General features: G+C 46.1%; 1 protein-coding gene across 1 annotated transcript; it reads right to left on the bottom strand.

Annotated features, from left to right (window-relative positions):
- Positions 1-23796: 23796 nt before the first annotated feature.
- On the bottom strand, positions 23797-56697 carry LOC132479816 (ATP-binding cassette sub-family C member 12-like). Its single transcript, XM_060083431.1, is given in 12 exon segments — positions 23797-23925; positions 26502-26573; positions 30115-30390; positions 35234-35341; positions 37716-37864; positions 41283-41430; positions 41840-42013; positions 43314-43547; positions 43836-43983; positions 46310-46427; positions 46430-46464; positions 56579-56697. Coding segments are annotated over 12 exon segments (1710 nt in total).
- Positions 56698-72089: the final 15392 nt, after the last annotated feature.

The following is a 72089-nucleotide window of genomic DNA, read 5'->3' on the forward strand; positions in this document are numbered from 1 at the left end:
GCAAGTATTAATTTTTAGAAACTAAAGTAAGCCACTGAATTCTCTCTTCTGTGTACAGAAACCACCCTTGAGGAAATTTTTTTGAAAAGAACCTCTCCCTCATCATCAAGGACTTTAGACTATATTGTAAATATGGGTGTTAAGAAAAGGGGTTGTGGTCCGATTTCAGTTTTTAAAGAGATCCCTTTCACATGTAAAAAGATCAAATACCTAAATTCTGCCAGAGTTAACTGACTCCTCCTCTTGCACTGATTTCTTACCGAAATGTACTCCCTGAGCAGCTCCACAGAGGTGAACTTGGCCTGGATCTCCGTCCCTGTCCGTATGCACACTTGGAGCAGCCCACTCAGCTGTGGAGGGGGCGACAAGCAGCCACAGTCAGAGCCCTCTCTGCCTTCAGGGCCGGCTTGTGAATCACCCCTCCCATCTTAAACAGGACCACACCAAAAGCAGGCCTCCATTCCCAGCCAAGTGCCCAGATGTAAAGACACTCCTGTTGGGGTGTTTTGCCTTTAAACACTTCCTTTGTATTTAGAAACAAATGGTAATTATATTCTCCCTGGCACTCCAGATGGGCAGAGTCATCCCACCACAGCACTGCTCAGGCACAAGCTTCTTGGTTGGAGGGGTGGGGAACTGCTGTAAGCAGGAATTCTCCCAGGGCCTCCACACTGCTGGAAACCCAGCACCTGCGGCCACTTGGTAGAGTCCTGCACCTCTGTGCCCTCCCCGATTACCCCACATCCTGGAAGCACCTGAAACCCAGTCACCACAGGTATCAGAAGTGGAAGAAAACCATCAAGCCCATCTGCTTGCTTCGGACATGAGAAATTCTAGGCTTAGACGGTGGCCTGCTAAGGTCACCCACCTTAGGCCAGGATCCCCCAGAAGCCAACCCTGAGGTTTGAGGGCAAGCAGGTTGAATGGAGGTCCCCCCCAAAGATATTCCACATCCAAATCCCTGGGACCCTTGAATGTTACCTCATTAGGAAAAGGGTCTTTGCAGGTGTAATTAAGGACATTGAGATCAAGCTGGGTTACCTGGGTGGACCCTAAATCCAACAAGTGTCCATATAAGAGACAGAGGAGGAGGAGACATGAAGGCAGGACAGAGATTGGAGGGATGCAGCTACAAGCCCAGGAAGCCAACATCCACCAGATGCTGGGAGGGACAAGGAACAGATTCTCCCCTAGAGCCTTCCAAGGGAACATGGCCCTACAGACACCTTGATTCTAGACTTCCAACTTCCAGGACCACAAGAGAATACATTTCTCTGGTTTTAAGCCACTAGTTTATAATTTGTTACAACAGCCCTAGGAAACACCTCCAGGAGGTGGACCCAAAAAATCCCAGTAGGAGCTGGGAGAACTGAGGCACAGAAGAGGAGAGTCTGGATAGGCTTCACTGTGGGCAACTGAAGCTTGATACCCCTGGGGGTCCTGGGAGTCCTCACGGAACACACCTGACTTGTCCCGAGGATGCTGCTCCATCTCCACTAACTCCCTGCAGACATTGCTGGGGCGCTGGGAGGACTTCCCATACTGCAGGTACAACCTGCCTCAGCCTTGAACTGAGCACCTTCCCGAAGCAGTGGGAGACCAGCTGGCCTGCCCTGGAAGGGGGGGCCACCAACAGCACCTGCCTCGGTCGCAGGGTGGGCTAGTGGGCTGGAGAAAGGACCAGGTCTTCCTCACTAGGTGAGCAGTGACTGGGTGCCGGCACAGTCGGGGCTGGTTTCCCAGGGGTGAACGTGATAGACAAGACCCCTGCAGCCCCAGGGCTTGCATTCTAGTGGGCGGGCGGGATGAGACACAGGCAATTTCAAGGAACCCTAAGAATGTCAGTTATATGGTAAGATGTGAAAGAGGGGTTAGGGCTGGGCTGGGGGTTACCTTGGTTGAGGTGATTAAGAAGACGGTGTGTGCTGAAGCATTCATGATAAGAAGTCTGCCAGGCAAACTCTGGGTAGCAGCAAGTGGCCTTAACAGGAAGGAGGCAGAGTGGCCTGAGCAGCTGGATGAGGTGAGAACAGTGTGGGTCCAGACCCTCCGAGAGCTCATCTCAATGGGCCTCCCTTGCTGCCTCCCAGCTCTACACATGCCACTGGCTTCCCATTTCTCTTAGGGCACTGGCTCTCAGCCGGGGTGATTAGGCACCCCATCCCCTGGACATTTGGCCATGTCTAGAGACATTTTAGGTTGTCACGACCTTGGAGGCGGGGAATTCTACTGGCATCTCCTGGTTAGAGATCAGGAAGACTGCTGACATCCTGCAACACACAGGACAGCCCCTGTCAAAAAGGATTATCTGGCCCAAATGTCCACAGTACTGCAGGCGAGAAAGCCTTTCTTAGAAGACAGGTGACACCCTTGCCCACAGCTGACGGAGCCCCGCCGACCCCTCATATCATATTCTCCACCATCCTGCTCAGGCCACAGGAGCTTCTGAGTTCCCCAGAGGCACCAGTCTCCTGCCTGTCCCCAGCCTTCCCTGGCCCCTCAGACTGAAGCACTTCCCTGGCTCCTTCTTTATCAGATCCAGGTGTCAGCTTGCAAGTCACCTCCTGGCAGAGGCCTTCCCTGACTATATCGGGTCTAACGCTGCTTCCCCACTGACAGTCAATTACCCTGCTTCATTATCTTCATAACAGTTCAACAATTTCTGAAGTCTCCTTATTTATTTACTTGTGCACTTATTTATTCCATCCTACTTTATATCCCTTTATATCCCACTAGCGTGTAAGCTCCATGAGTGCAGAGACCTGTCCAGCTTGTTCACTGCTGAACCCACAGCAGCTGGCATGGTTCCGGCTCCTGGCAGGTGCTCAGTGGACAGATATCTGTTAAAGTACAGGAGATGGCTGTAGTTTTCATCATTTAGCATCTTAAACCTAAAATTAAGAAATCAGACAAAACAGGGGGTCAGGCTGTGCTTCCATAGACTTAGGGTTAGGGCTACTGGAGAAATAGGGCGAGAGGAATTTTTACTCAAGGGCCAATGCATTCTTATATAGGAATCTCTTACAAAGATGAGCACATCTTCATACTCTTAAAAATCTGCTGCCATGGGCATCTTTGATTTGCACATATTTTGAGAAATCCTACATGGCGGTAGCATATGGTGCTGAGTGGGCTCTTTCTGTCTTTCCCAGAACTGGCAACTGGAACCCACAGCTGAGAAAAAAAGGGGCTGAGAACCTCACAGTCTGCCTCCAAAGGACCGCTGTCTTGGGGGCAGCCACCCCCCAAAGGCCCTGTGGAAATGACCGTTGACCCCTTTGATCTCTACAGGGTGGAAGGTGAGGAGATCTCAATTATTTGTGATGGCAGAGGAAGGAAAAGAGGGTGCTGGATTGGTTCTCTTCCCCAGTTCAGGGAAAGAAGAGTCAAGGCAATTGTTTATAAAGGTGGAGGAAAAAAAAGAAAGCTGACATCTTGTACCCCTGCTGCATGTCCCCTGAGCCAAAGAGGAGAAGGAGCACAGGGCAGAGCGACAGAGAGGTGACACCGCCGAGTGATGAAGGCAAGACCCAGCCCCAGAGTTGCTCGGTCCCCAGATGTATGGAAGGTGGGTCCTGCCCGTTCCTGCAGTTCCTAGAGTTAGGGTGCAGAGGGAAGATGGCATGTGAGGCTGTAGTCTTGATTCCACACTGATCGGCATGAGGCCAGCGGCCCCACATAAAAGGAAAGCAGTGTGAGGCGGCCAGGCGGAGCTCATGGGAGGACCCGCCAGAGCCTGCCCATCGGCAGTGCCCAGCAGAGCGGCCTGGGACCTGGGTCCTGTTGGGGGCTCTCTCCTGCCACACCTCATCTGCACGGGGAGCTGGACCAGAAGAAATCAGCAGCAGAAAGGAGAATGACCCAGAACAGGGTGGTCACCTGAGGATGTGTCCTTCCCCGCCTCCATCCCCTTGCACCAGCCTCAGAGAGCCAGGCTCAGAGAAAAGGGAGAGAGTGTTTAAAAGAAAAGACTGGGTGCTTCCCAACAGTCACCCTGCCCCCTTGCCCGACACATAGAGCAGCATAGCATGCCCACTCCAAGCCTCTGAGCAGATGGAGGGTGGGGGGCTGTGACCTGAGTACCTTCAAGATTGAAGTTTTAACTGGACTGAGCTAACCATTGACCAGAAGGGACATTAATCACAATTACCACTGAAGGTTCCCCTGATTTACTGGGAAAGGGGCTTCATCAGAACAACTGGCAGAAATTATTAGAAAAAAAATTAAAACTTTCCATGCTTAAACCCCTAAAGAGTTGAGATTCCTCCATTGGTGCCGTCATGACGTCCTCGGGCATTGCTGCTGCATCCTGTTTTAACCCCCCTCAAAGGATTCTGGCTGGAAGCCACTCTGACTACCCAGACTGGGCCCTGTAGCACCCTCCTCTCTGTTTGCACTCCAACTAATTTTTCCCAGAGCTTAGTTAAAATATTCTTCCAGGGGGCTTCCCTGGTGGTGCAGTGGTTGAGAGTACGCCTGCCGATGCGGGGGACACGGGTTCGTGCCCCAGTCCGGGAGGATCCCACATGCCGCGGAGTGGCTGGGCCCGTGAGCCATGGCCGCTGAGCCTGCGCGTCCAGAGCCTGTGCTCCGCAGCGGGAGAGGCCACAACAGTGAGAGGCCCGCGTACAGCAAAAAAAAAAAAAAAAAAAAAAAATTCTTCCAAACACTTTGGTCTTTCTACCATGTCTCTATAAAGCCTACAAATTCAACTGACAGCTTAAGTGACTTAGGAGTCATCTGCAGTCTTACATGTGTGGTTGGTTAGGTTGTGCAGAAACAGAATCACTGGCGGGGATCAAATTGGAATTTGACCTCGAACCTTTTTTTAGTGCTGTAGCATTTTTGTCTGTTCGCAGAAGCAGTACAAGTCAAAAGCCCAAGCCCTCTGGAAAGTCCATGAAAGAAACGAAAGGATTAGAAGAGGGGCGAGCCCATCAATGGCGTAGGGCTCAGCTCTCCTATAGGATCATTTTGGAAACCTTGGGGGAGAATCTGCAGGAAGACAAGGATTGAATCTGTTCAGTTTGTTGTGAGTTGATGAATGGCCCATGACCAGGACACTGGAAGGGTGGATGGATGTGTGATGCAGGACTCTTTGACAGATGATGTTCAGGTCACGCCAGTAACAGGGCTAGCTGCTAAAGACAGTCCAGGGTGCCAAGTCCACACTGAGATTGTGGGTGGTGGGGAGAGAGAGACACAACTCTTATCTTCCAGTTAGACCAGAGGATCCTGGAAAGGTCCCCAAGGCCCTCAGGATGGAAAAGCCCCAGATGGAGAGAGACCGTGTACCTGAGTGTGGAGCAGAATCCCCTACCCCTGCCCCATGGATTCTCATTCAGGTGTGGCTTGAGGAAGAATAAATACGTATTGTGTTAAGCCTCTAAAATTTGTAGTTGTTTGTTACCACAGTGAGCCTACTGTGATTGATACAGACTAATTATATGTGATTATACGGTGTTTTAGAAGTTTGGAGCTGGAGGACTCCAGAGAAATTTATTAATCTAGTCCCGACATTTTTTTTTTTTTTTTTTTTGGCAGTACGTGGGCTTCTCACTGTTGTGGCCTCTCCCGTTGCGGAGCACAGGCTCCAGACGTGCAGGCTCAGCGGCCATGGCTCACAGGCCCAGCCGCTCCGCGGCATGTGGGATCTTCCCGGACCGGGGCACGAACCCGCATCCCCTGCATCGGCAGGCGGACTCTCAACCACTGCACCACCAGGGAAGCCCCCGACATTTTAAAAAGAAGAAAACTGGTCCATCTACGAAGTGAGATGTAATGTGGTCTTTAAAAATGACTTTTACAAGGAATATGTAATAACATGAAAAATGCTATTTAAAAATAAAACAAGAGAAAAATGATTATAAATACTTCAGAAATAGAAAAAAAGAAAAGACTGGAAGGAAATACACAAAAATATTAATAGGATTTGGGTTGGGGGCCCATGGGTGATTTTTTTTTTTTTTTTTCTGTTTTCTCCTATTTTCCTGAACTGAACACATTTTACTTTTAGGGAGAAAAAAAATAAAACATGTAAAACCCTGTACTGAGGTTGTCATTGGATGAGCTCGAGTCTTTGGGGGCCTCGGACACTGGGAAGAAAGGCCTAGTGTGTGAGGGGCACCTCTTCCGTTCTACCGGCTCTCCGTCCACAGTCAGGCCGCGCCACCCAGACTTCCCTCCTCAGAGCCAGAGCAGCCGGCGTTTCTGGGCCTCCCGCTGGGGCTGACAGGGAGCGGAAGCCCTGGGGCAGGCCCTGCCCAGGACTTACTTGCTGACGCAGTCGTCCCTCTTGCTGTAGGCGTGGATGGTTCCCAGGCCCTGCATGGACCAGACTACGTGGGAGAACCAGGGGGACCGGCTGACGCTCTCGACCTCCTTGAGCTCCTGGACTCCTCTGTGAAAAATGCTGCGAGAAAACCAAGAGTGGCCCAGAGGGCCCCAAATGGGGCCACCCCGTGCTCCCCTCAGCTCACACAAATCCAACTGGGCACTCAAGACAAATTTAAGACGGACGGTGCCATCTAACCGGGGAGGAGGGGCTGGCCCGCCATTCTCCTCTTGGGGGACCCATCCCTGTGTGTGAGGGTGGGGTCTCAGAAATTTGAGCCACTCCTTCCTGTGGTCTCAGTCCTGAAGGCTTCTTGCAGCATGAGTGTCTCGCTGCACCAGCTGTGACTCTAGTCTTTGAAGACTAGTGTTTTTCACACAGTGCAGCCCCTAAATACAAGCCAACCGGTTCTGGGTACCCAACCAAAGGAAAAGGGATCTGTTCCAATTGTGGAGGAAAATCTGGATCTGGTGTGTCAACTGCCAATATGTGATCTTCTAAAGACATTTTCAAAGGTAATTTTGAACAACATTGGAACGTTGTTGCCTCAGGAGCTGATTTTAAAACCAGATGCTCCACGGGATATAACTCCCCCAGGGCCCCGGTGAGTGCGAGACCACTGCCCTCGGCACGCACATTGGCAGCTGGCCCGTGACGGCGAATCTGATCTGGCCTCCAGACTCAGCTGACACTCACCCAGGGGAGAGGAAGGGAAACCTCATTCAGAGCTCAAGTGAGTTAGTTGGAAACATTGGGTAACTCAGTCTGGATCAGCCTGATCTGGCCTGTCTTGTAGCAAGAAGTAGGGGTGCAGGGCAGAGAAGACCCTTTTGCTAAGTAAGTCAACAGCACAGAGGGGAGAACAGACAGGAACAATGGTCAGACAAACACACAGATCACAAAAACAAACACCAGCCCAAGGAATCCATTTTAAGAAGTGGCACCCAGGACATGTTATGGCTTGTAAAGGACTTGCAGAAATTCTTTGTATTTGGTCACTGCAGTAAACTCTTGAGGCTGGACACTGAGGCCCATGTGTCCTTTCTCAGAGTCACGAAGGAGGCAGTGGGAGACTGAAGTGAGAGCCCGGCTCCCCCAACTCCCAGGGCACGTGTGCTAGTTCCCATGGCGACGCCAGCTTCAGCCAAGGATGTGGAGTCAGCCTCTCTGCCCATGCATCCCTACACGCACATCCCCCACTGTCTGTGGCATCATCTGTGGACTTGATCCACAACCTTGAAACATCCAAAATCAAACCGGTAATCTTGATCACCCCCAACTGCGTCTCCTCCTGTATCACTCATATCTGTCTTCACAGCACTCCCCGTCTTGGACTCATCCTTGGCCTCTCCCATCCCCCAACCCCAGCGGACTATCTCCGAAATGGCTCCCGAATCCACCTCTTTTCTGTCCTGACTGCTGCTGCCTATGTCTCAGTTCTCACTCAGATTCTACACTGCAAGAGTCTCCAATCCTATAGCCTTGTCTCAATCTTTCTGTAGCTTCATCCACCCTCCACACTGTGCAATGGCCACAGCAATATTTCTAAAACTCAGCTCTGAGTGTGATGTTCCTGCTTACAGGTGGATGTGGGTCCACGATTTGTGGGCTGAATCCTTGCAATCTGGGGCACCCTCTTCAAGACCCTCCGTGTCCAGACCAGGGCTGGGTACATTTAGGAACATAATAAACATTTCGTTGAGTTTTATAGAAACTCAAAGTTTGTATAATATCGTGTCCCATTTCTAATTTACAAGACACTTATTGATCCTCGTGAGAACCCTTCCAGAACAGGCGAGACGCATGTTTCGATGATTACTGTTTTAGAGATAAGGAGACTGAGGGCTGCAGCGTTCCTCCAACTTCTCCAAGGTCCTCCAGCTAGTTTTGCAGCAGAGCTGGGACTCTGATGCAAATTTCATCTGATTTCCAATCCTTAGCCCTCACGCAATACCCACCAGGCTGCCTGCTGAGAACTCCAGCTCGCCCAGGGCAAGGGAGGACCTGAGGAGCTGGGTTTCCTGGAAAGCTGGGACCAATGCTGCCCTCCTGTTTTCCCCCAGGGTGTGAAGGTGGGCACGGGGACCCCTCAGTGCCAAGCAGCCAAGGTCTTTCTCTCACCACGTCAGTGGTCAGGTGGGGCTATTTCTCAAAGCTCGGAGAGACTGGTCTCCTCTATACTCCAGCAGCAGGAATGGCAAAGCCCAGTGGTTAAGAACATAACAGCAGGTAGACAGCAACCACAGTCGCTTAGTTCCTGGTCTGGGACCAGTGACTTAATCTCCCAGCCGTATCCACCCCTCAGCGTTGCTCTGAGGCTCAAATGCCAGATGTATGCCGAGCTCTTAGCACATCACCAAAAATCAACATGCTCCACCGTTCAGAGAAGACAGCAAGGACTCAGTACCACCAGACACTACCGGGTCACTGCACAGGGTTAACCAAATATGCATAGGTTTCGTGTGTTCCTTTTTAAATTGTGCATCGACCTACTGTAAAAGAATGAAGAAGCCTACCGCCAGGCAGGCCAGGACTAAAAGGACAGCAGGAAACACAGCAGCCAATATCACGAGAATAAACAGCACCATAAAAAAACGCTGCAGAAAGTTCTCAGCATGAAATGGCAACCTCACATCCAGCTCATTCGTGTCCTCGGAAAAACGGTTCCTTAGCCTGCTGGAGGGAGTCCTGTCAAAGAAGCTCATCGGGCTCTCCAGGATCTGTGGGCGATGATGGAGGGTCAGGGGCTAGATGCCTGTTTGGTGACCCCCACCCCTGCCCCGTCTGGCACTCCCTGGGGCTGGGATCGCGAGCCAGGCCTGAGGTTTTTTCTGGGGGCCAACACAATGTGCCAGGCCGTCCTGGGAAAGCGAGAATGCGGCCCTTTCTCGCCACCACCGTGGATGAGAGTGACCGTGGAGAGATGCAGCCTCCTTGGAGGAGGGAGGGATTTTTTGCCCAGGGCAATAAAAGGCCCAGTTCCCCTGTGGGGTGGGGGGCACACCTGTGCGCTCCGGCCAGGGCCCTCCACGGCAGCAGCGGAATGAAGAGGGGGCCTGATGTCCTCAGAGGTCCTTGGAGCAGGAGATGCCCTCTGGGCCTGCACACGTCTGCTCCAGGGCAGTGTCCCAGGGAGACCTTCCTGACCACTCACACCTTCACCCCCAGCCCTGCCTGGGCCCATGACACACCCACAGCTCCCTGAAGTTTGCCTTTGCAGTTGATAATTAGATACTGGGAGACTCTTCCCAGACTCGACTGTAAGCTCCGTGAGCCGTGTCCACCCCAGAGCTGAGCACAGTGTCTGGCACATCGCAGGTGATCAATAAACCCCACTGACTGATGTACCGATGCGCATGCAGCCCCTGGGGCGGGAGATGGGGAGCCTGTACCTTGTCAAACACTCGGTCGTGCAGTGAGAAGGATGCCATCGGCGTGGTCTTGGTGAAAGTGAAGCCTCGGGTGATAGCAAACACCAGCACGGACACCATGCTCCCTGCGTACGCCCACTGGTACACCCCCGGCCCGGTGTCTGCCAGCACCGGGCCCACCTCGCACGTGCTCATGATGCCGTGAGGCCCATGCGTCATCTTGGGAGGAAAACAAGAGGCACCAAGAATTGATCAACTGTCAAAAGAATGGGAATTTTTCAGAGAATCTTTCCAAGGAGAAGAAACTAAAAAGGGGTGCATAATTGTTAAGAATGAGTCAGGGAACGAAGTCAGTTCCCTATGGGGACTCCTGAGCTTTGCATGGGTCCTCCTGCTGGGCCACTGGGCCCCCAGGGGCCCCTGACTGACAAGGCTCAGGACAGTCAGTGAGAAAAGCAAAGCAGACAAATCAGACATGTATAGGGCAGTCATCTCAGAAACCAACTGCACCTCAGGAGACCAGAGGTGATGCTGGGCCAGGAAAATCACAGAAGCAACAATATCTGGATGCCATAGGCTGGCTGAGCAATACTCAGGCAGCCCAGACAGGCCAGGGAATCAGAGACCTGATGGCAGAAACCATCAGGCCTTCGGGGAGACTCAGGAGCTTCTCTGTATGATGGGCCAGCTCCCCCAGCGCCCTCTGCCTTTCCTTTTCTCAGGGTGCACCTAGGAGGGTGCTGGTCCATTGCCCTGGAGTCGGCAGTGGGGAGGAGGGAGCCTGATGAACCAAGGACTCTTGGAGGATTCAAGGAGACCACACTTGGCTCCATCCTGCACAAGGAGAACGCGTGTTTTTGCCTGCATTTCTGGAGGGAGGCCATCTCCTCCTCCTGAAAAACTGGCAGTTTTGCTTTTCTCTGAGCCATGTGCTAAAAGCCAAGACTGCCTCTGGGGAGCGAACAAGCATCTTTCCTCTAAATGCCATTTTGCCGATTATAGCAATAGCGGAAATGTAAACCAGAGGTGGTGGCTGATGGATGAACATCCATAAAAGCAAAAGCATCCCTGGGGAGCTAATTGACCAAAGGACCAGCTTGAAGAGGAGGTTTCGCTGCGCTGTGGGCTATGCCCACAGTGTCTGGTGGTGGCGCCAATGCGTGGGTCAGCCATCATTGCTGCTGCCCAGTTAGAATGGCACTGGCCTACTGGGGAAGCACCACGCATAGGGAGAGGCTCCACTCTGACTCACCCCTTGGGTTCTCCAAGGAAAGGGCTCTTGATGAGCAAGCAAGGTGGCTGTCTTTTTGCACAGAGAAAGCCACCCCTTGGCTTCTCCCCTTGGGACTGGTCTCAGGGAGCTATGCCAAACTCCAGGAGGGCAATCACATCCTCTCCCCTGCCCATGTCTTCCCAGGGCCTCCTCACTTTGGTTGTCATAGCAACAGAACTGTACCAAAATGTAATCTTGGAGGATGGGCAGGCAACCCCACAGCATTTCCCGGGGCTCCAGGAAAGATTTGAAACCATAGGCCAATAGATGGGAGAGTTTCCAGCAAGCTTGAGGGAGAGCAGATTTATCCGTCCTTCCCAGGAGGGGTCTGGCCTAGGTGAGAGCTTGGGAGGCAGGGAGAGGCCCCCCAGTGGCCCTACAGCACATCCAGGGACTCAGTCTGACTTTTGCACGTCCTATTCCTGTAGGAGAGCAGAGCCAGGTGGAACTCCCTGACACCAGACAGTGTCCATGACAAGATGCCAGTCTCTCTTCAGAGGCAGGAAGACAGAAATCTGTGTTAGGCTTCCCCAGCCCTTCCCAGACACTCCTCAGGGTGCCTTACAACAGAGGCTGCAGAACTGACCCTATCCTGCATGTGCACGACTCCAGCCATGCTGCATTTGCCTGGCACAAGCTTTTTAGCCAATCCTTTAAAATTTGAAGGTGGCACATACAAATTTGGATGCTCTGCTTGTCTTGAACAATCAAAGGGGATTTCAGGAGTTGTGTAGTGTAAGCAGCTGACCTCAGCCTTGTGGAGAGGGCTGTGGAAGGCTCATTGTAAGGTGTTCAGACTCTCCATTAGCAACTGACTTAGCATTTGCCAAAGCCAAAAGGGAACTCAGCTGTGAGCCCTCGTTTAACCAGACACTCAGCCACAAGTTGCTGAAGGCGGAGCTGCCAGTCATCAGGAGGAAGAGAGACCACGAAGAGAGAGAGGAAGTACCCTGCAGGGGAGGGTAGAGGCCAGGGAGCTGTGGGGGGCTCCTCTTCCTTGGGTCCAACCCTGGTGGGAAAATCAAAGCCCGTAGGAAAATGGCCTCTACCCCGGGAACCACTTTCTAGGCTGATGTGACAAGTCTGAGTGTTAGGTCCCTGAACCCCCAATGGGAACATCTGTTCCACCTGGTTGGAACATGGGTCCAAACTGTCAACATATTAAAAAAAAAAAACAAAAAAACCCCACCACTATTCACTTTAATAGAAGTGACTCAGTATTTTAAAACAAACAAATAAAAACCCAGTCTTGCTGAGGGGAGACAAGAAATGAAATTATCAGATATGTTTTGCTCATGGAGATGACTCTTGCAATGAAGGCAGGCAACGAGCGGGTGGCTGCTGTCCTCAGCGATTAGACAGCGAGGTTACACAAGAACCATAGCTGGGTCATGCTGCTGCTCACTCAGTTTCAATAAAGAGAGTCTGGCAGCTTTAATGGAGATAAAGGATGATTCCATTTAAAAGGCTGTTTTATCAGACTTTAGATTTTTAGGGGGAAAGAATAAAAGCACTGATAAATGACCCTAGCATAAAGAGAGTAATTGTTAAAGAAACCATAAAACATGAACCCAACAGTTTAAGAAAGAATTTTTTAATGCAAATTAAATCAAGAAACCCATTGTTTTCTACCGAACCTCCAGAAGCCTTAATGTACGTGTGATAAGTTTTCCAGGTCACGGTTCCTCCCCGGGGGGACTCAGTCTGGATGAGCTGGTGCAGAGGAACGGTGGGGACAAACACAAGTCCTGCGGCGCCCCCGGCGGGGCAGGCCCCCTCCCGCCCACTCCCGGCCACCACTAGGGCCAACTGCCATCCTTTCTTCCACTAGCCCTATGCTTTGAAATTTCCAACATACTTTTGCTCATTTTGTTTTATTTGGTCCTCATTACAGCCCTGTGAGGCAGGTGGTTTTCAGTGTTTTGAGAAATATATTTATTAAGCACCTACTACGTGCTCAGCCCTGGGGAGGCAGGGGTTGTCTTGATCTGGTTCTGCAGAAGCAGATCCTAAGAAGAGGATGTGAACGCATGCAGTTTACTCCAGAGCTAAAGGGTACAGGGAAAGGAATGCAACAATAAAAGGTATCTCATCAAGGCAGCAGCACCCATGGGCTATGGGATCTTAACCCAGCACAGAGAAATCTCAGGCTGGGGCCGAACTACAACTCAGAGGTCTTTCTCATGATCAGCGGGATCTGGGATGTTTCTACAACAACTCCCGTTGGCCATGGGGTGAGGGCTCTCCCCAGGGGCTAATTCCCCAGCACTTCTACCTCGACCTGCAGCTGGCAGCTACGAGAGAGCCCCAGGCAAAGGGATGCAGGTATGGCAGCTGGGTGTTGGGCTGTGTGCGCAGAAGTGCTAAGGGCATCCACACCATCTACTATAGGGCCAACAAGAAGGCATCCACCATGGAGCTCACACCATGAGAAGAAACCTGGGGCATCCTCCCAGGTGGACTCCTGATTCCCTCCATGTGGCTGTCCCAAGTCCTCTCCATTTTCCAAAGGGTGAGGGCAAATGACCGTCAAGCTCTCATTAAAACAGCTTTCAGAGGAGCCGGGAGGCTGCCTAAGAGCTCCCAGCAGCCAGGGTTGAATGCACGTCTCTTCCCTCTCCTACACAGAGGAGCAGGAAAATGTCTGCTCCAAAGCAGTATGCTGTAGTTATACCTGGTTCTTGTAAACAGAGATAAATAGAGCCAGACAAGGGGGCCCCCCTTCACAGGGCTCTCTGCCTCCTGCCCTGGCAAGGAAAACTGTCCCACCTCAAAGGCGCCTCCGTGAATAGAGCTGCCAGTATCCTCTCTGCCTGGGAACCCTCGCGCTTCTTTGAAATGTTCAGCCTTTCACTCATTGTGTCTCCCGCTGGGGCTGCAGCATGAGGGAGTCACCTCGATGGGTCGGCAGAGCCTAACGAATGGCACCCTAGAGCGTAAAAGGAACTGTCAGATCCCCTTGCGGCCCCAGCCCAGTCAGCTGTGCTGCTGATGCTCTGCTTACCTTCGCTGCCCTCGGAAAATGCCCTCGTGCCAGCCCAGTGGGCTGTCACCTTCAACCCTTCCCTTCCTAGAGCTCTCAGAGCATTTAATTTCACACTTTCTCTTTCCTCTCCAGAGAAGGGGCGTGAGGAGGAAAAGAGGAGCAGGATTTACTCTCTCCACAGGACCCCAGATCCTGAGCAGCCTGGAGCTTTCCTGGGAAAGCGTGGAAGAGACTACAGATGCCCCCCCCCCCGCCACTTCAGCCTTGGCCGCCTCCAGAGCGATAAAAATATATTGTCTTTCCAAATGGGCACGCATTTGTCACAAGCACCATTAATGGTGCCAACTTTCATCGATAAGAAGACTCACATTTTTTTCCCGCATTTTAGCATCTCTGAAATCAGGATGTGTCCCATTCGGTAGTATGCCATATCATCTAATTGGCAGAGACTTTTCTCAGTGCTACATAAAGCGATGGTGCTCTCAAAATGGATGGCATCTTAAATGTGATGAAATATACTAAGGGTTTTTTTCAGCTACACATTTTTGAGGGACCTTGCTATGGGCACTTTGAGCTAGGGGTATTTTGATCTCTGCCCTCTCGGTGCCCAGTGAGGGGCAGGGCACAGAGTAGGTGCTCAACAAATGTTGAATGGATAAAGGGATGGAAGGCAACAGAGTCTAAGGAGGAGAGACAGCTCGCCAAGTTTATCTCCCACATCTCTCCTCTCTGCCTTCCTGGAATTGCCTGATGCCCTCGAGCCCAAGTCCTCCCCTTTCCCCTCCTTGTCACCAGAGTGTCCCTGGCAAACTGCTACATATTTTTAAAGGACCAGTCCAAAGGTCACCTCCTCTGTGAAGCCCTCCCTGACTTCTCACTCCCACCCCAGCTCCCCATTACTCTTATCACAGTTTCCCATGATTACCCTCTTGCAGGTGGCTCCCACCAGACCAAAAGATTCCGAGGACAGGGGCATATTTTCTTTCTCTCCCAAGCCTAGCTTAGTGCCTGGCACATAGTAGAATGCTGAGTTCTTTTGTGGAAAGAATGAATAAACTTATCCCACCTCAATCTCTTCACAGCTGCACAATTCTTTCTCTATCCTCACCATAAAGACTGGGAAACACCTCCTGTGTGCACTTTTGCGTGTAATTAATCTCTGTGCATTGCTTTGATCTTTCCAACTAATCATCATCATCATCATAACAACAACTACTGAGGGTTACTATATGTCAGGCACTGTGTTATTCATCCTATGTACAGTTTCTAATGTAATCTTTGCAAGAACCTATGAAGTTGGTACTCTTATTTCCCCCATTTTATGGATTAAGGAACTAAGGTTCAGAGTGGCCAAGTACCTTGCTTCAAAGTCATAAAACTAGTAAGTGGTTGAGCCAGAATTTGGACTCAGGCAGTTGAGCCCCAAGGCTCACACTATAGTAAACCACATAATTCTAGCTGCCCCAAAGGACATAACAGTGTGCCTACACTTCTCTGTCCCAAATGGTAGGTGCCCAACAAATAGTTAAAAGTATGTAACTGAGGGAATGAAAGGTAAATATCTTTTATGTCTACAAACTCTGATTCTGTTTCAGGTTCTTTTCCATCATGTTTCTCATCTCCTGGAGCCAAAACTAGGGTGAGAAATAAAGAGAGATCTGTGTCCACTCGTGAGCCATGGGTGATAAGAGAGGCGTGATTGGAACTCTGATTGTACCAGTGTCTTCATCTCTCTCAGCAGGGCTCTCCTTAAGGGCTTCTACCACTGCTTCATCATAAATGTGCTCAGGATCCTGGAGACAAAATGAAATTCCTCTGAAAATGAAATGAAAGAACTTCTCCAGGCCAGAAATCATGAGGGAAGGCACCCAATCTTTTGCACCCAAGGCCGAAGAGTTTTACCTTGAACTGCAACCTTCAGAGGTTGTGAATCAGTTTCATTAACTCTTCCCTTTTCACAGATCTCTCCATCTTCCAACAAGACGACTTCATCACAACACTCCAGGAACTGCAGAGATATTAAAGCAATCTCCAATGAGCTTCTGCCTTGGAAGAGAGAGAGGAGAGCCGTGCCAGACTCCCATTCAGCAATGTCCCAGGCTCATCTGGTCCAGGAGTTCTCAACCTTGGCACCACTGACATTGAGGGCCATATAATTCTTTGTTGGGGGGTGGGGTGGGTTGGGGACTGACCTGTGCATTGTAGGATATTTAGCAGCCTCCCTGGCTTCTACCTACTAGATGTCAGGAGCACCTCCTCCCCCAAGTGTGACAAGCAAAAGTGTTTCCAGACATTGCCCAGTGCCGGCTAGGAGGCAAAATGGCCCCCAGTTGAGAAGCACTGATTTAGTGCCCACGGGTCTCATGAGTATAAAAGGGACCTTTGGTTGCCACTGTGAAGCATATTGAGCCTTCCTTTGCTATCGCTTCCTATGTGAGCTGCCGTGCTAAGAAATCTCGTCATGGAGACTTGGCAGTATGAAATTGACAAAGTCACTGCAGCCAAGATTTGGTGAAGAGGGGAAATATGAACTCAGAGATGGCTTCCTTCTGCTGTAACAGTACAAGCCCACCTCATCATTCTCATTTAGCCCAGGAGATGTAGCCTACCATGCAGTCTCCGGCCTCCAGGCCACACTACCTGGCCTGAGGAGTTTACACCAGCTTTATCTGTACAATAAAAATATAGCTGCATTTAATGATAGCATCCTACATTTTGCCCAAAGCACTTCTGTTTTTCTAATTTGAGTTCCCTTCATTTCCATATCATGCCTGAAATCAAAGAGCTGCTAAGAGGAGTTTCCTTTCATTTTGGAATGAACCAAGCTCTCCCCATAGGATCAGCCCATCTAGGGGCAGGAAGACCCTCTTAGAGGTGGACAAGATGCTGTGAGATCTAAGATGGTTCAGCCAAAACAGGGCCTTGAAATACAGGTCTTTCCCCTGTGCTTTGGGGTTCACCCAAGGTAAAATCTACCTTTGATGCTCTTGATTGAAACCCTGAAAGAAGTAGCTACATTTGGTCATTGTGCATCTGATTGGGGATGCATCTGATTGAGGGGAAGAGGGTGGTGCCCAAAAGGCCAAATGACAGTAGTTTTGCTTGGCTTTGGACAGCTCCAGCCTTTCTGCTTACTTTGTACTAACTGCCCTGTCCACTTTCCCAGACAGCCCAAGGAGGGACAGTCTGGCTTTTAATGTCCAGTTGAGACACTTTCTGACAGAGCCATTTTCCTGAAAATCACCTCTCACCTTTGCACAGCATCTTCTAACTTTCAAAGGCCGATCTCGTCTCCTATCTCTGTCTCCCACAACCCAGTGAAGAAAGCAGGCAGCATTATTATCAGCCCATTTCTCAGATGTGGAAACTGAGGCACAGATGTAGGGGCACACATTCCAGCCCCTGAAGTTCCTGTGCAGCCCCTCTGGCCAGCAAGCTCCCAGTTCTCTCCAGTGAGACTAGGTGTGATCTGAGCAGCTTTGTTCTGCAAACTCACAAAATCTGGCCCTGGGTTGGATTTCAGTAGCAGGCCAGCAGCCTCATTTCATTTGTTTCCTCAAGAAATAGAAGGGCAATCGTCCAGCCTGAGCACTCGGAGGCATACAGATTGCCCGCTGCCCAAGAAGCATTCTGGAAAAGCCCACGGGCTCCAGTTCCGGGCTCTGAGCGCCTCCTCCCCAACAATGGATGGCCGGACTGAGACTCCAGTGCCATCTGGTGGCTGCCTGTATTTTTCAACATGCAAAAAGTAAGATGAAATGACCTTGGTGAAAAATAGAGTCTCTGAGGCCGCCTGGGTTCTTGCCTGAGTTCATACCGCTGGTGAGGGAGGTTCAGAGATTGGACCAGGGCCAAGGTCACATTCTCCCCGCTTGAGGACTCCTGCAAAGACAGCTCTGATCCACATCCGTCAGGTGCTGGGAGTCTCCCTGTGCACCCCCAGGACTCCAGGAGGGCAGCCCTCCCTGCTACACATGGTCTCCAGGGACTGGACCCTTGCAGTGCAGAGCTGTGGTCACCAGATTTAGCACCCTAGATGGGCAAGAGCCCGTTCCCAGTCACCTCATGGGGGCCCAGAAGAAATCCAACCTTCTCCTCACCCTGGTCCCTGCCCAGCAGAGGAATGAGGAGGTCTTGTCTGCACCAGCCCAGCTGGATGCGTCCTGGAGGTGACAGATGCCACTCAGAGGAAACCTGAGCAATCCCCACACGGAAAATTCAGATGCTTGGAGCCTATTCTGAGGTCTCTAGCCCTCAGCAAACAGAGGCAGAGGCTGGGGGCAAAGCCACAGGTATAGGAAGGCCTGGTTTTCCTGGGTCTTGAAGAAACTTTTCCCTCTTTGGCCGGTCCTTCTGGCCACTGACAGAGGAGCCTAACGATGCTGGCTACAGCACCCTGTAGCCATGGCAACTTCATTTGCTGCCAGCTCCCATCCCAGCTTGACTTACCTTTGCAAAGGCTGAGAGTCCTGCCTCTTACCCCTAGTTTAACATTTCCCCACAGGTGGTAGGAGAGTCAGAAGACAGGACTTCTGCTGCGTCTGCTCCAATTGACCTCTCATTACAGGCCAGTCCTGTGGGCTCTCTCCTCCTGCAGGGGACGCACACGCATGTGCATGCACACGCATATGCGTGCACACGTACACACACACACAGAGCACATCTTTGGGGAGTCACTGTAGGACAGGGGTAACCTGGCTTATCTCAGGGTAGAGAGGGGTCCTGGATTCCCACCAGGCATCCAGAGCCCTTGACATGGGGCTGACATAGTAAGAACTGTTCCCACCCTGCCAAATTCCCAAGTTTATTCAGGGGATTCAGTCAGTCCCTTTCCTGGGCAATATTCATGTTCCTAAGCCTGAGAGGGTGGCTCTGGGCAGGGAGAAGCTTCTTGCCTTAGTCCTGAAGTCCTGGTCTCCAGCCTTTTTCCCCTGGAGAGTGATGCCAGGGGTATCTGGGCCTCTCATCAAGGGATCTATCATCCCCTGCCACCCCACACCCGGGCACCCTTGGCCTCAGGCCTGCCCAGCCCTTGCGGGAGGAAAGGTTGGTCTAAATGTTCCTACCCGACTTCCCATCTCCCCAGCATCAGTGGTCCAGAGCTGGAGAAGGTGCCTCGTGTCCACCCCACAGGTAGGGGTCAGTGGTCCAGAGTTGGAGAATCTCCCTCTGATGGAGGAACGGTCTTGGCCCCACTGAGCCCAAAGGTAGGGCAACAGAAGTTGTGCACAGAGAGGAGCAGGCAGGGCCAGGTGTGAGCCAAGATGGCTGGGGACGGTCACGGTGTCTCCTGTGCACCTCTCCCGTTCCCTGACCTGGTCCAGGTGAGGACAACAGGTTCAGGCAGAAGAAGAGACTCTGTGAGCATCAAGTGCCACACCCATTTCATGACCTCATGGGTCCGGCTGTTCCCAGTCACCTGCAGCTGGTGGGTCACCAGGACGACGGTCTTCCCCCTGAGCGCCTTCTCAATGCACTCCTCAAAGACATGCTTCCTGGGCTTCCCTGGTGGCACAGTGGTTGAGAGTCCGCCTGCTGATGCAGGGGACACGGGTTTGTGCCCCGGTCCAGGAAGATCCCACATGCCGCGGAGCGGCTGGGCCCGTGAGCCATGGCCGCTGAGCCTGCGCGTCCGGAGCTTGTGCTCCGCAACGGGAGAGGCCACAGCAGTGAGAGGCCTGCGTACCACAAAAAAAAAAAAAAAAAATAGACGTGCTTCCCCACATGGGTGTCCACGGCCGACAGCGGGTCATCCAGCAGGTAGATCTCATGGTTCAAGTAGACGGCTCGGGCCAGGCTGATCCTCTGCCTCTGCCCCCCAGAGAGGTTGAGGCCCTGCTCCCCGATCTTCAGACAAGGGCAATGCTACTTACTGTGCATCACCGGACCCCATTCCCCAACCTGCAGTCCTTGGAGACCAGGAACTTCCTGAAGCTTCTCTAGATTCCTCTGCAGACTGCTCATCACCCCTTTAAGGGAACCCCCTGGCCACACCAGTTACCCTGGAAAGTGGAAAGCTCCACTTCTGCAGGAAGCCTGGTGGGCAGTGGCAAATAGGGAAAAGCTCCTTCCAGTGTTGAGTGAGGGGTACCTGGCTCACAACAGCCCCATCCCAGTGCAACCCTGTAGGGAGGGGCTACTTCTTGACCACTAACACCAAAGGGCATTGTTGAGCAGGAAGCTCTGGGCAAGTGGACAAGCGAACAGGAAGGAAAACTGTCTGGGAAAAGAGGGACAAGGTGTCTCTCTTTGTTTACCTGTGGATCAACTCCCCACCCCCACTAGGCAAGTCTAAGCTCCACGAAGACAACAGACATGTCAGCCTTTTTCATCATTACGTCCCTAAGGCCCGGCACCACACCTGGCCCAGAGCAGGTGCTCAATAAACATTTGTTGAAAAGATGAAAAGCTCAGGTTGCCTACTTCAGGTGATTCTATCCAACTGACCCCAAAGTGAGCCTCCAGGAGTTCAGCCAGGTGTTTTGCTGAGCACTGGGGCTGGACACATGAAGTGGGACCAGAAAATACCCCTATCTACTGGGAACTAGCATCTTAGCAGTGTGTGGGGCAGGGGTGGGGCTGGTTAGTTATACACATAATAATGGCACAAAGCAGAATTTAACAAGTGCCAACTGAGAAGCATAGACTAAGTACTTCGGGGCAAATTACTTTAGACACTGGGTCTGGGGAAAGTCTTCCTCAAGGGTGTGGATTTGGGGTGGGAACTTGAAGGGTGGCAACTGGCAGAAGCAGAGGTCTAGAGCCTGGAAGGCAAGTGCACACCTGGGCAGGCAGGTAGGGGTGGGTGGAGGCAAACCCTGGCAGGGAGGCCAGTGCTGCAGTGGTTGTGACGGCCATTTCCTTGATGAAGGCACACGGAGGTACCAGCAGAGAATGACAATGTGCTCTGAACTGGGCTTTCTTCAGGATGCCTCATTCTTTGGGCTCCTGGGCAGAGTGGGAAGACTGTTCAGAGGGTACACTGGGATGGGAAGACAGAAGGTGGCCCGGTGACTCCCCTGGGCCACCTGAGTTGGCAGGCTCAGCCCAGGACCCAGCCAGCCCTTTAAACAAAACCCTGGGGGCCAGTGTTTGGAGATGACCCTTATACTCCTGCGCAGGCAGGGCCAGTGAGGCAGGAGGGGACCCTTGAGCCTCCAGCCACAATGCTGTACCCTTGACCTCTGTCTTAGGATGACAGAGCTGGCCCAGGAGGTGGGGAAGCACCTTTCACCCGAAACCTTCCCTGAGATGACAGGCAAATTGGAAGTGACCCCAAGAGTGACCAGGCTGAGCCCAGCACAAGTGGAGTTGGTGTCACACCCATTGTGATATCTCCCAAGAAAGGACCCAGGTGGAGGATGCAGAGTGGTAGAACCTGACTTTCCCCACATTTCCTGGGATCTTTCTGTCCTCTGGGGCACACGGATATGAAGGAGCTGGTGCCTGCAGAGCTTCAGCCCATTGGACCTGGCGGTTGATCTGCCATGAGCCGCTGTGGGGCTGAGCTCTGGGTTCGACTCACCTCAGTCAAGTCTCCGTAAGGTGGGGTGCTCAGGTCCTCCGGAAGGGCACAGACACGAACCGTGTGCTGATACCTGTGGGTGGAAAGCTAGAAGTCAGCACGGTGAGAAAGACCCCACGTCCATGCAGCCCTAGGTTGCTCCAAAGGTGCGCTGGTGTCATGGGCCAACGAGGAGGTGGCTGATTGCTTGGTCTTTGATGTCCAAGGGCAGCTTCCCCTTGACCTCTGCCCCGCTTACCTGATGCAGAGTTGACTTGGGAGGGCCCCTCTGCTCACAGGCTTCCCGCCATTCGAGAAAGATGAAATCAGTGCACATGAAACAACTGAAGGGAAAATTGCTCATGGGAGTCAGAGCAGGGAGTCACCAATGAGGGCTGAGGTCGCTGGAGGAGGCCTCCCAGAGGCCGCAAGACCACTAGTAGACGAGCAGAAGCGTGTGGGTGGTGCCAGCTTAGAGTGAGCAGGCAGATCGCAGGTAGCTGCCCGGCAGGTGGCGCACTACGTCCTGGCAGCACTTGACGCCCTGAGCATTGTGCCCATGTATCAACATTAGGGCTGGTGTGCCTGGTGGTTAAGACCAGTAGCTTTGGAATCAGAACAACCTGGGCTTGAATCCAGCTGGGTAACCTTGAACAAATGACTGTACCTCCCTAATCCTCACTCTCCACCCTACACAATAGGCTAATAACTCTTATTGGGTTGTGAGAAGTGGGAACACACATATCAAGCCAAGAGCACGCTGTCTGGTGCGCAAATTCTCCATCAGCGGTAGTTATAATGAATGTTATCACCTTTGCCAATCTCTGACCGTGAGATTCAGACTGCTCAGCACATCTTCATCTTCTTGCCAGCTCCACCCCCATCTTAAACTTCCTCCCACACTCCTGCTCCTGTGGTCCTGAGAGTCTCAATATCCACCCCAGGAGCAGAACCCCTGCTAGAGATGTCACATAGGAAGGGTGCTCAGTCCATCCTTCAGGGCCCACTTCAATCGCCACCCTCTCTTCCCTCTTGTGATCTCTGCTGCCTCTGAACAGTCCAGCACAGTCTCCTGCCCTTGGCCCATTGTGCATCTCCTACAACCCTTTACAGACTTGAGCACCTCAAGGGCAAAGTTACATCTAAGCCACCCTGCTGGCCCACATGGTCCTGCATAGTCCTGTGTCTTGCAGGTATTTGGCAAATATTTGCTCTCTGATGTCCTAATAATAAAGGACAGGAATCCCTCCCTCTAGTCTGCTTCTGGCAAAAGAGAAGCCATTCCAGGCAGGGCTGGGAGGAGGCACAGGCAGAGGCAGTCCAGGAGATGCTGAGCAGAACAGTTCGACTGGTGCCAAGGATGCCCTGACTGAGCCTCCTGATGACAGGATGCCATGGCCAGGGAAAAGGAGGGGAAGTAACAGATCTCTTGCTGAGAACCCACATGCTGGCCAATGGCATCAGTAAGGATAGAGTTTGTGGATTCAGGCAATAAGATGTGAAAGTCCAGACCACAGTTAAAGAGCTGACAGCCAGATTTGTAAAACCAACTCCATTTGTCTTTCCTTTGGCATCGTGGCACTTGAGGGGGCTGTCAGGCAGCTCCAGTGGGAACAAATGATGCTGGCCTGCAGTTCCTCTGACATTTAATAGCTTTGACCTTTGGCAAGTCAACTCTCCTCTCTGGGCCTCAACCTCTTCATCTGTAAAATGGGGATATGATGCCAGGATCTCCCTTAAATGGGTGGTTATGGGGCTCTAACGAGAGAATGTACATGGAAGCACACCAAACTCAGCAAAGAACCTTAGGAAGCTATTTCCAGAGCTTAAATATAATGGTCCAAAGTGAATTCAAAAATTATTACTTGAACTTTGTTTTCATTCCATGAGGTCGTTTTGAGGACATCAACAGTGATATATCCTGAAAACTGGTGTCAATTAATAGTTTCAGGGCTGACTAATTGCATACTTGCTGCACTCAGTTTCAAGGAAAGTTCTTGTTACTTGGCCTAAAGCAAACTTGCCAGATTCCTCTTCCTCCAGTCAGACACCATATGCGCTGTTACAGAGAACCTCAGAACATATGCTACTCTGCACTGGGATTGAGTGGCGATTCCGTACGTTTCTGAGAGAGTGATCACAGGTCTGCAGAAGGCACCTCTCCTGAACTCTTGGATCAGGAAGAGAAAAAGCAACACCCATTCAGATCTGACGAATGTTTAATCAGAGCTCATTAAAGAAACCCAGTTAGCAATCATTACCAATGGCATCAGCATCTGTAGCAGATTATACCAAATACTAAAATGCCTCAGGCTTTCAAAGTTAATATTACCTTTGGTGATCATACTTCTCTCCAAATAATATGTTTTCTCTCACATTTCCCTGAAAGATCCATGCTTGCTGGGAAACGCAGGCCAGAGTCCCATTGACGTCCACGATCCCTTGTTGTAATTGCATCTGGAGCAACAACACCAGAGAACCTTCAGGAGCCAGGCCTTGCCACCTTCTCCTCGGGGGCCTATTGCACACTTGCCCCCCACTTACTGTATGAGCACTGATTCGGAAGGTGCAAGAGGGTGACAGGCTGTCTTGCCACACACTGCAAAGCCCGTCTGTGTAGACCAAGGGTCTCAAAGTCAAACATCTGCGAGAGGCCAGATGGGAATGTTCCAGAAGGGGCAGAGGTGAGCCCTGTGCTCTGGAGAGCACAGGCTGCAGGGCTGCTGCTGGCTCATGTGCACCTTTGTGCAGCTAGGATGAGATGCTTTCTGAGCAGACCCATCGCAAAAGCTCCCTCTTCCCCCAGGTGCACTGGCTAGACCCCACCCTCCTCAGCCAGGCCCCCAGGGAGAGGGCACAGCTTGAACTGCTGTGGATGGTGGCCCTGGCATGCCCCATCCTAAGGAAGCAACCTTGACTCCATTGCACAGCTGGTGCCAAGCAAGGTTGCAAGCCTGCTGTGGCGAGTTTCTAATTTTTCAAGAGGATCGGAAAGTCTAGTGTCATGTGGAACTTCTGAACTTTCAAAACAATGAGGAATCCAATTAAGAAACATGCATGGGCTCCCATCTGTGACCCTGAGTACCCATGTTCATTTAAGATGGCCCTTCGTGGTGAGCCTCAACAGATAACGGGAGAGGCTAGTGGTGGTGCCATGTTTGTAGCTGTCAGGAAAGGGTGTATGAGGCAGACCGTGGTACTCAGGGCTGGTGCTCATGGGCCAGTGGCAGTGTGTTGGGGACAGCCAAGGACCATAGCCAAGGTGGCCGAGGGATGTGACTCCTTTCCTCCTCAGGAATGGTCTAAGGGATAGAGAACATTAGACTTGGAGAAGAGAGAATGATAATAAAACAACAACAACAACAAAAACTATAATAATAATAGCTAAAATGAATAGGGTGTATGCCAGGCACTGTGTTAAGTACATATAAAACGCTAATCACTGTGGCTGGCGCTGGGAATTGTCCTGTAACTACTATTATATCAGTTACCTCATTTAATCCTCATCACAACATCCTTAGCCCCATTTTACAGATGAGCCAACCAAGGCTCAGAGAGGTTAAGTGACTTATCCATGCTCATGAGACTGAGATTGCTGGTGAACCCACGCCGTCCAGAGCCCACTCACTTAAGCCAGTGACCACGTGAGGGGCCTGATCCCACCACTGTCACATGGGAGATGGATTCTGTTTTCTCTGGGACATTCCACAGGAGCAGACCATAGGGTAGAAGTTAAAAGGAGGCAAATTTCACTCCCATATACCTCAAATCTCTCTAAAGAGATCATGAGTTCCCCATCACTGGAAGCATCTGAGCAGAGGTTGACTCATCTCTTATAGGATTCAGTGGAAAGGACTCATGTTATGAGGTGGAGAATTGGGCTGGGTCACCTGTAATGCCCCTGCCGACTCTAGGGTGATCAAAGGCACTCACGCTGAATCCTGGAGCCTGAGGGACCGCCACAGCTCACCTGACTCAGCCCCTGCCTCCGCCTTCAAGCAGGGAAGGAGTTGTCACTCTTTCTACAAATGAGTCAGCTGAGGCCAGAATGAGTCACCCTGGTCTGGAGGGGCTCTTCAGAGCTTAGCATCCCCCTGTCTCTATTGCAGGCAAAGGCAATCCCAGGTGTCCAACCTTCCCTTTCTTTTCTTTTTTTTTTTTTTTTTTTTGCAGTACGCGGGCCTCTCACTGTTGTGGCCTCTCCCATTGCGGAGCACAGGCTCCGGACGCGCAGGTTCAGCGGCCATGGCTCACGGGCCCAGCCACTCTGCGGCATTTGGGATCTTCCCGGACCGGGGCACGAACCCGCGTCCTCTGCATCAGCAGGCGGACTCTCAACCACTGCGCCACCAGGGAAGCCCTCCAACCTTCCCTTTAAGAACACAGAGTGGAGAGAAAGAGAACTTAATTTCTTTCCCCAGGAAGTTTCTCATTCATTTGGAATGAGAAGCCTTGGCAACTGTGAACTGTTCATTTACTGTGGATACAGTGAATGGCTTGGCCATTTCCCTGGGGTCAAGCAGCTAGAAGTAGCAGACAAAGGAGGAGAGTGCACCCGCCCTCCCTTGCTACCACGAGGTGTGCTTTGGTTCACACATTCATTCAGCTCCTCCTCCATTGAGGAGCAGCTGCTCAGGGCAGACGCTGGGGAAATGGAGATGGATCGAGTCACCGAGAGTCGCAGGTTCCTGGGTTTTTCCCCGCCAAGCTGCCTGGCCGGCCTTTCTATTTGGCACAGGCCAAGCATGTCATGAGAAAACCATGGATTTAATGACCCATTGCTTCCTTTGACCAAGATGGAGCTCCAGGCAAGGAAGCTATCGCTGCTTAACTCATGTCTTCAGGAGGCAAACTGGGGAGAGCACATGGAAGGCCCGGCCCCGCCTGCCATGGGCCTGGAACTGCCAAGTGCATTGACCTCCTGGGCGTCACCATTAACTCTGAGCACAGAGTCCAGTGCGGCCGAGCCCAGGGCCCCAAACGCAGCCAGCAGGGAACCACTCCATCGTCGCAACGCCCAGCACACAGCTTACCTGTCCTAGGAGAGCTGCAGGGAGGGAAGTCTTTCCACTTCCAATATTCCCACAGGTGCCCACGACCTTCCCCTACCAGAGAAACAGAAAAAAGACAGTCATTCTCCGAGTTCTTAGAGGGTCACCACCGAACTGCACTGGCCAGGCCAGGCAGGGACCAGTGGGGTACTGCTGGCTCTGTGAGGTGGCGGTTGCAGCCTCGCCCCCCAACCCCAACACACGGCCTCACAGGAGGCAGGAGCCTCCGTCTGAATTAAGAGCCTCCTCTGCACAACCCAGCACAGCACCCGGAGGGCTTCTAGAAATCATGTATAAGCACCGATGCAGAACAGCCTTGCGCTGCTCTGGGACACACAGGCCCTGAACATGAGGGTGGTCCTGTGCCGCGACTCCAGGAAAGTAAATCTAATGGACGTCAAAGGCTGCACAACCCAGAGGGACAGTGACAGCCTGCAAGTACAGAAGGCTGGGTGCTTTTTAAAAGTCCTCTTAAAGCATCCTTCCTCCATCACAACTCAGTCTGAAATCACTGAGCAGTTATGCTGTTCCAGCGTGTTGGGTTCATGGATTTTTCTACAGCCACAAGTTTATTAATTCAACTAACAAATCATTGCTAAAGCCTGCTTTGTGCCGGGTGCTGTTCTGAACACCAGCAATAGCACAATACAGCAAAGAACATCACAGTCAAAAGTCTGGGTCTGCCCGCACGGAGCTTATGTTTTAGTTGGGGAGACAGTAAACACGATAAGTAAGTAAAAGATGGAGTATGTCAGACCTGCCGTGGAAGCAAATAAAGCAGCGAGGAGATGGGGCCGGGGAGGCTTACTGGACATGTGGGCCTCTTAGCTTGAGTTCTCCCAGAAGGAGACCGCAAAGCAAGGAATTGAGTGAAGGTAGCTTGCTGGGGAGGTGCAGAAAACACCAGCTGGGAGGAGGGGGATGGTACGGGAGGAGGAAGGTGGCCCATCAAGGGAGTGCCGTTAGGTCAGCCCCCACAGGAGGCCAGTGAAGCTCAATCCTGCTGGGAAACTCAAGGAATTGCGGAAACTGAGCATGGCTTTGTCCTCCCAACGGCTGAGGGAGTCAGGATAGATAGCCAACAGTCAGTGTTTGAGAGCTGCTCCCTCGGCTGTTGACGTCTTGGCTTACTGAGGGTGGTGGGGAGGGCCCTCAGGCACACAGATGCAGATCTGGCAGTTGGAAGATGGCCAGGCCACACGGACGGGTCACTGACAGTACCTGCTACAGGTGATGTCTGAGTAAGACCCGGAGGGGGCAAGGGAGTGAGCCGTGTCGTTATGGGGGGCAGCACTTCTGGCAGAATAGGAGTCCCTGTGGAGACTCTGAGGTGAGACCACTCTTGTGTTCAAGCAGATATTGCAATGCAGCAGTTGGAACATCTAGAACATTCTCACGGAGACCTGCTCCCAGTGATGCCTCAGAGCAAAGATGCCCAGCACGGGGCCAAATGTGGCTTCTTTCCCACCTGAGCTAGACCAGAGGGCCCCTCGCCTGCCTGCTACCCCCAGCACAAGAGGGCTGTTGCCTGTCATCATTCAGCCCTTGGATAAGTCTTTACTGAACGCCAGATACTGCACTAGGCACTGGCAATAAAACAGTGATCAAGGCAGACGCAGTCCCTGCCTTTACTGTCACTGGCGCTGCAGGTAAGTGAAGCGGATCCATTTTAATTCCACCAAAAGGACTACAAGGAACCGGGGCATTATGAAGACTTTGGGACAAAGAGACACAGGGATGGATCCAGCTTCCCTAGACACCTGGCTCTTTGTTGAGTCCTGTCCCCTACTTGTGGCCAGATCTAAGCCTTCTAGATTCATCCTTGTCTTCAGCAGGAAATCCAGGAGGCCTGCACCCCTGAGTTTCTGATTATCTGGAAAACATTATTGGAAACCTACTCTGTGCCAGGCTCTGGGCTCAGTGTAAGGCCACACGACTGTGAACAAGTTCACAGATACGTGCCCTGACCTCAAGGAGGCTATGGTCTAAATTTGAACTAAATTTGGAAAAACACAGATGCCTTGAGTTTAGGGCATTTAAGGGCAGCACTTAAGCTGGACATGATCGTTAGAGGAAAAAGGCCACAGCAATAGCTCCCGTCCGTGGGGACTTAGCATTTGTGCGTGATGTGTCTTTCCGTCCTCCCATCCACCTTGTGAAGTGGGTACTATTATTAAAATACCCATGGAGCAGGTAAAGAAACTGGCTTGAAGAGGTTCGGCAATGTGCTCAAGGCCTTGCAGCTGGCGAGTGGCTGGGACTGGAACCCGGGTCCACCAGGCTAGAGAGGCATAGCCCTCATCCCCAAGATATTGTGCTGCACCCTTTGTCTTCACCTTATTTCACAAAATATTTGACCATGTCCTTGATGACAAGTCATGAGCCACCAATGTACTGAAAAGGAGGAAAGCGATTGAAGGGCTAAGAGGAGGCTTCTTTACAACACAAGAGCAGTTCACTGAGTCCTCCCTGGAGCAACGCTGAAGGCATGGTTGAAGTAATCTGGGTGCTGCATGTCATAGGTGGGGAAAAGTGATGAGAAAGCAAGTGGGCTGCACACAGCAGGACTTCACTGAGAGCCAAGCTCAACTGCACTCAGCCAACCAAATATCATTTCCAATGAATATGTGCCGAGAGCCTTGTGAGCCACAAGAGGTATCACTCTACACCAGCCATTGAGCCTAGCGTCACATAATACATAAGAACCTCTCCCTCTATAGTGCTCACATGGGGAAAGGGTGAGTCAACAAGATGGGAGATTAAAATATTAGGCCCAAGATTAATGCTGAGCCCTTTGCAGCAAAATCAAAACTGCCATCCGGGGAGCACGGCTGACAAGTACCCAGGGCAAGAAAACCACATGCAAGAGAAGGTCAAACATTCCCCAAATGCAGAGCTGCTCTAAGGACTCTACCCTCCAATCCCAAGGGGAGGGGAGCAGCCAGCAGAATCTGGGTGGCTTCTGTTCCTAGGCTGCCTGTGGCACTCATTTTGCTTTTTACAAGAGCAGTGTCGCTTGGTGGTTAAGAGCAGATGGTGACACCAGGCACCCTGGGTATGAAGCCCTCTTCTGCCACTTTCGAGCTGTTTGACTTGGACAAGTTATTTAACGTGCTGTGTCTCTGGTTCCTCAGTCATAAAGTGGGGCTGCTATACACCCACCTCATAAGGTTATTGGGGTAGCTAAATGACTTAATTATGTGCCTCGTAAATAGAAATTGCTCATAACTGTCAGCTATTATAATCTATGATTGGACTCCAACGTGAAATTAAGAACAAATCTGAAAAGACTTATGAAAGCTAGTCAGTTTGAGTCTAGCCACCTGAAGTGGATTGTCCGTTAAACACTGCAACTGGTTCTCAACTCCTGTGGAATTTGAAGATCGACACTAATACAACCACTAAGACAACGGTATTCTCTCAGCTTGAAGAGATGTCTCCAGGTTCATTTGCATAGCTTTAAAATTTGGGAAGAAATGGAGACTTCCCACCACGACCTCCTGCTCAAACTGAATTATATTCAGCCTTGAGAAGGCCATGGTCATGTGACACAAGGAAGAAGGATGGAGGCCACACCTTTGGAACACATACCCACCTTTCTCACCACAAAGCTTATATTGTGCAGAATCGATTTGGGGCTGCCACGTTGCTCCTGGGCGCTGGTGACTCCCTGACCTGATGGACTCAAACTGTATGCCTCTGGCCTCTGTTTCTTAAGAAGATGCTTCTTCTGGTTCTGCACTTTCTTTAGGTCACTTTTCCCCCTGGTTTCTTGCTCCCATGTCAAGGTGGCATTTGCTAAAAGAAAGACTGTATCTGGGTCTTCTGGTTGGGTGATGTAAGATGAGGGGCTTTTAGCTATGAGAATTTTCTAAGAGTAAAGAAACAAAATTAACTTGGCAGACGTCATCCATTTGCAAGAATCATCCCAGTATATCTTCTAATGACCCCAAATCATAATCTTGGGAATTCTACCTGGGACATCCAGGAAAGGTATTCTGAAGATATTCCCTGAGGAGAAGCTGCAGCAAAAATAGTCGATTAGCTCATACTATGTAGAACGGATGCTTTTTTAACCACAAGGCCTATCTGGGTCACCCACATTGGAGAATGCTGATCCCAGCTACAATTTACCCTTATGCCCAAGATGGCCAGCTTTTGCCAGTCTTTGGGCGGTTGGCTTCACTGCTTGACACTAATGCTTATGAAACCAAGGTCACATGCTCAGTCTCTGCTGTGTCTTCTTCCTAAGTCCCCACTCAGCTCAGTTCAACAAAACACCTGCCAAGTGCCTACTCTGGGCCAGATTCTGGGGTAAACAGCAGAAATGCAAATATTAATAATAAGGCATCCTTCCTGTCCTTGAAGAGACTGCAGTCCAGGTGGAGATGGGAACATGCACAGATCATTTCAGTGAAATGTGACAGGGACAAAGCCCTGTAACTGCCAGAGATGGGACACTTGGCTCCGCATCCTGGAGGCCCATGTAATTGATGCCTGAGCTGAGTCTGTACAGTGCTGTACAGGCAAAGATGAGGGAGGGGTTAGGGGAGGAGAGCTTTCTAGTAGAGGGCACAGCATGAGCAAAAACAGGCAATAGCGTGGTTTGGGGGGATGAGAGGTATAAGACAAGAAATTCAGTATAACCGAGGGCCAGAGCTCAAGGTAGGAAGGGGATAAGAAATGAAGTGGAGACATAACTGAGGATCTGCTGATGGAGGACTCAGGCTCAGTCCTGGAGAGTGAAGGACAAGGATTTCAAGCAGGTTAATGTCAGTGATCAGACAAATATTTTAAAGCTCAATTAACAGTGCAATATGGATTTGAAAAGGACAACACTGGGAAAAGACAATTGGTTCTTCGGTCAGTGTGATAGTTCAGATGAGAGACTATGAAGCCTTGAATGAAGGTGATGGCACTAGGGACAGAGTGGAGGTTGCAGAGTCAAGAACTAGCATTGTTCCTCTAGTCTAAGATATTGGGTATCGTTACACAATTAATGTGATGAGGTTACCTCTGTGTTTTGTTCAAAATGTAATAACTCAACCGTGTACCTTCCAATCCAGTTTCATAAATGGTGCCCTTTAAAATTGAAGGAATACAGTGATCAGGAGGTGAGCCAACAGGATTCTTTTTTTTCTTTTAACTATTATTTGTGTCATTCTTTTTCTGTTTTTTAAATTTTTTGGCCACGTTGGGTCTTCGTTGCTGTGCGCGGGCTTTCTCTAGTTGTGTCGAGCGGGGGCCACTCTTCGTTGCAGTGCACAGGCTTCTCATTGTAGTGGCTTCTCTTGTTGCGGAGCACAGGCTCTAGGCACATGGGGCTCAGTAGTTGTGGCACACGGGCTCAGAAGTTGTGGCTCATGGGCTCTAGAGCGCAGGCTCAGTAGTTGTGGTGCACGGGCTTAGTTGCTCTGTGGCATGTGGGATCTTCCCGGACCAGGGCTCGAACCCATGTCCCCTGCATTGGCAGGAGGATTCTTAACTACTGCACCACCAGGGAAGTCCCAACAGGATTCTTGATTGGTTAAATGTGGATGGTAAGGGAGAAGAGGGATACAGGCACCTAGGATGCTTAAAATGACATCCACATTTCAGACTTGAGTGAATAAGATCTTCCAATCAATTCACAGAGGTCTGAATGCACTGTTCTCTTGCCTGAAATGTGCTTCTTCTTTTCCTTTCCTTGCCTCAACTTCAAAACCACTTTATCTGCCCTTCCTACACATCACGTTCACCCTTACTATATATAGCAATTACTGGGATACCTGGTCCTGTACTAGACTGGAGGCTCTTAAGAGTAAAGACTCTCTTCCTTGTATTTGCATTTTCCACAGTGCCTTGCATATAGGAAGCATACAGTAAATCTTATTTGCATTTTCCACAATGCCTTGCATATAGGAAGCATACAGTAAATCTTTTTTTTTAATTGAGATATAGTTGATTTACAATATTAATCTCACGTACACAACATAGTGATTCAAAGTTTTTATAGATTATACTCCATTTAAAGTTATTATAAAATATTGGCTATATTCCTGTGCTGTACAATATATCCTTGCAGTTTATTTATTTTATACATAACAGTTTGTACCGCTTAATCCCCTGTTCCTATCGTGCTCCTTCCCCTTCCCTCTCCCCACTGGTAACCACTAGTTTGTTCTCTATATCTGTGAGTTTGTTTCCTTTTTGTTATATGCAGGGTTTTATGCTTTACTTTTTTAGACTTCACATATACATGATATCATTCAGTATTTGTCTTTCTTTGTCTGACTTATTTCACTTAGCATAATGCCCTCCAAGTCCATCCACGCTGCTACAAATGGCAAAATTTCATTCTTTTTATGGCTGAGTAATATTCTATTGTGTATATGTACCACTATCTTCCTTATCCATTCATCTCTCAATGGACACTTAGGTTCCTTCCATATCTTGGCTTTTGTAAATAATGCTGCTATGAACATTGTGGTGCATGTATCTTTTCAAATTAGTGTTCTGTTTTCTTCAGATATATACCCCAGAGTGGAATTGCTGGGTCATATGGTAGTTCTATTTTTAGTTTTTTGAGGAATCTCCACACTGTTGTTTTCTATAGTGACTGCACAAATTTACCTTCTACCAACAGTATACGAGGGTTCTCTTTTTTCCACATGCTCCCCAACATCTGTAATTTGTGTTCTTTTTGATGATAGACATTCTGACAGGTGTGAGGTGATATCTCTTTGTGGTTTTGATTTGCATTTCCCTGATGATTAGCGATGCTGAGCATCTTTTCATGTGCCTGTTGGCATCTGCATTTCCTCTTTGGAAACATTTCTGTTCAGTTCTTTTGCCCGTTTCTAATTGGGTTGTTTGGGTTTTTGATGTTGAGTTGTATGAGCTGTTTATATATGTTGGATATTAACCCCTTATCAGTCATATCATTTGCAAATATTTTCTTCCATTCAGTAGGTTGTCTTTTCGTTTTGTCAATGCTTTCCTTTGCTGTGCTACTGTCAATTTCTCCCTTTATATCTGTTAATATTTGCTTTATGTATTTAAGTGGGTCCTATGTTGAGTGCATATGTATTTATAATTGTTATATTTTCTTCTTGGATTGGTCCTTTGATCATTACGTAATGCCTTTGTTTCTTGTAACAGTCTTTGTTTTAAAGTCTGTTTTTTCTGATATAAGTATTGCTACTCCAGCTTTCTTTCAATTTCCATCTGCATGGAATGCCTTTTCCATCCCCTTACTTTCAATCTGTGTGTGTCTTTAGATCTGAAGTGAGTCTCTTGCAGGCAGCATGTATATGGGTTTTGTTTTCATATCTATTCAGCCACTCTATGTCTTTTGGTTGGAGCATTTAGTCCATTTACATTTAAAGTAATAATGGGTAGGTATCATCATTTTGTTAATTGTCTTGGGGTTGTTTTTGTAGTTCTTTTTTGTTCTTTTCTTCTTTTGCTCTCTTCCTTTGTGATTTGATGACAATCTTTAGTGTTATGTTTGGATTCCTTTTTTGTGTGTGTGTTTATCTATCATAAATGTATGGTTTGTGGCTACCATGAGGTTTATATATAGAAATCTATACATACATATATATATATATATACATGATTATTTTAAGTTGCTGATCTCCTAATTTCAAATGCATTTTAACAACCCTGAGTTTTTACTCTCTTCCCCCACAAGTACTATTTTTCCATATTTTACATCAATTTGTTTTGTTATCCCTTAACTATATATTGTGGATTTAGATGATTTTACTACTTTTGCCTTTTAACCGTCCTACCAATTTTATACATATTTTATACATAGTTGATACATATACCTTTACTGTATATTTGCCCTTACTGATAAGCCTTCTCCTTTTGTGATTTTCATGTTTCTAGTTGTGGTCTTTTCTTTCTAGCTTAGAGAAGTCCCTTTAACATTTCTTGTAAAGCTGGTTTGATGGTTCCGAACTCTTTTAGCTTTTGCTTGTCTGTAAAGTTATGAACTCTCCATCAAATCTGAATGAGAGTCTTGCTGTGTAGAGTATTCTTGGTTGTAGTTTTTCCCCTTTCATCACTTTAAATATATCGTGCCACTCCCTTCTGACCTGCAGAGTTTCTGCTGAAGTCAGCTGATAGCCTTATGGGAGTTTCCTTGTATGCAACTTGTTGCTTTCCCTTGCTGCTTTTAATAGTCTCTCTTTATCTTTAATTTTTGCCATTTTAATTACAATGTGTCTTTGTGTGGTTCTCTTTGTGTTGATCCTGTTTGGGACTCACACAGTAAATCTTTGATGAATGAATAGATTAATAAATAAAATGACTAAATGAGTGTATAAATATGGTGCCCCCCCACCTCCTTCATCACTTCTGTCACCACACACATCCTAGGACAAACTAGGTAGACAAAGGGGAGATAGCTCAGTGCAAACTGAACTCCACTCCTGGAACAAGTTAAGATTTATGGCTTGGAGAAAGAGTAGAGGGTCAGGAACATCATTTCCCTGGGTGGAGACTCCATCTCATTTTTACTAAAAGGGCAGGCCACCTATAATACTCTGCCTGTATCCTGCTTGATGCATATTTGTGTATCCAACACTGAATGGAGGGTCGTCTCCCAACACCCACCAAACCAGTGACCCAGCCCTCCAATGGGTTGACACAGCCTCCCCTTATCTGGGAATTTTCCTGCCCCAAAATGAGATCTTTCTTCCCTGCTCACCCCGTGTTATTTATACCTTCATTCTCCTTAGAGAGACATTGGCTTCAGCTGCTGCTTTGACCGAGAAAGGTAAGATTGCAATTGAAAACTTCATTACATTAAACATGGCAATCACACTAAATGCCTGAAGAACAAAAGAGAGGTATAGAATTCAGGATGGGATGTTGCTTTGGCTTTGAACCATTAAGTCCATGGGGATTAAACTTCCTGAGATGAGAAACAGTAGCACAGTTGGGATTCTCAGAGGAAAAATTTTCTCATTTCATGGCTCAGAAATCATGGGTTGGCAAATTAAAGGTATTAACATCTTAAACTATTTTGCGTTTGGATTTTCACCAAAATGGTGGGAAACTTATCCCCTTATCTCTGTCAATCCAGAGGATAAGGTCTGAAAAGTGCCTCTAATTGAGTGCCTTTGGAAATCTCCATCCATAGCATATCCTTATTTGGTCTAGACCATTCGCTCAAAAACATATGCAGATTTTTCCTAAATTATTCCCTTCTCTTAGTTGCTTCAGAGGCATCTGACCCTTCAGAGATAGAGCATCCTTTTACATACCACACAGAGACCAGTGTTGAAGGTGCAAGCTCCCTAGAATGATGTGCCTGGCCCAGGCTGGTTGCTGGTTCTCCTTCCCTCAGGGTCTGGCCTCCATGCCCTGTCTCCACACACACATAAGGGACCAATTGGAGAGCCTCGGTTCCACTGTCATTTCCAAAACAATGAACAATGACCTCCCTTCACTAGGACCTTCCCCACTGAGCCCTGCCTGGTGGGTGGATAATATCATATAGCCTCAATGAAGACAAGTTTCCTTGCTCTGTGGGTGCCCCACAGGGGGCATGATCTCATCTCTCAGCTTTCATCTTCTCATCTGTCCAACTTGTAATTAGCAGCCTCTCCCTAACCACCCATCTAAGAAATTAAAAACACAACTTCCATCGACAAATCTGGAGTGATCCTTCCTGCTGTTGAATGGGCCCCATGGACAGGGCCCCCAGGCTTCAACTAATTCTAGTTAGTTCATTAAGAGGATGATGAAGGATGCTCCCTTCATCACATCTGGTCCCAAATATATCCCCAAAGAGAATTCAGCTCCCCCAGGTCCTAGAGCACTATCTTGGCTCAGGAAATCCAGGCCCTGGCTAGCAGAGCCCCCGGGCTGCCTGATGTGACAGCTCCTCAGGGCTGACCTCCTACTCATGTGGCTCTGGCAGAGGAGGAGACTGAAAGAGATTCTTAGTCCAAAGAAATACGATCCTCGCATTCAGGGAATTTGTTCTTGGTCTAGATTTCTTCTAAATCATCGTTTTAAAAAATATTAACAATGTGCACTTAATTTGGTTTCAAATTAATTTGCCTGGTGTGTTCTGGGAAAAAACTTTTTTGGGGGTTTGGCATGGTAGACAGCAGCCACAATAATCCAATAGCATTCATTCTGTACATCAACCATTGCTGTTCATTTTGGCTTTCGGTTCAAGTCCCCAGAGTGTGTGAGAGAAAAATGTGTGCGAAGAAACTAAGAGAATTAAAGTATTTCCCAAAGAAACACGGGGCAGTAATTGCATTGACAGTGCCACAACGAATGCCCCAGAAGAGCATCCTGCCTTCTCAAATGTCCCCCCACACTCCCCTCCAGATCCCTGATTTTTGGTGCAATTCTTTTCTGGGGAGCATACCTCTCCTTTTTTTATTTCATTCTCTCTCTTTTTCTTGCCTTTGTGTTCTTTCTTCCAACCACTTCCCCTTCAGACACTGCTTTAATATTCAAAATGTTTGTTTCTTTATTTCAGTCAAGGGCCATTTCCTCTCTAGCTCAGGTCCTGAGCCCCTCACATTCACTCCAATTCTCCTTCTGAGGCTTTCAACCTGAATATGCCTGGCCTGGCTGAGCATAAGGCTAATGAGAACAGCAACAACTTATGCAGCATTTACCGCATTCGAGGTGCTGACAGAGTGCTTTGTGTAAGACAACTTCTATCCTCACAAGACAACTTCTATCCTCACAACGACAGGGACTGTCATCACCCCATTTACAGATAATAAAACCGATACGAGAGGTTCTGTGAATTGCTGTAAGTCATAGCAAGTGTGGAGTCGGGCTTTAAACGAGGGGGACCCTGATCCGGACACCACACTGCCTCTCCCAATACTGACACCTCTCCCACCCAGAGAACTTTCACCAACTCTCTTCTTGGCGTATATATGGATAAATAAGAATAAAATAGTCAAGGGCTCCTTGGTTTCAATGTCCAAACATAAAATTGTGTTCCAGCATTAACTACTATCCCTGCCCTGCTGTAGACTGAATAAGAATTGCTACTAAGCTCTCCTCGGCTCCCAGTCAGCTCAAGTACTTGTTTTAGAAGTCAGGGTGGAATTCTGCTGTTTTCTGGCTCACCATGATTGGGTGTTCTGATGCCAGTGCCAGAGGAGCTACCCACCTGGCACTTGCAGAGTTGGGTACAGAAGAGGCCAGCTCTAAAGAGGTGCTTACCACTGGGGCAGTGAGCTTTCATCTCAGGAGGATGTGGCAGGTAAATGTCAGTACAATGGCTATGGTGGATGCAATGGGGGCCAGCACTGAGTTTCCACTTTGGACAAATCCAGCTTTTTCCAGTAATCTCCTTTCCCTCTTCCTTATATCTGTGAAATAGAAACAGTCCACGGTGGTCTTATGTTGCTTGTCAAGCACCAGCATTAAGAAACGTATTACTCAACGGAATACTCCTCAGCCATAAAAATGAATGAAATATTGCCATTTGCAGCAACAAGGGTGGACCTAGAGATTATCATACTAAGTGAAGTAAGTCAGACAGAGAAAGACAAATATCATGTGATAGCACTTATATGTGGAATCTAAAAAAGTAATACAAATGAACTTATCTAGGAAACAGAAAGAGACTCACAGACATGGAGAACAAAGTATGGATACCGAAAGGGAAGGGGCAGGGAGAGGGATAAATTAGGAGTCTAGGATTAACAGATACACACGACTATATATAAAATAGATAAAAAACAAGGAGTTACTGTAAAGCACAGGGAACTATACTCAATACCTTGTAACCTATAATGGAAAAGAATCTGAAAAAGAACATATATATATTATATATATACATATATAATATATATATGTATAACTGAATCACTTTACTGTACACCTGAAACTAATACAACATTGTAAACCAACTATACTTCAATTAAAAAAAAAAAAAAGGAACATATTACTCCTGCTCTGTTCTCCTGCAAATAAGTGTTAAGGGCTCTTGTTGTGAAGTTTAAATGGGAGGAAGCACAGACAGCCCGGAGCACAATGCCAGCATGTACTGGGGGTTCAGTGCGTGTCAGCTGCCATTGCTGGATGGTTTCCAAGGTCCCTTCTGATCTGATTCTCTGTGTGTCAGGAGTCATACCCTCAGATGCCTACAGGGGTCAGGCAAGTAAGGTAAATGAAGGGAGTGGGCAGAGAGCAAGACCAGAGCGAGGATGTCCCAGGCTCATCAGACTGTTTTGAAGTCTGAGATGTGGAATTTTATGAGACATCTCCCTACTCTTAAATGTTGGGAACTAATTGAAAAAGTTAAAGTACTGTAGGGGCCAAACAAAACACATATGGCAGCCTGAAGACTGCCAGATTGAGGCCCCTGCCCTTTGTCTCAGGAACAGCTACAAAAACCCAAGAGCACATCTCTCTTCCGTAAGTCCAGATGAGGCCATGACTCCGCACCACTCACACATAAAATTCAAGCTTCCCTCCCCTGCTGTTTAAAGAGTCCTTAATGGCAATTCCAGCGTCCTCTGCAAAAACCCTTTCACATTAGCAACATGGTGTCACAGCCCTTCTCGCTGAGTGCTGACTACAGACCAGGTGTTGGGCTGCACCCCGCACAGGCACGCTCTCCCTAGGCTGCTCTCACCACAGTGTGACACAGCAGAAGCCATCATTATGCCCTTCTGACAGTAGAGGAAAGGCCTAGCAGGTTAAGTGACTTGCCTCTTAAGAGGTTGGGATCCAAAGCATGCTGTCCACACGCCCTTCCCCTCAAGAACACCAGCCACCTCCTTCTCCCCACGCAAAGCCTCTAGGCCTTTGCTCCTGCCCAGGGGGCTTCCCCAGCTCCATCTGTGTCCACATCCCTGCTATCCTTCAGGGCCTGTCTAAAACGCCACCTCTGCCAGCAGGCTTTTCCTCATCTCTCACACCCGTGGAGCTCCTCTCAGTTTCTTTTGTGGCATTTTACCCATTTTATCCTATAATGAATTCACATGTTCACTCATTCAGCACATTTTAATCTGATGTCTGCTATAGGCCAGGGTCTGTGCTGGGTGCTGGGGAATATAGGGACAAACAGGGTCTTGGCTCTTCCAGTAGGCGCGATAGACAATAAAGAAACAAACAAACAAGTAAATAAGATAATTATAAACTGTGTTGGGTAATATGAGAGAAATGAACAGGATGAAGTGATTAAGAGGTGAATGGGGAGTGGACCTGCTTGAGACTGTGGTCAAGAAGGTTTCTTGAGTCGGTGACATTGATTTCAGGAGACCCAAAGTCAAGACAAAGTCAGCATGAACATCTAGCAGAAGACATTCCAGGCGGAGGGAACAGCAACGGCAGAGATCCTGAGGCATGAATGGGTGTGGATGTTGTTCTAAAAACAGAAGGTTTGTGTGGCTCAAGCAGAGGTATCAAGGCCTGGGTAAGATGTGATGAGGTCGGGAGGTCAGCAGGGGCCAGACTGTGCTGGATCTAATAGCCCATCGGAAGGAATCTGGACTTCATCCAAAAGAGCTAAATTTGAAAAAACCTAAGTGTGATAAGAGGCCACTAAAGCTTTTTCAGCAGGGGAGAGACAAGATCTGATTGACATTTTTAAAAGGTCACTCTGGCTGCTGAGTGCATCATGGGTTTTAGGGGGAAGGAGGAAAGCAGGGGTTGCATCTAGAAGTTCTTGCCATAGTCTGGAAGGGAGAGGATATTGCTTGGACTAGGGTGACAGTAGAATGAAGAGAAGCAGAAAGATTCCAGATATATTCTAGAAGTAGAGCCAACAAACTAATAGCTATTTTTGAGCTTAGTTAACTCATCCTCCCTCAATTTTAAAACTAGGGACCCTTTTCCTAATTATTTTGTGTGACTCCCATGGCCTTGCACATAGTAGGAACTTGGTACATATTTATTGAGTTAAACTGACTTGAATTAAATTGAGTTTTAAATTGAATTATGTCAAATGGAATCAAATTTAATCACATCAAATAAATTGCATTAAAGTGAGTTCAGTGTGTGAGGAAGTATTTCTGTGTCTTCAAAGAGGGTACAATAGGGCTGCCAGCATCCCAACCTGGGGCACTTCCTTTGGCAGTCTCAAAAGCAGGTTTTCTAAAGCCACTTCCTAAAATGTGGATACACAGCTTCAGGCCCAATTACATGCTGGTCTAAAAGTGTAATTGTGGATCCAGAGAGTTAGTTGTAAGGGTGTTTCAAATCATTAACCGGTCAACCACCTGAGTCTATGTCAGCAATTATGTAAATATTCCTGCAATTAGATTTGCATTTTTATTTGATTGAAATAGTCTTCATATCGTCTTTAAAACAAAACAGCTATATATGCATTCTCTTATCTGCCCAAAGCATGTCAAGTCAGTGAGACATCTGATCCTGATGAGGCTGCTGCCGGCGAGGAGGGGACATGTGTGTAAGTGTTAGTGTGTGTGTGTGTCCATGTGGACATCTTCCAAGTCAAGGAAATCAAGCTGAGCCAGCTCTTCTCCTGCTCATAATGTTTTAGTGGACTGTTTTTGTGAAAGGTAACTGACCAGTACAAGAATTCACTGACCTCAGTATGGCTAAACCATATGTCACTCACCTGCTGAGCCCTTGGGTTCAGCAGAAGAGATGCCTGGGTCTATTCTAAAATCTTTGTAATTTTTTGAAAAGCCTACAGATCAGCTCGGTGGTCGCTTCAGCCAACTTCCAGAATGCCCAGCCCCAGGACCCTTAAGAACCCCTTAGAAGAGCACATTCTACAGGGTAAGTGGTTCTTTCAGCAACTGCTCATCCTACCTTGGATGGCATTCGTAAAAGATTTCTCCCAGGTGTACATTTTAATCAGCTTGATGCAGGTCAGAAACTCATTCATTATCTGAACTCGCTCATCTGTCACTGAAATTGCTGATCATCGAAAAGCTGAATTGAGCTTAGCCATAAATATCTGACATCGAGGTACAAACAGTGTGTTCAGAGAATTGCTGAGTTGCAGTTGGCCTAAAAATCCAGGGATTGGAGTGTAAGTGTCAGGAAAAGTTCTAAGGGAAGTTGGCCCGAGATTCTCAGCTGAATCCTTCCCTTGAGTTGTGGCTGATGTGCTCTGGGGGACATGACTGGGGTCAGGGCAGATGATGCAAATGCATGAATTGCCAGGATGCAATGAAAGTGCTGGGGACTTTGACAGACTGAAGAAGCATACTCCCCTTCCCCAGGGTATTCAAATTCAAGTTGTAAAAATGCTGTACTGTTTGTGAGCTCAAAGTAAGGGCCCAGACTTCAGGGCCAGGCCCTGGACACAAAGTTCACTTCAGTGAGAGTGTGTGTGAAGTACAACAGCAAAGACCTGCCATTACATGGATGGGGATGAATAGCACATACACAGATATCCCGATGAGAGCTGTGGGCCCCAGAATGAAAAAGGAGTACACTACACAGACAGCCATTAGGATAAGGATGGTGGCTGGCAAGGGGCAAAACAAGGCAGCTTCAAACAAAGAATAACTATCACTTGATAGTATATTGAGCACCTGGAAAGAAAGCACATGGGTTCAGCCTTTGGGAGGGCCACCTAAACATTTCCTCAACTGAAGGCTTTTGGAATGGCTGAGGGGTCTGAGGAAGGAAGAGAAAAACTGACTTATAGGGGGAGAGAATTGTCAGAGGACCAACAGGGTGAGTTTTGTGGGTCTCATTTTAGTATGACTTTGGAGAGGCCTGTCTTTTAGAACTGAGAATCCCAATGAAGAAAGGCTTAAGTACCACCTGGGAACATGGTGGCGAGGTTGCCAGCTGCCTACCTCATAGCTCTATCTTCTTCTTCCTTATTAGCACAACCCTGCTTAATCAGGGCATCCATGGGCCCAGCAAAAGGACCACATTTCCCAGCCTCCTTTGTGGAAGCATGGTGACCATGTAATTATGTTAAGGGCAATGAGGTATAAGCCAAAGTGCTGAATGGAACTTTGGGGATGAATTCTTACAGGGAGCCAACTCAACTTGGAAGTCTCCTTCCTCCTACCGGCTCTCTGAAACATGGTTGGGATGGCTGGACCTGCAGCTTCCATTCTGAACCATTATGGGAGCCATGTGCTAAGGTAGTGATGAAGAAAAATAGAAAAGCCTGGAAGTCCCCACTCCAGCCCCAGATCATCCTCTTCCAGACTCCTTTTACACAGAGTGAAATAAATCCATCTGGTTTAATCCACTGTTTTGGGGGTTTTCGGTTTATGCAACTGAATCTAATCGTAATTGATACAGGATATTTTGAACAAACTGAAAGAGCGAGTGTAAGAAAGAAACAAGTCTTTTCCCTTACTTCATGCCACCCAGGTTTCCCTTGGCCAGGGAAATATTCTCGTGTAAAGGGTGAAGATTTTATTGCTAAGGATTAAGGGCTTAAGAAAATGTCAGCTCTGAAGTCCAACAGGCATGGTCTTTGTTGGGACTTGGCATCCCAAATACTACACAGTTGGAATCATCAGATCCATTAGTCAATCAATTTTATTAAATGCTGTAGTGTTCTCTGTACTGCTTCAGTGTCCTCACTGACGATCAAAGGGATTGGATGAGCTCAGCCCTCAGCCCTGTTCCAACTGGAACAGGGAAGCCTTTCCAAATTCTCCAGCTTGAATGGAGCTCTCCTTTCTCTGAATTCTTCTGGTGTTTTGAGTCTCCACCACTTCACTTAGCAAGGAGATGGGACATGATGGGCAGGATATTGACAACCAAAAGGGGGGCAGATATTCCATCCAGGAAGTACATCTCACACATATTCAGAAAACTCGGAATTTAGTTTCCAAAAGTTAAACTCCTTCTGGACCAACTTACCTCACCAACAGAGATGTGTGTCAGCCTCTTGAATGACACCAGGTTTTCGAAAACCAGGGTGGAGATGGTCACCTTCGACCGGATCTCCGTGCAGTAATTTATGGCCCAGGCAAGGGCCCAAAAGAGAACTTTGGTAAACTCCGTGGTGAAAAGGGCTGTGCACAGGCTGACGCCAACCCAGACCTTCCTGGAGATGCTCTCAGTCTGCTGGAGGATTTGGTGAATGAGAATCATCTGTAAAACAGCACGGTGAAGAGAGAAGAGTGCTGCTGAGGGTCAAGGTAGGTACAGGAGGCCTCAGATAACGTCAGCAAGCTGACTTTATGAGGCAAACTTTTTAATTAATTTCAGTGGCTGCTGCTGTGCTTGACAAGGATTAGCTTTATGAAAATTCGCCCCCAAGGAGCGCAAAGATAACGACAATGTACTAAACCCACCAGATCATAGAGAAAGTAACTAATGACATTCTTTGCCAGTCTGGGGACCTGGGAGACAAGGCCGAAGAAGAGCCGGTGCGCTCACCGGCCCTATGGCTGCCGTGATCACGCACAGGATATTGGCCACGATATCCATCAAAACATGCGTCCTCTGGAATTTCCAGACCACCCGGCCCAGAGAGGCTTTCTCGGGACCCATCCTTTCTACCTCTTCATCCCAAAGGATTCAAAATCTGTGATGAAAGAACAGGAAGAAGGAAAAAGATTTACATTCCCACTTGCTGTTCAAAGCTACTCTGATGGAAAAAACTTTGCAAGAATTCTTAGCACAACCCCCATCCCTGGCAGTGGTGGCTTCAGAAGAACAGCATTTGTTCTCCCTTCTTCTTTTGGAGGGTGGATGGGACATGAGCGAGGCAGCGGGCAGAGCCCTGACACAGCACAAGCTGGTATCTGTCATTTGGGCTCTTTCCGGGCCTTGATTTCCTCCTCCTGCCTGTCTCTGGCACAATACCAGTTGTGATAAAAACACTGAGGCAACAGAGAAACCAAGAAAAAAAAATCTTCTCCAGGGCAGGGAGGAGTTTGTCCATTTCAAAGACCTGAAAGGAGGCCAGTGTGACAGGCGTGTGGGGACACGGGGAGGCAAGGCAGGGCCAGATCTCATGGGATCTCACAGTCCTCAGGAAGGAGATTAGATTGCAAAGGAAGCCACTGCAGGCTTTTAAGCTGACGTGACAAGATCATTTTACATATCTATAAGAACATCTGGCTGCTGTGAGGGTAGTGGGTTATGGGGGTGGGGAGCAAAGACGGAAGCAGGGAGACCACAGTGGGAGACCATCGGCATCTAGGTGGGAGGTGGCAGTGGTTTGACACTGGATTTAGGGAAAGGTGGTCAGGGGAGACAACAGGACTTACTGATGAATTAGATGTGGGAGAAAAGGAGGAGGGGGATCAGGGGCCCCAGTTTTCTGACTTGACCAACTGTGGGAATAGAGTTCACAGAGATGGGGAAAGGGGGAAGAGGGAACATCGTCAGGCGGGGCTGAAGATCAAGAATGCAGCTTTAGATATAGGATGCTTGTGAATCATCCAAGTCCAGTCGGATGCTGGGTGTATGAACTCAGAGTCTGGAAGAGAGGCATGGACTGAAGATAGTGTGTTATTAAGGTCGTCAACATGTGTTTGGTGGGTCAGCCTTTGGAGGAGAACATTAGCACAGAAGGGAAGAGGATCTAAGTTGATGTTGGGTAGATGGAAGGCAACATTAAAAACCGACAGAGAGGTAGAAGGAAAACCTGGTCCACAGGCACTAGTCCAGCCCCTTTCCCTCCGTGCTCCCTGGCAACTTTCTCCAGACTATAGATTTTGGAAACTACCACTGACAGAGATTTCTGCAGGACACAGATGAGGGTATGCACAATTGTAGGAGCAATTGCAAGAGCATGATTATAACTCCCAGCCCTTCAAGCATATGAGGCCAAAGAGAAGGAGAATTCCAGAAGAAACAAATGCAGAGAGAGGGCGATGAGATCTTCCCCATTGTTTAAGACATGAACCTTGGAGTTCAGTGCAGCCGTTAGAAAGAATGAAGTTGAGGTTTTGGGCTGTGGAAAAATCTTTATAAACTCTTCACTGAAAATAGCAAAATGGTTAACCATGAGATAGTATTCTTCAGTTTTTGTTCAAAGAAAAAAGATGACCTGTGAGTAAGGAGGAAGAAGAAGAGGTATTGATCTGCAGAAGATGGTAGCACAGGGTGTGTTTAATCTGAGTAGAAAAAATCCAGGACAGATGCACACCAGCATTTAACAGTGCTGACCTCTGGGGAGTGGGCCTGGAGTACGATGGGGATACTTCCACTGCTTAAACTTCTGTTACTTTGACATTTCTATAATGAATCTGAATTAGATTGAATCAATGAAATACATGTTTTTGCAAATCAAAATTGTCAAATATTGGAAGTTTTCATTTGGTTCAACCTAAACATATTTTGTAATATAAAAGCTCACAATATTCTGTAATAACCTAAATGGGAAAAGAATTTGTAAAAGAATAGATACATGTATGTGTATAACTGAATCACTTTGCTGTAACACCTGAAACTAATACAACACTGTTAATCAACTATACTCCAATATAAAATAAAATTTTTTTTTAAAGTCCAATGACAATTTTTAAAGTGAAATACAACAACGTGCCTGGAAGCAGCCCAGGTGGTGTCTAGCCAGCACAGAGCAAAGTGAGATTCCGGCCACTCTTGCCCTGATGCGGTGCTCCTACAAAATAGCTGATAGCCCTGCCAGAATGGTCCTGAAGCCTCAGGCTCTCAAGAAGTTCATTCTCCCTACCAAACCTCCCCAATACTCACCTCCCCTAGACTAGACCAGGAAGGTCAGTCAGCCCAGCCCTCATCTCAGAGATAAGCCATGAGAACAGCCACCCAACCAGTGGGCATTGATTTCCGCAAAGGGAAATGGGAGCACACACAAGGACTCACAGGTCCCTTCCCAAAGTGGGCTCCTCTCTAGATGTGACCCAGACAAATCCTGGTACCTTTTGGCATTGGTGTCGAATGAGTCATACGGTGACAGTGGGGGCAGTGTGTCCACAGTCAGCGTGTGCTTGTAGCCTCTCACCATCACTGGCGTGAGCTAAGAGAATGTGGCAAAGAGAGCAGCCCTGCGTCATCCACAGGGTTGGGTGCCAGCCTAAAACAAGCGAAACACTCGGTGTTCCAGGTTTTTGAGGTCATTGCCTTGAGTCCCTGGCTGGAATTCTTAACTACAGTGATAACCAGAGCCACGCTCAGACCTGTGACTCACATCATCAGCCCCATGAGCAGCGGTGTGCTGGGCCAGCTCCTACCAGCTTGCAAGTGCTGATTGTTCGATTTTTAGGAATTCTGCAAGTCAGTTCTTTTTTTTTTTTTTCTATTTTTTTATTAGTTTATGCTTTATAACAAAGTGAATCAGTCATACATATACATCTGTTCCCACATCCCCTCCCTCATGCATCTCCCTCCCTCCCACCCTCCCCATCCCTCCCCTCCAGGCAGTCACAAAGCACCGAGCTGATCTCCCTGTGCTATGCGGCTGCTTCCCACTAGCTATCTACCTTACGTTTGGTAGTGTATATATGTCCATGCCTCTCTTTCGCTTTGTCACAGCTTACCCTTCCCCCTCCCCATATCCTCAAGTCCATTCTCAAGTAGGTCTGTGTCTTTATTCCCGTTTTACCCCTAGGTTCTTCATGACATTTTTTTTCTTATATTCCATATATATGTGTTAGCATACGGTATTTGTCTTTCTCTTTCTGACTTACTTCACTCTGTATGACAGACTCTAGGTCTATCCACCTCATTACAAATAGCTCAGTTTCGTTTCTTTTTATGGCTGAGTAATATTCCATTGTATATATGTGCCACATCTTCTTTATCCATTCATCCGAGGATGGACACTTAGGTTGTTTCCAGCTCCGGGCTATTGTGAATAGAGCTGCAATGAACATTTTGGTACATGTCTCTTTTTGAATTATGGTTTTCTCAGGGTATATGCCTAGTAGTGGGATTGCTGGATCATATGGTAGTTCTATTTTTAGTTTTTTAAGGAACCTCCATACTGTTCTCCATAGTGGCTGTACCAATTCACATTCCCACCAGCAGTGCAAGAGTGTTCCCTTTTCTCCACACCCTCTCCAGCATTTATTGTTTCTGGATTTCTTGATGATGGCTATTCTGACTGGTGTGAGATGATATCTCATTGTAGTTTTGATTTGCATTTCTCTAATGATTAATGATGTTGAGCATTCTTTCATGTGTTTGTTGGCAGTCTGTATATCTTCTTTGGAGAAATGCCTATTTAAGTCTTCTGCCCATTTTTGGATTGGGTTGTTTGTTTTTTTGCTATTGAGCTGCATGAGCTGTTTATAAATTTTGGAGATTAATCCTTTGTCAGTTGCTTCATTTGCAAATATTTTCTCCCATTCTGAGGGTTGTCTTTTGGTCTTGTTTATGGTTTCCTTTGCTGTGCAAAAGCTTTGAAGTTTCATTAGGTCCCATGTGTTTATCTTTGTTTTTATTTCCATTTCTCTAGGAGGTGGGTCCAAAAGGATCTTGCTGTGATTTATGTCATAGAGTGTTCTACCTATGTTTTCCTCTAAGAGTTTGATAGTTTCTGGCCTTACATTTAAGTCTTTAATCCATTTTGAGCTTATTTTTGTGTGTGGTGTTAGGGAATGATCTAATCTCATACTTTTACATGTCCCTGTCCAGTTTTCCCAGCACCACTTATTGAAGAGGCTGTCCTTTCTCCACTGTACATTCCTGCCTCCTTTATCAAAGATAAGTTGGCCATATGTGCGTAGGTTTATCTCTGGGCTTTCTATCCTGATCCACTGATCTATCTTTCTGTTTTTATGCCAGTACCACACTGTCTTAATTACTGTAGCTTTGTAGTATAGTCTGAAGTCAGGGAGCCTGATTCCTCCAGCTCCTTTTTTCGTTCTCAAGATTGCTTTGGCTATTCGGGGTCTTTTGTTTTTCCAAACAAATTTTGAAATTTTTTGTTCTAGTTCTGTGAAAAATGCCAGTGGTAGTTTGATAGGGATTGCATTGAATCTGTAGATTGCTTTGGGTAGTAGAGTCATTTTCACAATATTGATTCTTCCAATCCAGGAGCATGGTATATCTCTCCATCTGTTTGTATCATCTTTAATTTCTTTCATCAGTGTCTTATAATTTTCTGCATACAGGTCTTTTGTCTCCTTAGGTAGGTTTATTCCTAGATATTTTATTCTTTTTGTTGCAATGGTAAATGGGAGTGTTTTCTTGATTTCCTTTTCAGATTTTTCATCATTAGTGTACAGGAATGCCAGAGATTTCTGTACATTAATTTTGTAACCTGCTACTTTACCAAATTCATTGATTAGCTCTAGTAGTTTTTCGGTAGCATCTTTAGGATTCTCTATGTATAGTATCATGTCATCTGCAAACAATGACAGCTTTACTTCTTCTTTTCCGATTTGGATTCCTTTTATTTCCTTTTCTTCTCTGATTGCTGTGGCTAAAACTTCCAAAACTAGGTTGAATAAGAGTGGTGAGAGTGGGCAGCCTTGTCTTGTTCCTGATCTTAGTGGAAATGGTTTCAGTTTCTCACCATTGAGGACAATTTTGGCTGTGGGTTTGTCATATATGGCCTTTATTATGTTGAGGAAAGATCCCTCTATGCCTACTTTCTGCAGGGTTTTTATCATAAATGGGTGTTGAATTTTGTCGAAAGCTTTCTCTGCATCTATTGAGATGATCATATGGTTTTTCTCCTTCAACTTGTTAATATGGTGTATCACATTGATTGATTTGCGTATATTGAAGAATCCTTGCATTCCTGGAATAAACCCCACTTGATCATGGTGTATGATCCTTTTAATGTGCTGTTGGAATCTGTTTGCTAGTATTTTGTTGAGGATTTTTGCATCTATGTTCATCAGTGATATTGGCCTGTAGTTTTCTTTCTTTGTGACATCCTTGCCTGGTTTTGGTATCAAGGTGATGGTGGCCTCGTAGAATGAGTTTGGGAGTGTTCCTTCCTCTGAAATTGTTTGGAAGAGTTTGAGAAGGATGGGTGTTAGCTCTTCTCTAAATGTTTGATAGAATTCGCCTGTGAAGCCATCTGGTCCTGGGCTTTTGTTTGATGGAAGATTTTTAATCACAGTTTCAATTTCAGTGCTTGTGATTGGTCTGTTCATATTTTCTATTTCTTCCTGAGTCAGTCTTGGCAGGTTGTGCATTTCTAAGAATTTGTCCATTTCTTCCAGGTTGTCCATTTTATTGGCATAGAGTTGCTTGTAGTAATCTCTCATGATCTTTTGTATTTCTGCAGTGTCAGTTGTTACTTCTCCTTTTTCATTTCTAATTCTATTGATTTGAGTCTTCTCCCTTCTTTTCTTGATGAGTCTGGCTAATGGTTTGTCAATTTTGTTTATCTTCTCAAAGAAACAGCTTTTAGTTTGGTTGATCTTTGCTATCGTTTCCTTCATTTCTTTTTCATTTATTTCTGATCTGATCTTTATGATTTCTTTCCTTCTGCTAGCTTTGGGGGTTTTTTGTTCTTCTTTCTCTAATTGCTTTAGGTGCAGGGTCAGGTTGTTTACTCGAAATGTTTCCTGTTTCTTAAGTTGGGATTGTATTGCTATAAACTTCCCCCTTAGAACTGCTTTTGCTGCATCCCATAGGTTTTGGGTTGTCGTGTCTCCATTGTCATTTGTTTCTAGGTATTTTTTAATTTCCTCTTTGATTTCTTCAGTGATCACTTCGTTATTGAGTAGTGTATTGTTTAGCCTCCATGTGTTTGTATTTTTTTACAGATCTTTTCCTGTAATTGATGTCTAGTCTCATAGCATTGTGGTCGGAAAAGATACTTGATACAATTTCAATTTTCTTAAATTTACCAAGGCTTGATTTGTGACCCAAGATATGATCTATCCTGGAGAATGTTCCATGAGCACTTGAGAAAAATGTGTATTCTGTTGTTTTTGGATGAAATGTCCTATAAATATCAACTAAGTCCATCTTGTTTAATGTATCATTTAAAGCTTGTGTTTCCTTATTTATTTTCATTTTGGACGATCTGTCCATTGGTGAAAGTGGGGTGTTAAAGTCCCCTACTATGATTGTGTTACTGTCGATTTCCCCTTTTATGGCTGTTAGTATTTGCCTTATGTATTGAGGTGCTCCTATGTTGGGTGCATAAATATTTACAATTGTTATATCTTCTTCTTGGATCGATCCCTTGATCATTATGTAGTGTCCTTCTTTGTCTCTTCTAATAGTCTTTATTTTAAAGTCTATTTTGTCTGATATAAGAATTGCTACTCCAGCTTTCTTTTGATTTCCATTTGCATGGAATATCTTTTTCCATCCCCTTACTTTCAATCTGTATGTGTCTTTAGGTCTGAAGTGGGTCTCTTGTAGACAGCATATATATGGGTCTTGTTTTTGTATCCATTCAGCCACTCTGTGTCTTTTGGTGGGAGCATTTAGTCCATTTACATTTAAGGTAATTATTGATATGTATGTTCCTATTCCCATTTCCTTAATTGCTTTGGGTTCGTTATTGTAGGTATATTCCTTCTGTTGTGTTTCTTGCCTAGAGAAGTTCCTTTAGCATTTGTTGTAAAGCTGGTTTGGTGGTGCTGAACTCTCTCAGCTTTTGCTTGTCTGTAAAGGTTTTAATTTCTCCATCAAATCTGAATGAGATCCTTGCTGGGTAGAGTAATCTTGGCTGCAGGTTTCTCTCCTTCATCACTTTAATTATGTCCTGCCACTCCCTTCTGGCTTGTAGAGTTTCTGCTGAGAGATCAGCTGTTAACCTGATGGGGATTCCCTTGTGTGTTATTTGTTGTTTTTCCCTTGCTGCTTTTAATATGATTTCTTTGTGCTTAATTTTTGACAGTTTGATTAATATGTGTCTTGGTGTATTTCTCCTTGGATTTATTCTGTATGGGACTCTCTGTGCCTCCTGGACTTGATTAACTATTTCCTTTCCCATATTGGGGAAGTTTTCAACTATAATCTCTTCAAATATTTTCTCAGTCCCTTTCTTTTTCTCTTCTTCTTCTGGAACCCCTATAATTCGAATGTTGGTGCGTTTAATGTTGTCCCAGAGGTCTCTGAGACTGTCCTCTGTTCTTTTCATTCTTTTTTCTTTATTTTGCTCTGCATCAGTTATTTCTACTATTTTATCTTCCACCTCACTTATCCGTTCTTCTGCCTCAGTTATTCTGCTATTGATCCCATCTAGAGTATTTTTTATTTCATGTATTGTGTTTTTAATCGATGCTTGATTCATCTTTAGTTCTTCTAGGTCCTTGTTAACTGTTTCTTGCATTTTGTCTATTCTATTTCCAAGATTTTGGATCATCTTTACCATCATTATTCTGAATTCTTTTTCAGGTAGACTGCCTATTACCTCTTCATTTGTTAGGTCTGGTACGTTTTTATCTTGCTCCTTCACCTGCTGTGTGTTTTTCTGTCTTCTCATTTTGCTTATGTTACTGTGTTTGGGGTCTCCTTTTTGCAGGCTGCAGATTCGTAGTTCCCGTTGTTTTTCGTGTCTGACCCCAGTGGCTAAGGTTGTTTCAGTAGGTTGTGTAGGCTTCCTGGTGGGGGGGACTAATGCCTGTGTTCTGGTGGTTGAGGCTCGATCTTGTCTTTCTGGTGGACAGGTCCACGTCTGGTGGTGTGTTTTGGGGTGCCTATGGCCTTATTATGTTTTTAGGTAGCTTCTCTGCTAATCGGTGGGGTTGTGTTCCTGCCTTGCTAGTTGCTTGGCATAGGGTGACCAGCACTGTAGCTTGCTGGTCGTTGACTGAAGCTGGGTGCTGGTGTTGAGATGGAGATCTCTGGGAGATTTTCGCTGCTTGATATTATGTGGAGCTGGGAGGTCTCTTGTGGACCCGTGTCCTGAAGTTGGCTCTCCCACTTCAGAGGCACAGCACTGGCTCCTGGCTGCAGCACCAAGAGCCTTTCATCCACCCAGCTCAGAATAACAGGGAGAAAAAGCAGAAAGAAAGAATTAGTAGAAGAAAGAAAGAGAGAGGGAAAGAAAGGAAGAAGGGAAGAAAGGAAGGAAGGAAGGAAGGAAGAAAGAAAGGAGGGAGGGAGTGAGGAAGGATGGAAAGAAAGAAGGAAAGAAAGGAGGGAGGGAGGGAGCAATGAAAGCAAAAGGAAGAGTGAATGGAAGAAGGGAGGGAGGGAGGGAGGGAGGAAGGAAAGAAAGAAAGACAGGAGGGAGGGAGGGAGGAAGGAAAGAAAAAGAAAGTGGAAAGAAGAAGGGTGGGAGGGAGGGGGGAAAGAAAAAGAAAGAAGGAAAGGAAGAGCGGAGGGAGGGAGGGAGGAAGGGAAGGTAGGAAAAAAAGAAAGAGCAGGTAAAGTAAAATAGAATAAAGTATGAAATATAGTAGCGTTATTAAAATTAAAAAGTAATTATTAAAAAAAAAACGGACCGATAGAACCCTGGGACATATGGTGGAAGCAAAGCTATACAGAGAGAATCTTACACCGAAGATTACACATACACATTCACAAAAAGAGAGCAGGGGGAAAAATCAAAAATCTTGCTCTCCAAGCCCACCTCCTCAATTTGGGATAATTCGTTGTAAAAAGAGGAAAAGGGCAAGAAGTCTGAAATCTTGCTCTCTAAGTCCACCTCCTTACTTTGGAATAATTCGTTGTAAAAAGAGGAAAAGGGGGGGAAGTCTTAAATCTTGTCCTCAAAGTCCACTTCCTCAATTTGGGATGATTCGCTGTCCATTCATGCACTCCACAGACGCAGGGCACATCAAATGGACCGTGGAGCTTTAATCCGCTGCCTCCGAGGCTGCACAGAGAGATTTCCCTGACTCTGTTCTCACAGCTCCCGGGTCTCAGCCTTGGACCTGGCCCCGCCTCTGTGCGTAGGTCGCCGGAGGGCGTCCGTTCTTCGCTCAGACAGGACGGGTTTAAAGGAGCCGCTGATTCGGGGGCTCTGGCTCACTCATGCAGAGGGGAGGGAGGGGCGCGCAGTGTGGGGCGGGCCTGCGGCGGCAGAGGCTGACGTGACGTTGCAGCAGCCCGTGGCGCTCCGTGCGCTTTCCCGGGAAAGCCGTCCCCGGGTCTCGGGACCCCGGCAGTGGCGGGGTGCACAGGTCCCCCGGAAGGCGGGGCGGACAGTGACCCGCGCTCGCACACAGGCCCCGCGGCGGCGGCGGGCGGCGGCAGGCGGCGGCGGTGGCGGCGGCGGCGGCGGGCCGCGGCGGCGGCGGCGGGCGGCGTCGTGCGGTGGGCGGCGGCGGGCCGCGGCGGCGGCAGGCGGCGGCGGCGGCGGCCCACGCCCGTCTCCGAGGTCCACGCCTTACCCGCGGCTCGCGCCTGTCTCCAGCGCTTCCCTAAGCAGCCCTTTTAATGCCCTCTCCTCGCACACCAGGAAACAAAAGTGAAAGTGAAAAAAGACTCTTGCCTCTTCAGCAACTCCAGACCCTTTCCCCGGACTCCCTCCGGGCTAGCCGTGGTGCACTAACCCCTTCAGGCTCTCTTCCTGCCGCCAGCCCCAGTCCTCTCCCTGCGCTCCTGCAAGTCAGTTCTTAAACACAGCCTATATTAAAAATTAAATTACATAAATGTAAGTAAATTATCTTAAAGACAAAGGCAATCAATACTCAAAACTCATAGCTTCCAAGATTATTTTACTAGATTTTACTCGTATTTGTTCTTTAGATTATATAAGTTTATGGTGTCTGTGGTGGAAATACCACACAGGATAGGGCTCTATTACCATACATCTGTTCCCAACTTTGCGCTTAGTGACATCACGTTGAAATCAGCCATGGTAGGAGAATTTACACCAAAAAAGTGATAAATGCTATGAACCAGGGAATTTTTTAGTGAGCCAGTTGTTGAATATTTACCAGTGACCACCCCATGGGAAAGAGGGTACCTGCTCCATTTGGCATGAGGAAATGGAGACCCAGTAGCTGATCATCAGAGGAGTTGGACGCCTGGCTTTTACTCTCAGGAGGATGGGGAGGGCCAGAGCACAGTGTGCCAAAGTAGAGGTGAGGCTGTCCAAGGAGGCAAGAGCTAGAGGCAAACTCATGGTTTATTGTGAGGATTAATTTATGTAAGCTGTTACATAAATATTAGCTAGCAGATAAATAAGGAGGACAGGGGAAGTAAAAGGAGGGAGAAAATAGAAAGGGAAGTAGAGGAGGAAGAAGAAAAGGAAGAAACAATGAAGAAGGAGGAAGAGATATGTTTCTGCCCTTGAGGAACTAGCCATCTAAGATGGAATGAGAGTCAGAGACACAAGAGTGTTATCTACTAATTGCTGAGTGTTTGTTATATTCCAGGCCCTGAAAGAGCTTGGTATTTGTAGCAGATGCTGTCAAGATGCCCTGAGTTGCAGTCTCTGGTGGCGCAGTGGTTAAGAATCTTTGTCACATCCACCCCTGATCTCAGATGTGGAGGACAGCGCTGTGCAGCTCAGGCTCATGCTGACAGTATCCCATCTCACAGGTATCCTGTGCCTCTTTTCACTACTGGGTTTGGGGTCTTCTCAGAGCATAAGTGCAGCCCAGAATTGCAAGGGGCTAATGTCCCCAAGAAGAAAACCTAACTAATGGAGTACAGGAGCCCACGGACAAATGCCCCCACCACCCATCCTATGGGTGGAAAATTGTACACTTCTCAGGGGAACCTAGTAGAATCCAGTCCCCATGTCTACAGCAGTGATGCTGATGACACACCCCATGTTCTCCTTCGCTGCCTCACTCTCCCTAAATCTTCCCTCCTGCTTCTTGAAATCACCTCCCAAATAAGCTACCTGTATCCAAGTTTTTGATTCAGGCTGTGCTTTTGGGAGAACCCAAGCTAAGATAATATTATTAAGGTACTATGTGCCTGGTGCATAGTAAATGTTTTCTAAAGGGTAACTTTAATGATGAAGTCATTCATTACCTCATATAATCCTAACAACTGCTCAGTGAGATAGGCAATTGAGAAATATTATGATCCCATTTCATAGACAAGAACATCAAGGCACAAAGGGGTTAGGGTACTTGCCCAAAATCTTATAGCTGGTCAGTGGTGAAGTAGGGATTCAAACCCAATGCTCGCTGACTCCAGGGTCCCATCATTCTCTTAAGCACTATCCCACATTTCCTCTCCACATTTCCTCTCACCTTAGAGGGCTCACAGGTATATCTTTGGTCCATGGCTTCTAGGAGAGAGCAGTGCTGTATCACCTCATTATAAAGATGCCACTTGGCCTTCTGCCGCTCAGAGGGCAGGCTATAGGGCACTTCTCATGTAGAAAAGGCAGCTTTCTATAATGTTATAGTTAATGTAATGTTAAGAATACATATATAATATTATAATATGACGTTATAGTTAAGCATGTGAGCTTGGAAATCAGGCTGCCTGAGTTCTTATTCTGCGGTTCAAAGCTGACCCAATTCTCTCTCCTCACCTGTATCCCAGACCCTTGAAGCTCCTTCCTTCAAGACATTTCTCCACACCTTGAATCTGTGCTGACTTGTGACTTGCTTTGGCCAATAGAATGCAGTGAAAGAAATGGTGTACCGGTTCTGTGCCTGAGTCTCAAGAAGGCCTATATGCTTCATCTCATCCTCTTGGCCACCCACTGCATTACTATGTGATCGAGGGCAGGTTAGCTTGCTCGAAGTTCATAGCCCATGTGGCCCACCTTCCCCCAGCCAGTCAACCCCCAGAAGCACAACCATCTTGTTGACCAGCAGATGCATAAGAAAGCCTGGTCAAGACCAGATGAATCACCCAATTAGGCTTAGCCCAAGTTGCTGACCCACCCATAAAATTGTAAGCTAAATAAGTGGTAATTGTTTCAGGCTACTAAACGTAGAGGCAGTTTGTTACAAAGCAAAATCTACCTGATTAAATTTGTGCAAGTTATTTAACCTTCCTATGTCTCACTTACTCACCCATCAGATGAAGATAATCACAACACCTCCAGGGTGGTTGTGAAGAGTGAATGAGAAGATGTTTGTAAAGCACCTGAACAGGTCCTGGCACATGAAAAGCTCTCTTAAACATTTCCTATTGTCTCCCTTTCACCAAAGGACAGGAGGATTCATGAAGTGAATGGTCAATAAATGAAAAAAATGGATGGATGGATGGATGGATGGAAAGACAAAAGGACAAGCATATAGAGCATCAGCATGGGGAACAGGGTCAGGGTCCACTCTCCTGATGGGCTGGAAATGATTCCTAGAAGTTCTGCCCAGGACCTCCCTCCAATCCTCCTCCTGGCTTACCTTGCATAGAGTCTCACTGGGATCATGGTCTTCAAGCTGGGGTCATATCTCTCTGAAAATGATCTCCGCTGGCCTCGCCAGTCCAGATCAGAGATAAGGCAGGGGCCATCACCCACCATCTTGATGGCAGTCTAGAGCCCTGGGCTTCTGGCTTTGGGACCTTCGCTCTGCAGCAGAGAGATGAAGAGATGAGAAGATACTCTGGAATGAGATCAGGCAGCCCCTACTCCACCCAGACCAGCTCCCTTTCTCTGACCACTTAGACCTGGTTTCACCAATCAACCCTCCACATTCATGGGACAGCATGGCCAGAGACCCCACAACTCCCTCAACTCCACTAAGAGCCTTCCTTATTAGCAAAGACATTCTGTTCCTCTTCTTTCCCATTTTGGTTTGACTGGGAGCATAAAAGCCTGTTACAGGTTTTCTACCAGGAGCCAGCCCATGATCAAGACTGAGTCCCAGCCTGGCAAAAGAACCCCAAGATGGTGGATTTTCTGTCTTATTGTGACCCAGAATGAAGTTTGTCACACATACAAACCCTTTTTTCTCTCTGATTCTTTCAGATACCCAAGCTTGTACATCCACGTTCTCATGTCTCCACACCCAAGGATCAGAGAACTTCAACGAGACCACCTCTCAGGACCAGGCATATCTGAACAAGCCCACATTCCCCCCACTTCTGTGACCACTGCCCCAAAGGGAAACCAACAATCCAGGTAGAGAGGACACTTTTGGGAGTGCCTGTCCAGTCCACAAACCAACCACCCCATTCACCAATCACCTAAATGAAAAGAAAAGAGAATGATTCCTGAAGGTTTTCTATTTCTAGTTCCAATTCTTCCCTGATACACAGCTCTATTCTTGCCCTAGAGTTCTATGACATTCTGCTCCCCATATCCTATCAATAAATTCTCTTTTTTAACCTAAATATACAAAGTTGGCTTCTGTCACTTGCAACCAGAAGCCTCACTATCATAAATACATGGGTCCCCATCTTATGAATTCTCTCTGGAATTTTTCATGGCTATAAACATAAAATAAACCAATTCCCATTGAGGTTTTAATGGCTGATAAACCTATGGCATATCAGAATTAGAAGTATCCTCAAATGCAATTTTTTATAAACTCCTCATTGAACAGAAGAGGAAACAAAGGCCCAGAGAAGCAAAGGGACTTACTCAAGAGTATATGTAGTAGTGACATCAGATTCATGGCTAAGACATACCTCATTTGTGCTTCCCTGACCCCTGTCCAACAAGAGCAATTTTGCAGGGGAAGCCACAGAATGTCTGAGAAAACCTCAGTGTCCCTAGCAGGGCTGACAGAAGGTATTTCTCTCCCAAAGGCAGTTAGTAAAGACTGGAGGAGGTGACTACTACTTCAAATGCATATGAGAAGTCTAACAAAGAGATAGGAATCATTAAAAAGAACCAAAAAATCGTGCTGGATCTGAAGAATACAACAAATAAAATGAAAACTGTAATAGAGTATCAACAGGAGGAAGAACTTGTAAGTTAGAAGACAAGAACTTTGAAATTATCCAGACGGAGGAGAACAAAGGAAAAAGAGAAAAGAAAGCATACATAATCTATGGAATACCACCAAAGGAAACAATTTGCAAATTATTGGAGTTTCAGAAGGAGAAGAGAGGGAAAAGGAGCTAGAAAACTAATTTAAAGAAATAATGACTGAGAACTTCTCAAATCTAGAGATTTTGATATCCCATTTCATGAAGCTAATAGGTCACCAAACAAACTGAATTTAAAGAGATCCTCTCCAAGACACATTTTAATAAAACTGTCAAAAATCAAATAAAGAGAGAATCTAAAAACCAGCAAGAGGAAAGAAGCTTGTTACGTACAAGGAAATCCCCATAAATGTATTAGCAGATTTCTCAGTAGAAACCTTATAGGTCAGGAGAGGGTGGGATGGTATATTCAAAGCACAGAAAGAAAAAAATGCCAACCAAGAATACTCTATCTGGGGCTTCCCTGGTGGCCAGCGGTTGAGAGTCCGCCTGCCGATGCAGGGGACATGGGTTCGTGCCCCGGTCCGGGAATATCCCACATGCCACGGAGCGGCTGGGCCCGTGAGCCATGGCCACTGAGCCTTCGCGTCCAGAGCCTGTGCTCCACAACAGGAGAGGCCACAACAGTGAGAGGCCCGCGTACCACAAAAAAAAAAAAAAAAAAAGAATACTCTATCTGGCAAATATACTATTCACAAATAAAGAAGAGATAAATTTTTTCGAGACAAAAGCTGAAGGACTTCATCACCATTAGACCTACCTTACAAGAAATGTTAAAAGGAGTGCTTCAGGCTAAAATTAAAGGATACCAATTAGTATTCTGAAAACATATGAAAATATACAGCATACTGGTAAAAAGTATATAATCAAATTCAGAATATGCTACTAATATAATATGGTAATGTGTTAACCATTCAATTCTAGTGTAAAAGCTAAAGGCCAAGAGTATTAAAAAAAGCTGTAGGGCTTCCCTGGTGGCGCAGTGGTTGAGAGTCCGCCTGCTGATGCAGGGGACACGGGTTCGTGCCCCGGTCTGGGAAGATCCCACATGCCGTGTAGCGGCTGGGCCCATGAGCCATGGCCGCTGAGCCTGCGCGTCCAGAGCCTATGCTCCGCAACGGGAAAGGCCACAACAGTGAGAGGCCCGCATACCGCAAAAAATAAATAAATAAATTAATTAAAAAAAAAAAAAGCTGTAGCTGAAATAATTTGCTAATGAATACACAATATAAAAGAGGTAAATTGTAATATCAAAAACACAAGGGGGGAAATAAAATGGTATGGTTTTTGTATGCAAAAAGTTAAGTTGTTATCAGCATAAAGTAGAGTATTATATCTATAAGATGTTTTATGTAAGCTCATGGTAACCACAAAGCAAAAACCTATGGTAGATTCACAAAAGATAAAGAGAAAGGAATCACATCATAACGTTACAAAAAATCATCAGTTCACAAGAGAAGGCAGCAAGAGAGGAAGAAAAGAACAAGGGAACTACAAAACAGCCAGAGGACAATAAGATGGCACTAGAAAGTCCTTATGTATCAATAGCTACTCTAAATGTAAATGGATTAAATTCTCCAATCAAAAAACATAGAGTGGCTGGATGGATTTGAAAAAACAAGACCCAACTATATGCTGCCTACAAGATACTCATTTCAGCTTTAAGAACACAAGTAGGCTCAAAGTGAAGGGATGTAAAATGATATTCCATGAGAGTAGAAACCAAAAGAGCTGGGTAGTTATATTAATATCAGAAAAAATAGATTTTTGGCCAAAAAATATATGAAGACATAAAGGTTATTACATAATGATAAGGATGTCATTTTATTAAGAAGATATGATCATTATACTGGGGATATATATATCCTTAATATTGGAGCACCTAAATATATTAAGTTAATACTAACAGATATGAAGAGAGAAATCAATAATAATATAATATTAGTAGGGGACTTCAGTACCCCACTTTCAACATTAAATAAATCATCCAGACAAAACATCAATAAGGAAACATTGGACTTGAACTATCTTTTAGATCAAATGAACCTAACAAACATATATAGAACATTTCAACTAACAGCAGTAGAACACACATTCTTCTCAAGTACACATGGAACATTCTCCAGGATAGATCATGATAGGTCACAAAACAAGACTTAGCAAATTTGAGAAGATTAACATCATATCAAGTATCTTTTCTGACCACAAGGGTGTGAAAGTAGCAATCAATAGCAGAAGGAAAGCTGAAAATAATCACAAATATGTGGAAATTAAACAATACACTGCTGAACAACCAATGGGTCAAAGAAGAAATCAAAAGGGAAATAAAAAATATCTTGAAACAAATGAAAATGGAAACAAAACATACCAAAACCTATGGGATGCAGCAGAAACAGTTCCAAGGTAAAAGTTTATAGTGATAAATGTCTACATTAAGAAAAAAGAAAGATCTCAAATAAACGATCTCACTTTACACCTCAAGGAACTAAAAAAAGAACAAACTAAGTCTAATAAATTTAGCAGAATGAAGGACATAACAAGTATCAGAGCAGAAATAAATGAAATACAATATTGAAAAACAATAGAAAGGACCAGTGAAACCAAAGGCTGAGGGTTTTTTTAAATAAAAATAAAGACTTAAAGCTAAAAAGTCAGTCTAGGAAATAAAATGGAGCAATAAGTTGTAGATTAACCCCCCAAAAATATAGACAAAGAGGAATAGAGAAAGAGCAAATAGAAGACAAATAGCAAGCTGACAGACATAAACACACTTAAATCAATAATTATATTAAATATAAATGGAGTAAAAACTTCAATTAAAAAGCAGAGTTGTCAGATTGGATATAAAAGCAATACTCAGTGATATGCTGCTTATGAGAGATTCATTCCATATAAAGACATAAATGGGTTGAAAAATAAAAGGATGGAAAAAAAACATGCTAACAGTATCAGAATTATCAACCCATAGCATTTTGAGAACCAGCTTTATCCAATGGAATACAGTGCTTCCAAGAGTACAGGAAATATGGAAAAGGGAAAAAAAAGAGTAACTTTACAATGAAGAAACCTGATAAGCATTACCTCCAACCAACTGATCAAGGTAAACATCAACAGCAACAAGTCATTAATCGAAAGACATAATTTTTTTAAAAATGTGAACTGAAAAAAATTAAGATTCCAGCCCCAGGCCCATCTGAGCCCCACAGCTGGCCACCCTAGGACCTGTCTAACTCACCAGCAGGCCAGCACCAGCTCAGGGACCTTCTGGGCCCCACCCACCAGTGGGCCAGCACCAGCCTCAAGACCTTCTGGGACCTGCAGCCAGCTGCTTTGAGACCTGAATCTGCCCACCAGTGGGGGGCGGTCACACACGAGGCAGAGCCTAGAAGCCGACGGGGCTGGGGGCATGCCCCACCACAAGCACACCCACAGTGGTTGGCCCCACCTCAACAGAAGGGAGCATGCAGCCTGCATATGGTGTACCCTTAGAGCATATAGATGTGGTGACCAGAGGACAGTGTGCTGCTGGCCCCATAGGACGTCTCCCACATAAGCCTACTTCTTCAAGATCAGGAAACTAACCCACCTACCTAGTATATAGAAATAAAAACAGAAAATTAGACAAAAAGAAGTGACAGAAAAATGTTTCAAATGAAGGAACAAGATAAAACCCCTGAAAAAGGGCTAAGTGAGGTGGAGATAAACAAGTTACCCCAATAAAGAGTTCAAGGTAATGATTACAGGGATGCTCAGTGAACTCGGGAGAAGAATGGATGAACACAGTAAGAAGTTTAACAAAGAATTAGAAAATAAAAAGAAGAACCAAACAGAGCTGAAGAATACAATAACTGAAATTAAAAACAGACTAGAAAGAATCAACAATAGATTAGATGATAGAGAGGAATGGATCAGTGAACTGGAAGACAGAGTAGTGGAAACACCCAAGCTGCCCCCCCCAAAAAAAGTTTTTAAAAATGAGGACAGTTTAAGAGACTTCTGGAACAACATCAAGAATATTAACATTCGTATTATAAGGGTCCCAGAAGGAGAGAGAGAGAGAGAAAGTTGTGGAGAACATATTTAAAGACATAGTAGCTGAAAACTTCCCTAACCTGGGAAAGGAAACAGACATCCAGGTCGAGGAACCACAAAGAGTTCCAAACAAGATCCACCCAAAGAGACCCACAGCAAGAAACATTGTCATTAAAATGGCTAAAAATAAGATAAAGAGAGAATCTTAAAAGCAGCAAGGTAAAAGCAATGAGTTACATACAAGGGAACTCCCATAAGACAGTCAGATGACTTTTCAGCAAAAACTTTGCAAGCCAAAAGAGAGTGTCACAATATATTTAGAGTGATGCAAAGAAAAAACCTAAAGCCAAGAATACTCTACTGAGCAAGGCTACCATTCAGATTTGATGTAGAGACAGAGTTTTACAGACAAGCAAAAGCTAAAAGAGTTCAGCACCACTAAACCAGCATTACAAGAAACGTTAAAGGGACTTTTCTAAGGCGAGAAAAAGGCTACAACTAGAAATACGAAAATTACAAACAAAATCTATTGGTAAAGGCAAATATACAGTAAAGGTAATATATCAATCACTTACAAGGTTAATAGGAAGGTGAAAAGACAAAAGTGGTGAAATCAACTATATCCATAATAAGTAGTTAAGAGATCAGCAAAAAAAAAAAAAAGATGTAAAATACGATGTCAAAAACATTAAACATGAGGGATGGGGGAGTAAAATGCAGGGTCAAAATGTGGTCAAACTTAAGAGATGATCAACTTAAAATAATCACCTATATATACCGTCTGTTATATATAAACCCTGTGGGAACACAGAACAAAAACCTGTAATAGATACACACACACAAAAGAGAAAGGAATCCAAACATAATACTAAAATAGCCATCAAATCACAATGGAGGAGAGCAAAAGAAGAAGGGAACAAAAATGAACTACAAAAACAACCCCTAAACAGTTAACAAAATGGCAGTAAGTACATACCTATTCATAATTACTTTAAATATAAATGGGCTAAATGCTCCAATCAAGAGACATAGAGTGTGGATACATAAATAAAACCTATATACATGCTGCCTAATTCATATCTGCACATTCACAAGGTGACTGAAAGTGAGGGGGAAAAGGTATTCCACACAAATGGAAATGAAAAGAAAGCTGGAGTAGAAATATATATATCAGAAAAATAGACTTTAAAACAAAGACTGTAAAAAGAGACAAAGAAAGACATTACATGGGATCAAGGGATCAATCCAACAAGAAGATATAAAAATTGTAGACATATATGCAAGCAACATAGGAGCACCTAAATATATAAAGCAAATATTAACAAACATAAAAGGGGAAATTGACAGTAACACAATAACATTAGGGGACTTTAACACTCCACCTACAACAATGGACAGATCATACAGACAGAAAATCAACAAGGAAACACTGGCCTTAAATAATACATTACAGCAGAGGGACTTAATAGGTATACATACAGAACATTTCATTCAAAAGCAGCAGAACACATTCTTCTGAAGTGCATATAGAACATTCTCTAGGATAGATCACATGCTAGGTCTCAAAACAAGTCCAAATAAATTTAGTAGAAGACTGAAGTCATATCAAGCATCTTTTCTGACCACCAGTTATGAGACTAGATATCAACTACAAGAAAAAAACTGCAAAAAACACAAACCCTTGGAGGCTAAACAATATGCTACTAAACAACCAATGGACCACTGAAGAAATCAGAGAGGAAATTAAAAATACCTGGAAACAAATGAAAATGAAATGATCCGAAATGTATGGTACACAGCAAAAGCAGTTCTAAGAAGGAAGTTTATAACAATAAAAGCCTACCTCAGGAAACAAGAAAAATCACAAATAAACAACCTAACCTTACACCCAGAGGAACTAGAAAAAGAAGAACAAACAAACCCAAAGTTAGTAAGGGGAAAGAAATAATAAAGATCAGAACAGAAAAAAAGATCAATAAAACTAAAAGCTGGTTCTTCGAAAAGATAAACAAATTGATAAACCTTGAGCCAAACTCATCAAGAAAAAAAGAGTGCCCAAATAAATAAAATCAGAAATGAAAAGGGAGAGGTTAAACTGACAACACAGAAATACAAACAATCCTAAGAGACTACTATGAGCAAATATCCACCAATAAAATGGACAACCTAGAAGAAATTGACAAATTCTTAGAAATGTATAACCTCCCAAGACTGAATCAGGAAGAAACAGACAATATGAACAGACCAGTTGCCAGTAATGAAATTGAATCAGTAATCAAAAAACTCCCAACAAACAAAAGTCCAAGACCAGATGACTTCACAGGTGAATTCTACCAAACATTTGAAGAAGAGTTAACAACTATCTCAATCTCTTCTAAAAAATTGAAGAGGGAGGAATGCTTTATAAGGCCAGGATCACCTTGATACCAAAACAAGACAAACACCATTAAAAAAGAAAATTATAGGGCTTCCCTGGTGGCACAGTGGTTGAGAGTCCGCCTGCTGATGCAGGGGACACAGGTTCGTGCCCCGGTCCGGGAAGATCCTACATGCCACGGAGTGGCTAGGCCCGTGAGCCATGACCACTGAGCCTGCACGTCCGGAGCCTGTGCTCCGCAATGGGAGAGGCTGTGACAGTGAGAGGCTCACAAAAAAAAAAAAAAAAGAAGAAAATTATAGATCAATATTACTAATGAATATAGATGCAAAAATCCTCAACGACATATTAGCAAACCGAATTCAACAGTACATTAAAAGGATCATACAGGGCTTCCCTGGTGGCGCAGTGGTTGAGAGTCCGCCTGCCGATGCAGGGGACACGGGTTCGTGCCCTGATCCCGGAGGATCCCACGTGCCGCGGAGCGGCTGGGCCCGCGAGCCATGGCCGCGGAGTCTGTGTGTCCGGAGCCTGTGCTCCGCAGCGGGGGAGGCCACAGCAGTGAGAGGCCCGCGTACAGCAAAAAAAAAAAAAAAAAAGTTTATTTCTGGGCCTCCCTGGTGGCGCAAGTGGTTGGGAGTCCGCCTGCCGATGCAGGGGATACGGGTTCGTGCCCCGGTCTGGGAGGATCCCATATGCCGCGGAGCGGCTGGGCCCGTGAGCCATGGCCGCTGAGCCTGCGCGTCCGGAGCCTGCGCGTCCGGAGCCTGTGCTCCGCAGCGGGGGAGGCCACAGCAGTGAGAGGCCCGCATACCGCAAAAAAAAAAAGGATCATACACCATGATCAAGTGGGATTTAATCTCAGGGATGCAAGTGTGGTTCACATCCACATATCAATCAATGTGATACACCACATTAACAAATTTAAAAATAAAAATCATATGATCATCTCAATGGATACAGAAAAAGCTTTTGACAAAATTCAACATTCATTTTTGATAAAAACTTTCAACAAAATGAGGAAACATACCTCAATATAGTAAAGGCCATATGTGAAAAGCCCACAGCTAACACCATACTCAATGGCGTAAAACTGAAAGCATTTCCAGTAACATCAGGAGGAAGACAAGGATGCCCACTCTTGCACTTTTATCCATTATAGCCTTGGAAGTCCTAGCTACAATAATCAGACCAGAAAAAGAAATAAAAGGAATCCAAACTGGAAAGGAAGAAGTAAAACTAGCACTTTGCAGATGACATGATACTATATACAGAGACTCCTAAAGATGCCACTAAGAAACTATTAGAACTCATCGATGAATTTAGTAAAGTTGCAGAATACAAAATTAATATACAGAAATCTGTTGCATGTCTATACACAAACTACAAACTATTGGAAAGTGAAATTAATAAAACAATCCCATTCACAATTACATCAAAAAGAATAAAATACCTAGGAATAAATCTAACCAAGGAGCTAAAAGACCTGTACTCAGAAAACTACAAGACATTAATGAAAGAAACGAAAGATGACACAAACAAATGGAAAGATATACGTGCTCAGGGAATGGAAGAATTACCATTATTAAAATGACCATACTATCCAAGGCAATCTGCAGATTCAACAGAATCCTTATCGAAATACCAATGACATTTTTCACAGAATTAGAATAAAGAATTACAAAATTTGTATGGAAACACAAAAGACCCCAAATAGTCAAAACAATCTTGAGAAAGAAGAACAAAGTTGGAAGCATCACGCTCTCAGATTTCATGCTATACCACAAAGAGACAGGAATCAAAATAGTATGATACTGGCACAAAAACAGATGCATAGATCAGTGGAACAGAATAGAGAGCCTAGAAATAAACCCACACTTATATGGTCAATTAATCCACAACAAAGGAGGCAAGAACATACAATGGGGTAAAGACAGCCTCTTCAATAAATAGTGTTGGGAAAACTGGCCTGCAACATGCAAAAGAATCAAACTGGACTACTTTCTCACACCATATATAAAAATAAATTCAGAATGGATTAAAGACTTACATAAATATAAGACCTGAAACCATAAAACTCCTAGATGAAAACAGAGGCAGTATTCTCTTTGACACTGGCCTTAGCAATATTTTTTTTGGTTATGTCTCCTCAGGCAAGAGAAACAAAATAAAAAGTAAACAAGTGGGACTACATCAAACTAAATCTTTTGCACAGCAAAAGAAACTATCAACAAAATGAAAAGGCTGCCTACTGAATGGGAGAAGATATTTGCAAACAATATATCTGGTAAGGGGTTTATATCTAAAATAAACAAAGAATTCTTACAACTCAACATCAAACAATCCAACAACTCAATTAAAAAATGGGCAGAGAACCTGAATAGACATTTTTCCAAAGAAGACATACAGATGGCCAACAGGCACATGGAAAGATGCTCAACATCACTAATCATCAGGGAATTGCAAATCAAAACCACAGTGTGATATCACCTCACACCTGTCAGAATGGCCATCATAAAAAAGATAACAAACAACAAGTGTTGATGAAGATGTGGAGCAAAGGGAGCCCTCATGCACCATTGGGGAGAACATAAATTGGTGCAGCCACTGCAAAAACCAGTATGAAGTTTCCTCAAAAAATTAAACATAGAGCTACCATACCATCCAGCTATTTCACTTAATGAAGTCTTGCCATTTGTGACCACATGGGTGGGCCTAGAGGGTATTATGCTAAGTGAAATAAGTTGACAGAGAAAGACAAATACCATGTGATTTCACTTATACCTGGAATCTAAAAAACAATGAACAAACATAACAAAATAGCAACAGACTCCCAGATACAGAGAACAAATAGATGCTTGCCAGAGGGAGGCAAGGGTGAGTGAAATAGTGAGGGATATTAAGAGGTACAAACTTCTAGTTACAAAATAACTGAGTCATGGAGTAACATACTGTATCCATATTACACAATTCATCCATTTTCCTGCTGATAGGTGTTTAAGATGTTACAAACAGAGCTGCTACAAATATTCCTGAAGAGGGGCCACAAGGATATTTTGTGCATGAGAGTCTATCCTCTGTGGATTGTTTGCTTCTAAATTGAACTTTGTTGACATCAGTGAGTATGAGAGAAGAGAGGCTAGCAGAGGTTGTGAGGACGGTGGGAGGGAGCATGCAAAGCTGGCGGCCACTCTGTAGGTGACTCCTTCCACCGGCAGAATTTGTTCAGAGCACGTATATACCTAAGGGGGAGAATTGCTGGAAATGTTAGTAAGATACTCTTCAACTTGACCAGATAACACCAAATTGCTTCGGACAAATTATACTCCCACCAGCAGAGTTTAAGAGCTCTGAATTTATTTTTTATTTTTTTATTTTTTTTGCAGTACGTGGGCCTCTCACTGTTGTGGCCTCTCCCGTTGCGGAGCACAGGCTCCGGACACGCAGGCTCAGAGGCCATGGCTCACGGGCCCAGCCGCTCCGCAGCATGTGGGATCTTCCCAGACCAAGGCACGAACCCGTGTCCCCTGCATCGGCAGGCGGACTCTCAACCACTGCGCCACCAGGGAAGCCCCTGAATTTATTTTTATATATGGTGCTCTATGTATATGCTGAGACAGACAATTTCCAGGCTTTTTAATATTGCCAATCTGAAGAATGAGAAATAGCTCTTTTTGTGATTGTGGTTTTAATTCACACTTCCCTGATACTCAAAGGTTGAGCATTTTTGTATGTGTTTATTTGGCTCAACTGTGAATTAATTGCTTGCTTATATCTTTTGTCCACTTTCCTAATTGATTGTTTTTGTTATTGACTTATTTGCACATTCTTTGTAAACTCTGTATACTAATTCTTTGTAGTTAAATGAATCACATTTATACCAGCATGTTGCTTCTCTTCTTAATCTTAATTTTTTTTGAGTTTCCACAATTTATTGATCAGTGAGAAAAGCAAGATACATATATCCCAGTAACACAGAACACACCTGGTGCCCAGATCTTGGTTTCTAATACCATTCCCCAGTAAAAGGAATCAGGGCCACTTGGAGAAATGGGATTTTACTACAAACATACTTAACAGTAAATGAATATATTATTGTTTTGCAAGTATGTGAACTTTCACATATGGTTCTCAGAGTGAATAAATTTTCCTGCAACCTGCTTTTTTTCTCTCTTGATTTACGATATTCACATAGGTTAATGTGTGGACTTAGTTCATTCATTTTTACTGTTGAATAGTAACATATATGGAATCATAACACATACACCATACTAATATAAGATGTTAATAAGAGGGGGAACCCTCTGTACTATTTCTGCAATTTTCCTGTAAATATAATACTGTTTTTAAAAATAAAGTTTATTTTTTAAAAATGAATTAGAAAGATACACACCGATTTCAAGATGATGGTTACCTCTGGGAGGTAAAGGAATGGGATCAAGAGGTCATGCGGGGATTAGCCCATGACATTGTGATATTTAATCATGTATTTAAGAATATAAACCCTGGGACCGGGCTGTCTGGACTCAGCATCACCGAGTAACACAGATCCCCTGTGCTACCCAAATTCTGCAGAAGGACAGATCAGGACGGTCTGGGAAGAGGATGGGTTTAGGGAGGACTTCTAATTGGAAGTGAGGCTAGAGCTGGGTGGTTAGAAGCAGAGGAGAGGAGAGAAGGAGAGTTTGAGGGAAAGCCCAAGTGAGACGTTCTGCTGAGATTGGGTGCGTGGTGCGGGCGTAGTGAGACTCTTAAGGGAACCACGTGCATGAGGCTTGGGCAAGAGTCAAGAGCGACAAGGCTGGGAACAGCGGTGAAGGGCTTTAGATCTGCTCCTGCTTATGTGGACAGCAGCCTGCTGACCCCTGCACAGGCCCAACCCTGGGTCAATGCCCCCCAGGAGTCTTTCCCACAAGACTTCGATTGTCTGTTTACCAGAAAGCCCTTCACAACTTCCTTAACCAAAGCACCATGCTCTCCTGGCTTCTCGGGCTTTGCTGCAGGAAGACAGTGTGGGGAGGGGCACGGGGCTGATAGCTGCTGCTGTAGGGACGCTCCGACTGAGAAAAGTAAAGAAATTGGCCTCTCACCCTTGGATGGCTCACTGGCTCCCTGAATATACGCAATCCATCTCTGGCCAGAGAAGCTGGAGGAGGGAAATCGGCTCACAGGCACAGCCTTGGATGCAGAGTCTCTCGGGATGCTCTTGTATGCAGAGAATCCCCATCCTCCCTGTTACTGCCACAGCATGGGTCATGAACAGCCACGCTGTGGGCCCAGACACCTGCCCACAGCTTCCCACAGCCTCTGGGCCACTTCCCTGCCTGCAGTGCCCTGAGGGCTGCACAGAAGTTTAGAGTGAGCAAAGGAGAGGTAGGAAAGCTGATTAGCTGACGAAGAAAGATCTCACTCTACAAGTTCTGAAAATATTTGGGGGACAGAGAATCACAGAATCCGAGAAGTTTAAAAATTCAAGAAGACATCAGACGTGACAAACTCAGTGTCTTAGGTGAGAATTTCCTTCTGGCCAACCAGACTGTGATTCAACAAGCTTGGCAACAGACCCCAGTCATTGTTTTCAAGACGGCCTTCATGCAGTATTTCTGCAAACAATGGGTAACCTGAATCTGGTTACGAGGACATATCAGACAAATCCAAAGGGACATTCTACAAAACCAAAACCACTGGCTGTGCTTTTTGAAGCTGTTAGCAACATGAAAGACATAGAAAGGCAAGGAGACATTCTAGGATAAAGGCAACTCAAGAGACATGACAGCTAAAAGCAATATGCAGTCTTGTATTGGACCAGGAAAAAAGTTAGGATGTTATTGGGACAATTGAAAATTGAAGATGGACCGTAGGTTACATAAGATTATTATGTCAGAGTAAAATTTCCTGATGTTGATAATTGTACAATTTTATAATCGATAATTTTGCTAATTATGATTATGTAAGAGAACATCCTTATTCTTAGGAAATACATATTGAAGTATTTAGAGGTAATGGAGCAAAATGTCTGCAATTTACTCTCAAATTTTTCAGAAAAATAATGATTATGCATAGAGAGAGAATGTTAAGGCAAATGTGGCAAAATGTTAATTTGCAAATCAGAGTGAAGAGTCGTTAGGCTTTCTTAGCATCATTCTTATTACTTTTTATACATTTGAAATCATTTCAAAATAAAAAGTTAAACCTTTTTTAAAGACAGCCCTACAGGGGATGAATTGTTTTCCTTCTGTGGAACTGAAAGCGATTTGCCTGCCACAGTTGTTCTGCTCTCAGGGTCCATGCAGATCACATTTATGCCCTCTTTATGTGCCCTCACATACGTGAAGACAATAGCCGTGTCCCTCTGCTCACCCCTAGCAACCCATTTGCGATTCCTCTCTTGTCCAGGCTAAACATCCCCAGTGCCTCCAATCCTGATCCTCCTTCTGAGAGGCTGGGCCTCCCCATCCGTGGAGAACCCTCCTATGACTTCTATTATTGTCCTCACTTCTCTAATGGCAAAAAGGCCTGGCAGCGAGCTGTCATCAGCTCGTCTTAAGGGGTCTGGACTCCAGGATGCCAAACGCAGGACACCAGGCCTTCCTGGCTGGGTTTGGGTAATCAGAGTGCATAGGAAATTAGGGCTGGGAGGTAACCTCCTTGAGCACTGCACAGGGAATGCAGAGTTATGATTACCTAAGATCACTTGGAAACACTGCAGCTGGAATGGCACTCTGCTAAATTTGGCAGCCCCAGGGGGGAAATGAGACTTTTTAAATCAGGAAGTGTGCTTTGGCTAACGTCTCTATCCCCATCTGTCGTGCCATCCACTGCCAGGAGTGAGGAGCTGCCTGGAGCAAGAAATCTGCTTGCTGGCAGTCATGGGGTCGGGGTGGGGTGGGTGGGGGGCGCTAATGAGCCTCACCCACAGGCCAGGGCGCCTGCAACCATCGTGACTCTGTTCCTGGCTTGCCATTTTCCACTCAGAGTATCTGCGAGATGGCTGGAGATGGAAAAGGGTTCCTGGTGTATCCCTCTGCTTGCTGGTGGGGTATTCCTAACCTGACTTCAATAGACCAGAAAAGGCAGAAGCAGGAAGTTCTCATTTTAGAGCAGAGGACACAAACGCATAGATCATGGACTGCATACAACTTGCAAGTCCGTTTTATTTGGCCTGCACAGTTTTTTTAATTTTTTGAACTTGTGGAAAACATTTAAAAATTAGAAGATAATTTCATTAAGAGAAAAAAGACCTCTGTCTTTTGTCAAAAAATGAGGAGCTCTGTATGCTCATGAGCTATACTCAGCTCACGCAGAGCAGCATCAATCCTCTTTTGGCAGGGCACACGTGCTTTAGTTTGCCACAGTCCCCACCACTCCTTAATGTCTCCCTGACTCTGGGGTCTGGGTGACTTATCATGTATCATCACATTTGCACTGCCACTCTCCTTACAGTGGATTCATTTTTCTCTATCCTTGTCTCTCTCCAAAGATGGAAGCCAAAAGATAACTGTATTTCAAGAAGAAACATTTTCCACACCTACCCATTTTGCTCCATTATGATCCGTTTCTGCCTCTCTAAC

The sequence above is a fragment of the Mesoplodon densirostris genome, chromosome 19 (assembly GCF_025265405.1).
Source record: "Mesoplodon densirostris isolate mMesDen1 chromosome 19, mMesDen1 primary haplotype, whole genome shotgun sequence".
NCBI lineage: Eukaryota > Metazoa > Chordata > Mammalia > Artiodactyla > Ziphiidae > Mesoplodon > Mesoplodon densirostris.